General features: G+C 45.5%; 2 protein-coding genes and 1 non-coding gene across 3 annotated transcripts; 2 read left to right on the plus strand and 1 right to left on the minus strand.

Annotated features, from left to right (window-relative positions):
* Positions 1 to 29,144: 29,144 nt before the first annotated feature.
* Positions 29,145 to 30,457, minus strand: LOC147959207 (uncharacterized). The gene is made up of 2 exons (XM_087532554.1): positions 30,290 to 30,457; positions 29,145 to 30,176 (listed from the first exon to the last, which is right to left on the minus strand). The coding sequence occupies exons 1-2, from the start codon at positions 30,455 to 30,457 to the stop codon at positions 29,145 to 29,147; spliced, it is 1,200 nt and encodes a 399-aa protein (XP_087388680.1).
* A 3,666-nt stretch (positions 30,458 to 34,123) lies between these two features.
* On the plus strand, positions 34,124 to 38,882 carry LOC147959208 (uncharacterized). The gene is made up of 5 exons (XM_087535471.1): positions 34,124 to 34,254; positions 34,331 to 34,433; positions 35,635 to 35,707; positions 35,931 to 36,096; positions 38,852 to 38,882. Exons 1-5 carry the CDS (start codon positions 34,124 to 34,126, stop codon positions 38,880 to 38,882), a joined length of 504 nt encoding a protein of 167 aa, XP_087391597.1.
* A 6,402-nt stretch (positions 38,883 to 45,284) lies between these two features.
* Positions 45,285 to 45,357, plus strand: TRNAR-UCU (transfer RNA arginine (anticodon UCU)). Its single transcript has one exon. It is a non-coding gene; the product is annotated as a tRNA-Arg (tRNA).
* The last annotated feature ends 17,661 nt before the right edge of the window (positions 45,358 to 63,018 follow it).

A 63,018-nucleotide genomic window follows, 5' to 3' on the forward strand; every position in this document is an offset into this window, starting at 1 on the left:
GAGGAAACAAACGAACGAACGACGTACGGACTCCTCCATTAGGAGTAGAGATACATCTCAAAAAAGGAAAAGGTATAGCGGTTTGAATAGCAGAAGCTACAAATGATGTGCATTTACAATAATCACAAAACTTGGATGACACCTACACCTGGCCTGCGTATTGAATTCATGTGATCTATTCTTCTCCTTCTATAAAATCAGAATTGCATCAAAGTATGTGCCTATGTAATATATGTAATATGCAATATAATTATTCGTATAGGGCTGATCTAGCCGTCGACTTATCGAGTGGTTTAGTACATGAACGAGGTAGTGCAAAGCTGGCTCTAGGAGCAGATCGATTGGATGCTGGCAAGGCGTGCACATATACAACATGCATCTGCCTCGATTGATTCCTCCGGTGGCTGGATGCTTACGTACATGAAGAATTGATTGATTCCTACGGTGGCTGGATACTTACGAAAATGAAGACTCGATGTATTCTCGCCGGCTAGAAGCACACATGAGTAACACACACGCGCGCGAAAGTGGCACAACATGGGTTGGCCGGAGGCGGCGTGACGGGGTGACACGGGAAAACCGGAGGACCTTGTCATGGTTACGAAGGAGACGGGAAGGCGGTGATCAGTTTGTTTCGTCTCTTTCTATCTCAGCGAAAGTCTCCTTCGTCCAAATTGAATTGGATGAAAATGAGCAGGTCCTAGATAACTATGATAAAGGAATATAAGAGAGATTAGTTGGAAGGAGATAATTGCATGAAAGGAGAAATGTGTGTTAATGGGAAGGAAGGGATTGTGTCCCGATTTTCTACAGGATAGATGTGCATGAAAGGAAAGATGGATTGCATTCTGATTTTTTGGAGAGTAAGAAAAAAGAAATGAAATCTGGAAACGTGGAGGAGATCACGCAAGGGGTGGGGCTGGCGACTTCCTTCGATCCAAGTTTTGTGGTTAGTCCACGGCAAATGAAATACATTGAGTGCTCCAACACATTCCTGGTAATATAGAAGGCAAAATATATAAACATCATCCATGCGTCTGTACTAAAGTTAGTATAAAATTGAGTCACTTATTTTGAAATGGAGGGAGTACATAAATAGCAGAAGTGGTCAAATATGGTTTGAATAGCAGTAGTTACAAATGATGTGCATTTACAATAATCACAAAACTTGGATGACACCTACACCTGGCCTGCGTACTGAATTCATGTGATCTATTCTTCTCCTATAAAATCAGAATTGCATCAAAGTATGTGCCTATGTAGTATATGTAATATGCAATATAATTGTTCGTATAGGGCTGATCTAGCCGTCGACCTATTGAGTGGTTTAGTACATGAACGAGGTAGTGCAAAGCTGGCTCTAGGAGCAGATCGATTGGATGTTGGCAAGGCGTGCACGTATACAACATGCATCTGCCTCGATTGATTCCTACGGTGGCTGGATGCTTACGTACATGAAGAATTGATTGATTCCTACGGTGGCTGGATACTTACGTACATGAAGACTCGATGTATTCTCGCCGGCTAGAAGCACACATGAGTAACACGCGCGCGCGCGAAAGTGGCACAACATGGGTTGGCTGGAGGCGGCGTGACGGGGTGACACGGGAAAACCGGAGGACCTTGTCATGGTTCTGAAGGAGACGGGAAGGAGGTGATCAGTTTGTTTCGTCTCTTTCTATCTCAGTGAAAGTCTTCTTCGTCCAAATTGAATTGGATGAAAATGAGCAGGTCCTAGATAACTATGAGAAAGACATATAAGAGATATTAGTGGGAAGGAGATAATTGCATGAAAGGAGAAATGTGTGTTAATGAGAAGGAAGGGATTGTGTCCCGATTTTTTATAGGATAGATGTGCATGAAAGGAAAGATGGATTGTGTTCTGATTTTTTGGAGAGTAAGAAAAAAGAAACGAAATCTGGAAACGTGGAGGAGATCGCGCAAGTGGTGGGGCTGGCAACTTCCTTCGATCGATGGGAGGGGAGGAAACGAACGAACGAACGACGTACGGACTCCTCCATTAGGAGTAGAGATACATCTCAAAAAAGGAAAAGGTATAGCGGTTTGAATAGCAGAAGCTACAAATGATGTGCATTTACAACAATCACAAAACTTGGATGACACCTACACCTGGCCTGCATACTGAATTCATGTGATCTATTCTTCTCCTTCTATAAAATAAGAATTGCATCAAAGTATGTGCCTATGTAGTATATGTAATATGCAATATAATTGTTCGTATACGGCTGATCTAGCCGTCGACCTATCGAGTGGTTTAGGACATGAACGAGGTAGTGCCAAGCTGGCTCTAGGAGCAGATCGATTGGATGCTGGCAAGGCGTGCACGTATACAACATGCATCTGTCTTGATTGATTCCTACGGTGGCTGGATGCTTACGTACATGAAGAATTGATTGATTCCTACGGTGGCTGGATTCTTACGTACATGAAGACTCGATGTATTCTCGCCGGCTAGAAGCACAGATGTGTAACACGCGCGCGCGCGAAAGTGGCACAACATGGGTTGGCCGGAGGCGGCGTGACGGGGTGACACGGGAAAACCGGAGGACCTTGTCATGGTTCTGAAGGAGACGGGAAGGCGGTGATCAGTTTGTTTCGTCTCTTTCTATCTCAGCGAAAGTCTCCTTCGTCCAAATTGAATTGGATGAAAATGAGCAGGTCCTAGATAACTATGAGAAAGGCATATAAGAGAGATTAGTGAGAAGGAGATAATTGCATGAAAGGAGAAATATGTGTTAATGGGAAGGAAGGGATTGTGTCCCGATTTTCTACAGGATAGATGTGCATGAAAGGAAAGATGGATTGCGTTCTGATTTTTTGGAGAGTAAGAAAAAAGAAATGAAATCTGGAAACGTGGAGGAGATCGTGCAAGGGGTGGGGCTGGCAACTTCCTTCGATCGATGGGAGGGGAGGAAACAAACGAACGAACGACGTACGGACTCCTCCATTAGGAGTAGAGATACATCTCAAAAAAGGAAAAGGTATAGCGGTTTGAATAGCAGAAGCTACAAATGATGTGCATTTACAATAATCACAAAACTTGGATGACACCTACACCTGGCCTGCGTATTGAATTCAAGTGATCTATTCTTCTCCTTCTATAAAATCAGAATTGCATAAAAGTATGTGCCTATGTAGTATATGTAATATGCAATATAATTGTTCGTATAGGGCGGATCTAGCCGTCGACTTATCGAGTGGTTTAGTACATGAACGAGGTAGTGCAAAGCTGGCTCTAGGAGCAGATCGATTGGATGCTGGCAAGGCGTGCACATATACAACATGCATCTGCCTCGATTGATTCCTCCGGTGGCTGGATGCTTACGTACATGAAGAATTGATTGATTCCTACGGTGGCTGGATACTTACGTAAATGAAGACTCGATGTATTCTCGCCGGCTAGAAGCACACATGAGTAACACACACGCGCGCGAAAGTGGCACAACATGGGTTGGCCGGAGGCGGCGTGACGGGGTGACACGGGAAAACCGGAGGACCTTGTCATGGTTATGAAGGAGACGGGAAGGCGGTGGTCAGTTTGTTTCGTTTCTTTCTATCTCAGCGAAAGTCTCCTTCGTCCAAATTGAATTGGATGAAAATGAGCAGGTCCTAGATAACTATGATAAAGGAATATAAGAGGGATTAGTGGGAAGGAGATAATTGCATGAAAGGAGAAATGTGTGTTAATGGGAAGGAAGGGATTGTGTCCCGATTTTCTACAGGATAGATGTGCATGAAAGGAAAGATGGATTGCATTCTGATTTTTTGGAGAGTAAGAAAAAAGAAATGAAATCTGGAAACGTGGAGGAGATCACGCAAGGGGTGGGGCTGGCGACTTCCTTCGATCCAAGTTTTGTGGTTAGTCCACGTCAAATGAAATACATTGAGTGCTCCAACACATTCCTGGTAATATAGAAGGCAAAATATAGAAACATCATCCATGCGTCTGTACTAAAGTTAGTATAAAATTGAGTCACTTATTTTGAAATGGAGGGAGTACATAAATAGCAGAAGTGGTCAAATATGGTTTGAATAGCAGAAGCTACAAATGATGTGCATTTACAATAATCACAAAATTTGGATGACACCTGCACCTGGTTTGCGTACTGAATTCGTGTGATCTATTCTTCTCCTATAAAATCAGAATTGCATCAAAGTATGTGCCTATGTAGTATATGTAATATGCAATATAATTGTTCGTATAGGGCTGATCTAGCCGTCGACCTATTGAGTGGTTTAGTACATGAACGAGGTAGTGCAAAGCTGGCTCTAGGAGCAGATCGATTGGATGCTGGCAAGGCGTGCACGTATACAACATGCATCTGCCTCGATTGATTCCTACGGTGGCTGGATGCTTACGTACATGAAGAATTGATTGATTCCTACGGTGGCTGGATACTTACGTACATGAAGACTCGATGTATTCTCGCCGGCTAGAAGCACACATAAGTAACACGCGCGCGCGCGAAAGTGGCACAACATGGGTTGGCCGGAGGCGGCGTGACGGGGTGACACGGGAAAATCGGAGGACCTTGTCATGGTTCTGAACGAGACGGGAAGGAGGTGATCAGTTTGTTTCGTCTCTTTCTATCTCAGCGAAAGTCTCCTTCGTCCAAATTGAATTGGATGAAAATGAGCAGGTCCTAGATAACTATGAGAAAGGCATATAAGAGAGATTAGTGGGAAGGAAATAATTGCATGAAAGGAGAAATATGTGTTAATGGGAAGGAAGGGATTGTGTCCTGATTTTCTACAGGATAGATGTGCATGAAAGGAAAGATGGATTGCGTTCTGATTTTTTGGAGAGTAAGAAAAAAGAAATGAAATCTGGAAACGTGGAGGAGATCGTGCAAGGGGTGGGGCTGGTGACTTCCTTCGATCGATGGGAGGGGAGGAAACTAACGAACGAACGATGTACGGACTCCTCCATTAGGAGTAGAGATACATCTCAAAAAAGGATAAGGTATAGCGGTTTGAATAGCAGAAGCTACAAATGATGTGCATTTACAATAATCACAAAACTTGGATGACACCTACACCTGGCCTGCGTACTGAATTCATGTGATCTATTCTTCTCCTTGTATAAAATCAGAATTGCATCAAAGTATGTGCCTATGTAGTATATGTAATATGCAATATAATTGTTCGTATAGGGCTGATCTAGCCGTTGACTTATCGAGTGGTTTAGTACATGAACGAGGTAGTGTAAAGCTGGCTCTAGGAGCAGATCGATTAGATGCTGGCAAGGCGTGCACATATACAACATGCATCTGCCTCGATTGATTCCTACGGTGGTTGGATGCTTACGTACATGAAGAATTGATTGATTCCTACTGTGGCTGGATACTTACGTACATGAAGACTCGATGTATTCTCGCCGGCTAGAAGCACACATGAGTAACACACACGCGCGCGAAAGTGGCACAACATGGGTTGGCCGGAGGCGGCGTGACGGGGTGACACGGGAAAACCGGAGGACCTTGTCATGGTTATGAAGGAGACGGGAAGGCGGTGATCAGTTTGTTTCGTCTCTTTCTATCTCAGCGAAAGTCTCCTTCGTCCAAATTGAATTGGATGAAAATGAGCAGGTCCTAGATAACTATGATAAAGGCATATAAGAGAGATTAGTGGGAAGGAGATAATTGCATGAAAGGAGAAATGTGTGTTAATGGGAAGGAAGGGATTGTGTCCCGATTTTCTACAGGATAGATGTGCATGAAAGGAAAGATCGATTGCATTCTGATTTTTTGGAGAGTAAGAAAAAAGAAATGAAATCTGGAAACGTGGAGGAGATCACGCAAGGGGTGGGGCTGGCGACTTCCTTCGATCCAAGTTTTGTGGTTAGTCCACGGCAAATGAAATACATTGAGTGCTCCAACACATTCCTGGTAATATAGAAGGCAAAATATAGAAACATCATCCATGCGTCTGTACTAAAGTTAGTATAAAATTGAGTCACTTATTTTGAGATGGAGGGATTACATAAATAGCAGAAGTGGTCAAATATGGTTTGAATAGCAGAAGTTACAAATGATGTGCATTTACAATAATCACAAAACTTGGATGACACCTACACCTGGCCTGCGTACTGAATTCATGTGATCTATTCTTCTCCTATAAAATCAGAATTGCATCAAAGTATGTGCCTATGTAGTATATGTAATATGCAATATAATTGTTCGTATAGGGCTGATCTAGCCGTCGACCTATTGAGTGGTTTAATACATGAACGAGGTAGTGCAAAGCTGGCTCTAGGAGCAGATCGATTGGATGCTGGCAAGGCGTGCACGTATACAACATGCATCTGCCTCGATTGATTCCTACGGTGGCTGGATGCTTACATACATGAAGAATTGATTGATTCCTACGGTGGCTGGATACTTACGTACATGAAGACTCGATGTATTCTCGCCGGCTAGAAGCACACATGAGTAACACACACGCGCGCGAAAGTGGCACAACATGGGTTGGCCGGAGGCGGCGTGACGGGGTGACACGGGAAAACCGGAGGACCTTGTCATGGTTATGAAGGAGACGGGAAGGCGGTGGTCAGTTTGTTTCGTTTCTTTCTATCTCAGCGAAAGTCTCCTTCGTCCAAATTGAATTGGATGAAAATGAGCAGGTCCTAGATAACTATGATAAAGGAATATAAGAGGGATTAGTGGGAAGGAGATAATTGCATGAAAGGAGAAATGTGTGTTAATGGGAAGGAAGGGATTGTGTCCCGATTTTCTATAGGATAGATGTGCATGAAAGAAAAGATGGATTGCGTTCTGATTTTTTGGAGAGTAAGAAAAAAGAAATGAAATCTGGAAACGTGGAGGTGATCGCGCAAGGGGTGGGGCTGGCGACTTCCTTCGATCGATGGGAGGGGAGGAAACGAACGAACGACGTACGGAATCCTCCATTAGGAGTAGAGATACATCTCAAAAAAGGAAAAGGTATAGCGGTTTGAATAGCAGTAGTTACAAATGATGTGCATTTACAATAATCACAAAACTTGGATGACACCTACACCTGGCCTGCGTACTGAATTCATGTGATCTATTCTTCTCCTATAAAATCAGAATTGCATCAAAGTATGTGCCTATGTAGTATATGTAATATGCAATATAATTGTTCGTATAGGGCTGATCTAGCCGTCGACCTATTGAGTGGTTTAATACATGAACGAGGTAGTGCAAAGCTGGCTCTAGGAGCAGATCGATTGGATGCTGGCAAGGCGTGCACGTATACAACATGCATCTGCCTCGATTGATTCCTACGGTGGCTGGATGCTTACATACATGAAGAATTGATTGATTCCTACGGTGGCTGGATACTTACGTACATGAAGACTCGATGTATTCTCGCCGGCTAGAAGCACACATAAGTAACACACGCGCGCGCGAAAGTGGCACAACATGGGTTGGCCGGAGGCGGCGTGACGGGGTGACACGGGAAAACCGGAGGACCTTGTCATGGTTCTGAACGAGACGGGAAGGAGGTGATCAGTTTGTTTCGTCTCTTTCTATCTTAGTGAAAGTCTTCTTCGTCCAAATTGAATTGGATGAAAATGAGCAGGTCCTAGATAACTATGAGAAAGGCATATAAGAGAGATTAGTGGGAAGGAGATAATTGCATGAAAGGAGAAATGTGTGTTAATGGAAAGGAAGGGATTGTGTCCCGATTTTCTACAGGATAGATGTGCATGAAAGGAAAGATGGATTGCGTTCTGATTTTTTGGAGAGTAAGAAAAAAGAAATGAAATCTGGAAACGTGGAGGAGATCGCGCAAGGGGTGGGGCTGGCGACTTCCTTCGATCGATGGGAGGGGAGGAAACGAACGAACGAACAACGTACGGACTCCTCCATTAGGAGTAGAGATACATCTCAAAAAAGGAAAAGGTATAGCGGTTTGAATAGCAGAAGCTACAAATGATGTGCATTTACAATAATCACAAAACTTGGATGACACCTACACCTGGCCTAACGACTGAATTCATGTGATCTATTCTTCTCCTTCTATAAAATCAGAATTGCATCAAAGTATGTGCCTATGTAGTATATGTAATATGCAATATAATTGTTCGTATAGGGATGATCTAGTCGTCGACTTATCGAGTGGTTTAGTACATGAACGAGGTAGTGCAAAGCTGGCTCTAGGAGCAGATCGATTGGATGCTGGCAAGGCGTGCACGTATACAACATGCATCTGCCTCGATTGATTCCTATGGTGGCTGGATGCTTACGTACATGAAGAATTGATTGATTCCTACGGTGGCTGGATGCTTACATACATGAAGACTCGATGTATTCTCGCCGGCTAGAAGCACACATGAGTAACACATACGCGCGTGCGAAAGTGGCACAACATGGGTTGGCCGGAGGCGGCGTGACGGGGTGACACAGGAAAACCGGAGGACCTTGTCATGGTTCTGAAGGAGACAGGAAGGCGGTGATCAGTTTGTTTCGTCTCTTTCTATCTCAGCGAAAGTCTCCTTCGTCCAAATTGAATTGGATGAAAATGAGCAGGTCCTAGATAACTATGAGAAAGGTATATAAAAGAGATTAGTGGGAAGGAGATAATTGCACGAAAGGAGAAATGTGTGTTAATGGGAAGGAAGGGATTGTGTCCCGATTTTCTACAGGATAGATTGCATGAAAGGAAAGATGGATTGCGTTCTGATTTTTTGGAGAGTAAGAAAAAAGAAATGAAATCTGGAAACGTGGAGGAGATTGCACAAGGGGTGGGGCTGGCGACTTCCTTCGATCGATGGGAGGGGAGGAAACGAACGAACGAACGACGTACGGACTCCTCCATTAGGAGTAGAGATATATCTCAAAAAAGGAAAAGGTATAGCGGTTTGAATAGCAGAAGCTACAAATGATGTGCATTTACAATAATCACAAAACTTGGATGACACCTACACCTGGCCTGCGTACTGAATTCATGTGATCTATTCTTCTCCTTCTATAAAATCAGAATTGCATGAAAGTATGTGCCTATGTAGTATATGTAATATGCAATATAATTGTTCGTATAGGGCTGATCTAGCCGTCGACTTATCGAGTGGTTTAGTACATGAACGAGGTAGTGCAAAGCTGGCTCTAGGAGCAGATCGATTGGATGCTGGCAAGGCGTGCACATATACAACATGCATCTGCCTCGATTGATTCCTACGGTGGTTGGATGCTTATGTACATGAAGAACTGATTGATTCCTACGGTGGCTGGATACTTACGTACATGAAGACTCGATGTATTCTCGCCGGCTAGAAGGACACATGAGTAACACACACGCGCGCGAAAGTGGCACAACATGGGTTGGCCGGAGGCGGTGTGACGGGGTGACCCGGGAAAACCGGAGGACCTTGTCATGGTTATGAAGGAGACGGGAAGGCGGTGATCAGTTTGTTTTGTCTCTTTCTATCTCAGCGAAAGTCTCCTTCGTCCAAATTGAATTGGATGAAAATGAGCAGCTCCTAGATAACTATGAGAAAGGCATATAAGAGAGATTAGTGGGAAGGAGATAATTGCATGAAAGGAGAAATGTGTGTTAATGGGAAGGAAGGGATTGCGTCCCGATTTTCTACAGGATAGATGTGCATGATAGGAAAGATGGATTGCATTCTGATTTTTTGGAGAGTAAGAAAAAAGAAATGATATCTGGAAACATGGAGGAGATCACGCAAGGGGTGGGGCTGGCGACTTCCTTCGATCCAAGTATTGTGGTTAGTCCACGGCAAATGAAATACATTGAGTGCTCCAACACATTCCTGGTAATATAGAAGGCAAAATATACAAACATCATCCATGCGTCTGTACTAAAGTTAGTATAAAATTGAGTCACTTATTTTGAGATGGAGGGAGTACATAAATAGCAGAAGTGGTCAAATATGGTTTGAATAGCAGAAGCTACAAATGATGTGCATTTACAATAATCACAAAACTTGGATGACACCTACACCTGGCCTGCGTACTGAATTCATGTGATCTATTCTTCTCCTTCTATAAAATCAGAATTGCATCAAAGTATGTGCCTATGTAGTGTATGTAATATGCAATATAATTGTTCGTATAGGGCTGATCTAGCCGTCGACCTATTGAGTGGTTTAGCACATGAACGAGGTAGTGCAAAGCTGGCTCTAGGAGCAGATCGATTGGATGCTGGCAAGGCGTGCACGTATACAACATGCATCTGCCTCGATTGATTCCTACGGTGGTTGGATGCTTACGTACATGAAGAATTGATTGATTCCTACGGTGGCTGGATACTTATGTACATGAAGACTCGATGTATTCTCGCCGGGTAGAAGCACACATGAGTAACACGCGCGCACGCGAAAGTGGCACAACATGGGTTGGCCGGAGGTGGCGTGACGGGGTGACACGGGAAAACTGGAGGACCTTGTCATGGTTCTAAAGGAGACGGGAAGGAGGTGATCAGTTTGTTTCGTCTCTTTCTATCTCAGCGAAAGTCTTCTTCGTCCAAATTGAATTGGATGAAAATGAGCAGGTCCTAGATAACTATGAGAAAGGCATATAAGAGAGATTAGTGGGAAGGAGATAATTGCATGAAAGGAGAAATGTGTGTTAATGGGAAGGAAGGGATTGTGTCCCGATTTTCTACAGGATAGATGTGCATGAAAGGAAAGATGGATTGTGTTCTGATTTTTTGGAGAGTAAGAAAAAAGAAATGAAATCTGGAAACGTGGAGGAGATCGCGCAAGGGGTGGGGCTGGCGACTTCCTTCGGTCGATGGGAGGGGAGGAAACAAACGAACGAACGACGTACGGACTCCTCCATTAGGAGTAGAGATACATCTCAAAAAAGGAAAAGGTATAGCGGTTTGAATAGTAGAAGCTACAAATGATGTGCATTTACAATAATCACAAAACTTGGATGACACCTACACCTGGCCTGCGTATTGAATTCATGTGATCTATTCTTCTCCTTCTATAAAATCAGAATTGCATCAAAGTATGTGCCTATGTAGTATATGTAATATGCAATATAATTGTTCGTATAGGGCTGATCTAGCCGTCGACTTATCGAGTGGTTTAGTACATGAACGAGGTAGTGCAAAGCTGGCTCTAGGAGCAGATCGATTGGATGCTGGCAAGGCGTGCACGTATACAACATGCATCTGCCTCGATTGATTCCTACGGTGGCTAGATGCTTACGTACATGAAGAATTGATTGGTTCCTACGGTGGCTGGATACTTACGTACATGAAGACTCGATGTATTCTCGCCGGCTAGAAGCACACATGAGTAACACACACGCGCGCGTGAAAGTGGCACAACATGGGTTGGCCGGAGGCGGCGTGACGGGGTGACACGGGAAAACCGGGGGACCTTGTCATGGTTCTGAAGGAGACGGGAAGGCGGTGATCAGTTTGTTTCGTCTCTTTCTATCTCAGCGAAAGTCTCCTTCGTCCAAATTGAATTGGATGAAAATGAGCAGGTCCTAGATAACTATGAGAAAGGCATATAAGAGAGATTAGTGGGAAGGACATAATTTCATGAAAGGAGAAATGTGTGTTAATGGGAAGGAAGGGATTGTGTCCCGATTTTCTACAGGATAGATGTGCATGAAAGGAAAGATGGATTGCGTTCTGATTTTTTGGAGAGTAAGAAAAAAGTAATGAAATCTGGAAACGTGGAGGAGATCGTGCAAGGGGTGGGGCTGGCGACTTCCTTCGATCGATGGGAGGGGAGGAAACGAACGAACGAATGACGTACGGACTCCTCCATTAGGAGTAGAGATAATCATCGATTTGGTCTATTTTCTATTATCTTCAGAAGTAGAGTCGATGATGGTTGTCTTCTTTAGCTGCCATGTTGTGGGGTTGTCAATCTCAAGCGGCATGGTGGGTAGGGACACCCTAGACCAGATGGCCAGGGCGACAAGGCAGGTCCAGAAAAGGTGAAAGGAGGACTCGAGGAGGCTCTGCATGCAGAGATGACGAAAATAACCATTTGGCCATTTCCTACACTAAAACCGATCATTGTACTGTAGGAGTTCTTGGTGGATGAGACAACTGAAGATCTCCATCTTTTTTGGCACCCAAGCCTCCCAGAAGATGGACGTGTATGCTACTACTGTTGATCCTTGGAATTGTATGCGGTAGGCCGAGCTCGAGGAGTACTCGTCGAAGCATTCAAGTTTCCACGTTATCGTGTCCGGGCATCCTTGGACGATGCGATGTTTGCCGTCTGGATCTTCATGCAAAGCTTGATGAATTTCGGGGTGAACTCGGAGAGATTTCCATGGCAGAGATCCTAAACCCATGTGTGGTTCCTCAAAGCCGTTGCCACCGTCTTATTCTTTCTTCTTGTTTATTTGAAGAGGTTGGGGAAGCTGCACAGAGGGAGGCGCCGCCCAGGCACAAGCACTGCCAAAATGTGGCTGTGTTGCTGTTTGCGATGGATACCTTGATGGCGGACACGAAGAGTGCCTGGTCAATGGTTTCACGGGAGGGGGGGGGAGGGGGCTCAGTGCCCACCCATGCACACTCGAGATGGCATGAGGAGAGCCAAAGACAACACACACGCAACGCCCGACTGAAGTGACCAAGGTCGTGAATACCAAGCCCTGGCGTGTTAGACCAGAGAGCATACTTGAGCCATCTCACCTTGCAACTGATGCTAGAAAGATCATTGTCACACGCCAGTAGGAAACAACATCACACCTTGTCGATGCCCTTGAATAATTTTTTTCAAGGCACGCAACACCATAAGAGCAAAGGTCGGTATAACTGTAAGCACACAACGAACCAACACATGTCGATCGCAACCAACATGAAGCGACCTTTCCAACCCACAAGTCTATCCCTAATTATGTCTAGTATGAACCACAACTGAACCTGGCAAATTTGTTGTGACAGTGATGGGGAGGCCAAGGTATTTCATGGGGAAACCGACAGTCTGGACCCCAAATATCGCCAACACCTAGGACGTCGTGTGTACTCAAAGTTTATGGCCATCCCCCTTGACGCATATATGAAGCTGAAAATAACCGACCCAAACAGGGTGATTATGTCGGCGTTCTGGGAATGGGGGTACCCAGAATTGCCTGCCTGTGGCCCATGGCGTGGCTCCATCGACGGCTGCTACCTCTTGAGCATTGATACGTCTCCAACGTATCTATAATTTTTTATTTTTCCATGCTATTATATTATCTTTTTTGGATGTTTATGGGCTTTATTACGCACTTTTATATTATTTTTGGGACTAACCTATTAACCCAGAGCCTAGTGCCAGTTTCTGTTTTTCCCTTGTTTCAGTGTTTCGCAGAAAAGGAATATCAAACGGAGTCCAAACGAAATGAAACCTTCGGGAGCGTGATTTTTGGAACGAAAGTGATCCACGAGACTTGGAGTTGAAGTCAAGGAAGCTTCGAGGTGGCCACGAGGCAGGGAGGCGCGCCTGCCCCCTGGGCGTGCCCCCCACCCTCGTGGGCCCCTCGTGGCTCCCCTGACCGACTTCTTTCGCCTATATATCCATATACCCTAAAAACATCGGAGAGCAGAATAGATCGGGAGTTCCACCGCCAGAAGCCTCCGTAGCCACTGAAAACCAATCTAGACCCGTTCTGGCACCCTGCCGGAGGGGGGAATCCCTCTCCGGTGGCCATCTTCATCATCCTGGTGCTCTCCATGAGAGGAGGGAGTAGTTCTCCCTCGGAGCTGAGGGTATGTACCAGTAGCTATGTGTTTGTACTCTCTCTCTCGTGTTCTTGAGGTGGTATGATCTTGATGTATCGCGAGCTTTGTTGTTATAGTTGGATCTTATGATGTTTCTCCCCATCTACTCTCTTGTAATGGATTGAGTTTTCCCCTTAAAGTTATCTTATCGGATTGAGTCTTTAAGGATTTGAGAACACTTGATGTATGTCTTGCACGTGCTTATCTATGGTGACAATGGGATATCATGTGATCCACTTGATGTATGTTTTGGTGATCAACTTGCGAGTTTCGTGACCTCGTGAACTTATGCATAGGGGTTGGCACACGTTTTCGTCTTGAGTCTCCGGTAGAAACTTTGGGGCACTCTTTGAAGTTCTTTGTATTGGTTGAATAGATGAATCTGAGATTGTGTGATGCATATCGTATAATCATACCCACGGATACTTGAGGTGGCATTGGAGTATCTAGGTGATATTAGGTTTTTGGTTGATTTGTGTCTTAAGGTGTTATTCTAGTACGAACTCTATGATGGATCGAACGGAAAGAATAGCTTCATGTTATTTTACTATGGACTCTTGAATAGATCGACCGGAAAGGATAACTTTGAGGTGGTTTCGTACCCTTCCATAATCTCTTCATTTGTTCTCCGCTATTAGTGACTTTGGAGTGACTCTTTGTTGCATGTTGAAGGATAGTTATATGATCCAATTATGTTATTATTGTTGAGAGAACTTGCACTAGTGAAAGTATGAACCCTAGGCCTTGTTTCCTAGCATTGCAATACCGTTTGTGCTCACTTTTATCATTCGTTACCTTGCTATTTTTATATTTTCAGATTACAAAAACCCATATCTACCATCCATATTGCACTTGTATCACCATCTCTTCGCTGAACTAGTGCACCTATACAATTTACCATTGTATTGGGTGTGTTCGGGACACAAGAGATGCTTTGTTATTTGGTTGCAGGGTTGCTTGAGAGAGACCATCTTCATCCTACGCCTCCCACGGATTGATAAACCTTAGGTCATCCACTTGAGGGAAATTTGCTACTGTCCTACAAACCTCTGCACTTGGAGGCCCAACAACGTCTACAAGAAGAAGGTTGTGTAGTAGACATCAAGCATGCATTGGTTTTCCCTTAAAAAGGAAAGGGTGATGCAGCAAAGTAGCGTAAGTATTCCCTCAGTTTTTGAGAACCAAGGTATCAATCCAGCATGAGACTACACGCAAGTCGCCTAGTACCTGCACAAACAATTAAGAACCTCGCAACCAACGTGATAAAGGGATTGTCAATCCCTTCACGGTCACTTACAAAAGTGAGATCTGATAAAGATAATAAGATAAGTATTTTTGATATTTTTGTTGTATAGATTGAAAAATAAAGATTGCAAAATAAAATAAATAGTAAACGAAAATTGTAGATCAAAGACTTATATGATATAAAATAAACCCGGGGGCCATAGATTTGACTAGTGGCTTCTCTCATGATTGCATGTATTATGGTGGGTGAACAAATTACTACCGAGCAATTGATAGAAAAGCGCATAGTTATGAGAATATCTAGGCATGATTATGAAATATAGGCATCACGTCCGTGTTAAGTAGACCGAAACGATTCTGCATCTACTACTATTACTCCACACATCGACCGCTATCCAGCATGCATCTAGAGTATTAAGTTCATAAGAACAGAGTAATGCTTTAGGCAAGATGGCATGATGTAGAGGGATAAACTCAAGCAATATGATATAAACCCCATCTTTTTATCCTTGATGGCAACAATACAATATGTGCCTTGCTGCCCCTACTGTCATTGGGAAAGGACACCACAAGATTGAACCCAAAGCTAAGCACTTCTCCCATTGAAAGAAAGATCATTCTAGTAGGCCAAACTAAACTAATAATTCGAAGAGACTTGCAAAGATATCAAATCATGCATATAAGAATTCAGAGAAGAACCAAATATTGTTCATAGATAAACTTGATCATAAATCCACAATTCATCAAATTTCGGCAAACACACTGCAAAAGAATATTACATCGAATAGATCTCCAAGAACATCAAGGAGAACTTTGTATTGAGAACCAAAGAGAGAGAAGAAGCCATCCAACTAATAACTATGGACCCGAAGGTCTGTGGTAAACTACTGACACATCATCGGAGAGGCTATGGTGTTGACGTAGAAGCCCTCCGTGATCGATTCCCCCTCTGGTAGATCGCCGAAAAAGGCCCCCAAATGGGATCTCACGGGTATAGAAGGTTGCAGCGATGGAAAAGTGGTTTCGTGGCTCCTCTGGATGTTTTTAGGGTACAAGAGTATATATAGGCGAAATACGTACGTCGGTGGAGCTATGAGGGGCCCACGAGTGTGGGGGGGGCGCCTACCCCCCCCCCCCCAGGCGCGTCCTCCTACCTCGTGGCCACCTCATTGCATCTCTGACTTCCACTCCAAGTATCCTGGATTGTGTTTGTTCCAAGAAAGATCCTCACGAAGGTTTCGTTCCGTTTGGATTCTGTTTGATATTCCTTTTCTGCGAAACACTGAAATAGGCAAAAAAACAGAAACTGGCACTGGGCCTCCGGTTAATAGGTTAGTCCCAAAAATAATATAAAAGTGCATATTAAAGCCCATTAAACATCCAAAACAGATAATATAATAGCATGGAACAATCAAAAATTATAGATACGTTGGAGACGTATCAGCATCCCCAAGCTTAATTCCTGCTCGTCCTCGAGTAGGTAAATGATAAAAACAAATTTTTTGATGTGGAATGCTTCCTAACATAATTTTCAATGTAATTTTATTTATTGTGGCATGAATATTCAAATTCGAAAGATTCAAGACAAAAGTTTAATATTGACATAAAAATAATAATACTTCAAGCATACTAACCAAGCAATTATGTCTTCTCAAAATAGCATAGCCAAAGAAAGCTCATCCCTACAAAATCATATGATTCGGCAATGCTTCATTTTCGTCACACAAAATGCTCCCATCATGCACAACCCTGATGACAAGCCAAGCAATTGTTTCATACTTTAGTATTCTCAAACTTTTTCAACTTTCACGCAATACATGAGCACGGGCCATGGACATAGCACTGTAGGTGAAATAGAATATGATGATGGAGGTTGTGTGGAGAAGACAAAAAAAGAGAAAGTCTCACATCGACGCCGCTAATCAACGGGCTATGGAGATGCCCATCAATTGATGTCAATGCGAGGAGTAGGGATTGCCATGCAACGGATGCACTAGAGCTATAAATGTATGAAAGCTCAACAAAAGAAACTAAGTGGGTGTGCATCCAACTTGCTTGCTCACGAATACCTAGGGCATTTTGAGGAAGCCCATTGTTGGAATATACAAGCCAAGTTCTATAATGAAAATTCCCACTAGTATATGAAAGTGACAAAATAAGAGACTTTCTATCATGAAGATCATGGTGCTACTTTGAAGCACAAGTGTGAAAAAAGGATAGTAACATTGTCCCTTCTCTCTTTCTCTCATTTATTTATCTTTTTTTGGGCCTTCTCTTTTTTTGGCCTTTCTCTTTTTTTTCCTCACATGAGACAATGCTCTAATAATGATGATCATCACACTTCTAGTTATTTACAACTCAAAAATTACAACTCGATACTAGAACAAAATATAACTCTATATAAATGCCTCCGGCGGTGTACCGGGATGTGCAATGATTCAAGAGTGACATGTATAAAAAATTATGAGCGGTGGCTTTGCCACAAATACGATGTCAACCACATGATCATGCAAGGAAATATGACAATGATGAAGCATGTCATGATAAACGGAACGGTGGAAAGTTGCATGGCAATATATTTCGGAATGGCTATGGAAATGCCATAATAAGTAGGTATGGTGGCTGTTTTGAGGAAGATATAAGGAGGCTTATGTGTGATAGAGCGTATAATATCATGGGGTTTGGATGCACCGGCCAAGTTTGCACCAACTCTCGAGGTGAGGAAGGGCAATGCACGGTAGCGAAGAGGCTAGCAATGATGGAAGGGTGAGAGTGCGTATAATCCATGGACTCAACATTAGTCATAAAGAACTCACATACTTATTGCAAAAATCTACAAGTCATCAAAAACCAAGCACTATGCTCATGCTCCTAGGGGGATAGATTGGTAGGAAAAGACCATCGCTCGTCCCCGACCGCCACTCATAAGGAGGACAATCAAAGAAACACCTCATGCTTCAAATTTGTTACACAATGGTTACCATACGTGCATGCTACGTGACTTGCAAACCTCAACACAAGTATTTTTTAAATTTACAAATACTCAACTAGCATGACTCTAATATCATCATCTTCATATCTCAAAACAATCTTCAAGTATCAAACTTCTCATAGTATTCAATGCACTCTTATGAAAGTTTTTATTATACCCATCTTGGATGCCTATCATATTAGGACTAATTTCATAACCAAAGCAAATTACCATGCCGTTCTAAAAGACTCTCAAAATAATATAAATGAAGCATGAGAGATCAATAATTTCTATAAAATAAAACCACCACCGTGCTCTAAAAAGATATAAGTGAAGCACTAGAGCAAAATTATCTAGCTCAAAAGATATAAGTGAAGCACATAGAGTATTCTAATAAATTCCAATTCATGTGTGTCTCTACCAAAAGGTGTGTACAACAAAGATGATTCTGGTAAACTAATCAAAGACTCAAATCATACAAGACGCTCCAAGCAAAACACATATCATGTGGTGAATAAAAATATAGCCTCAAGTAAAGTTACCGATAGACGAAGATGAAAGAGGAGATGCCTTCCGGGGCATCCCCAAGCTTAGGCTTTTGGTTGTCCTTGAATTTTAACTTGGGGTGACTTGGGAATCCCCAAGCTTATGCTCTTGACACTCCTTGTTCCAAAATCCATCAAATCTTTACCCAAAAACTTGAAAACTTCACAACACAAAACTCAACAGAAAATCTCATGAGGTCCGTTAGTATAAGAAAACAAACCACCACTTTAATGTACTGTAATGAACTCATTATTTATTTATATTGGTGTTAAACCTACTGTATTCCAACTTCTCTATGGTTAATACCCCTGGATACTAGCCATAGATTCATCTACTATCTACTACCACTATAAAAAGAAGAGAGGGGCAGATCCAAACAATCACAACCATCCGTCATCAAGATCTAATGGTTCTTAATCCTTTGATGTTTAACAGGACAAGCCACGCTTAAGCCACTAACCCTGCCCACCCTTTTGAGAGAAAAAAACCGCTGGGCACAACTCCCCGCACGACCTCTCGCATGCTCCTCCTCCTGCCTCCCGCGCCGGCCGCATGCCTTCCCTCCCTCGCCGGCCTGCCTCCGGTGCCGCCCGCCTCCCCTCCCGCGCCGGCTGCACGCCTCCCCTACCTTGCCGGCCTGCCTTCCCCGCCGGCCGCCTCCCCAACCGCGTCGGCCGCACGCCTCCCCTACCTCGCCGGCCCCCGCCTCCCGCGCTGGTTCGACCGCCGCCGCCGCCAGTCCTCATGCAACCGTGAGCAGCCCCCCACCCCCCGTCGGTCCTCCTCTACTGCCCCAAGCAGTTGCGGAGCTTGAATGGAAAAGCTGGGTGGGCCAGACTAAAAGGAGAGCACGATTTTTTTTTGAAATTCTGAAAGCTTTTTGATTCTTCGTGCTTCTAAAATTTGTGATGACATTATCGTGGTGGTTGTTTTTTCAATTCGAGTAATGGAAACATGATCTTTCTCAATTTGAGTTATGTCATTCCTTTTCCTGTTAAAAACCATATCAATTCTTCTCTTGAGTCTGATTTTCTTTGCCCATTACTACCTACGTTGCAATTTGTATAAGATGAGGACTGCATTATGTGGCAAAGATCATGTTGCTTTTTTAATAGCATGTTTAACAACCTGCATCTTATTCCGACTATGCAAATAACTCAAATTGTACGTGTTGCCAAAGATCAAGTTCATTTTTTCAGTTCATTGCATGTCATGTAGACTCAAATCAGGGCTGCATTTTGCACCAACAAACATGCATAAGATGTACTCAACTGAAAAAAAGAACAGGCTAATTTGGGGGAAAGATAGTAGTGTACGTGCTGCTGTGTATGTGCAGCTATGCAGTGGGCACTTGCGCCAGCAGTGGTTTGAGCTGGAGAAAGGACGGGGGGATGAGCTGCCTGCCTGAGAGGAGATCGCCTGGTTAATAGGCTCTGCAGGTGGGTTGTGCTGGGAACATGCATAGGTAAAAAACTGTCATATTCTTGGGCGGGCCATGGCCCGGTCTGGCCCCAACAAAGCTCCGCCCCTGGCCCAAGAACACCGCGGCCCACCGATCTGCCTATTGCTGTCGAGTATATGATCCAATTTATGTTCCATACACAATATAATTTGATGTTTGTGGCTATGATTGTACGCATTATGTTTGTAGCTGTAATAGACAGTGGTGAAGATCGGTCAATTTTGCAGCAAAAGTATATTTCTAGACGAATATTCAAGGCGGTGTTGTGGTTGCATTCGTATACTACTATTTTCCAAAATGTTTTTGTGACAATGAAAGGATTGAACATCAATCATGATCAACTTTAACCTTATTTACACTTTGTTTGGTGACTACAGTACAGATTCACGCGACCGTGCAATGCTGGATAGCTTACACGTTTAATCATAATTGTTCTGCTCAATTGCGACACTTTGTATCTCTCGGACTCTATTTGAAACATGCTTCTTTCTAAAACCCTATCAAGGTAAAGACATTCTTCTTTTTTTCGAGAAAATGCAAAGGGCTTTTGCATTTCATTGCATTGAAAAGATGGAGTTTTGATACAATCCTCCTAGGAGGTTAGATACAAGTTAGTGCACGTCCCAGGTGGGCGGCAGAATGACGCGTAGGCCGTGGGCGCCCGCTCTTGCCCACTGCTTGGCTTCCTCTTTGATCTTCGAGATCAGGGCCTAAACCAGGGGCTAGGCGCCCTCAAAGATGCATTCGTTGCGCTGTTTCCAGATCATCCATGGTGTCAACAGAGCAATGGAGGCTAGGCCCTTACGCATCAGTGTTGGCGTGTTTTGCCTTTCCTGCAGCCACCAGTCCATCAATGAATCTTCGTGGCTTGGCCCTGCAGTGGTCATCCGTAGCCAGGACAGGATTTCATGCCAAGTCTGCCTGGCGAAGGGGCACTCCAAGAGGAGGTGGCGCATCGTCTCAGGAGCCTGGTCGCAGAGTGGGCATCTTGGCTGATGCTGGAGACCGCGTCGAGCCAAGCGGTCGGCCGTCCATCACCGGTCTTGGCTGGCCAACCAGTGAAAAAACTTCACTCTTGGCGGCACCCAATTCTTCCATATGAGCTTCCACGAGAAGCAAGTCATGGATCCCTGGAAGGTGGCAAGATAGCATGAGCTAGCAGAGTATATACCGGAGGCCGTCCATCTCCAAACTAGCTGATCAGGGGTGTTCGAGAGCGTGATATGCTCGATCGCCAGCTAGACTTGAAGGTACTGGCCAATCTCGTGTATGCCCAAGGTCCCATGAATGTCCCTGGCCCAGCTATGGCCTTGCAGTCCTTCAGCGATGGTCCGGATTTTGCGCCGGTGTTTGGGTATGCACTTGTAAAGTGTCGGGGCGATCTCGCAAATGGATTGCCCATTTATCCAGCGGTCTTCCCAGAAATATGCCGTTGTTCCGTTTCCGAGGGTCATCGTGGTGGACGCGAAGAAGAGTGCTCGCTCCTCGGCAGAGAATTGTAGGTCCAGGCCATTCCAGGCGCGCTCATGGTCAGTGCGCGAGAACCATAGCCATCGTAGCCGTAGAGCAAGGCCAGCGCACTCCAGGTCCTGGACACCCAGGCCTCCGTACGATATGGGGCGGCAAACGCGGCGCCAGTTGACATGGCAGTGGCCTCCATTGGCGGCGGCGCGGCCGGCCCACAAGAAGCCGCGCTCAATCTTCTCAATTTGACGAAGCGTCTTCTTAGGCGGCGCATAGGCGAGTAGTTGATGCACGGGGATGGCGCTTAGCATAGACTTCACCAGCGCAAGCCGCCCAGGCTTGTTCATCAGGTTGGCCTTCCAAGAGGGGAGCCGGCCAGCAATCCCATCAACTAGGGGCTGCAGTTGGTCGGCCTACCGTGAGGGGGATCCCAAGGTAGGTGATCGGCAAGTTGACGATGGGGCAGCCTAGGTGCGCAAGATCTGCTGTCGCCTCGTCTGTGTCACAGTGCAGCAGCGAGGCAGAGCTCTTGGCATAGTTCACCCTTAGGTCGGAAGCGCGGCCGAAGAGCGTCAGGACCTCCCGCACGGCAATGATGTCGCTAGGTGAGCAGTGGCAGAATAGCACCACATCGTCTGCGTACAGCGACATAGTGGGAATGGATCGCCTCGGGTGTAGCCGTGCCATGACTCCCATGTCAATAGCGCGCTTGATGAGCCTGCCCAAGATGTCAACGGCAAGCACAAATAGCTGTGGTGACACAGGATTGTTGGAAATATGCCCTAGAGGCAATAATAAAAGGATTATTATTATATTTGCTTGTTCATGATAATTGTCTTTTATTCATGCTATAATTGTGTTATCCGGAAATCGTAATACATGTGTGAATACATAGACACCAACATGTCCCTAGTAAGCCTCTAGTTGACTAGCTCGTTGATCAATAGATAGTCATGGTTTCCTGATTATGGACATTGGATGTCATTGATAACGAGATCACATCATTAGGAGAATGATGTGATGGACAAGACCCAATCCTAAACTTAGCACAAGATCGTATAGTTCGTTTGCTAGAGTTTTTCCAATGTCAAGTATCTTTTCCTTAGACCATGAGATCGTGTAACTCCCGGATGCCGTAGGAGTGATTTGGGTGTACCAAACGTCACAACGTAACTGGGTGACTATAAAGGTATACTACGGGTATCTCCGAAAGTGTCTGTTGGGTTGACACGGATCAAGACTGGGATTTGTCACTCCATACAACGGAGAGGTATCTCTGGGCCCACTCGGTAATGCATCATCATAATGAGCTCAAAGTGACCAAGTGTCTGGTCACGGGATCATGCATTACGGTACAAGTAAAGTGACTTGCCGGTAACGAGATTGAACGAGGTATTGGGATACCGACGATCAAATCTCGGGCAAGTAACGTACCAATTGACAAAGGGAATTGTATACGGGGTTGCGTGAATCCTTGACATCGTGGTTCATCCGATGAGATCATCGAGGAGCATGTGGGAGCCAACATGGGTATCCAGATCCCGCTGTTGGTTATTGACCGGAGAGCCGTCTCGGTCATGTCTACATGTCTCCCGAACCCGTAGGGTCTACACACTTAAGGTTCGGTGATGCTAGGGTTGTAGAGATATGTATATGCAGTAACCCGAAAGTTGTTCGGAGTCCCGGATGAGATCCCAGACGTCACGAGGAGTTCCGGAATGGTCCGGAGGTAAAGAATTATAAATAGGAAGTGCTATTTCGGCCATCGGGACAAGTTTCGGGGTCACCGGTATTGTACTGGGACCACCGGAAGGGTCCCGGGGGTCCACCGGGTGGGGCCACCTATCCCGGAGGGCCCCATGGGCTGAAGTGGGAGGGGAACCAGTCCCTAGTGGGCTGGTGCGCCCCCCTTGGGCCTTCCCCCTACGCCTAGGGTTGGGAACCCTAGGGTGGGGGGCGCCCCACTTGCCTTGGGGGGCACTCCACCCCCCCTTGGCCGCCGCCCCCTTGGGAGATTGGATCTCCAGGGCCGGCGCCCCCCCTGGGGACCCTATATATAGAGGGGGGAGGGAGGGCAGCCGCACCCATGCCCCTGGCGCCTCCCTCTCCCCTCCAACACCTCCTCCTCCTCCGTAGAGAACGGCGAAGCCCTGCTGCGGTGACTGCTGCATCCACCACCACGCCATCGTGCTGCTGGATCTTCATCAACCTCTCCTTCCCCCTTGCTGGATCAAGAAGGAGGAGACGTCACGCTGACCGTACGTGTGTTGAACACGGAGGTGCCGTCCGTTCGGCGCTAGGATCTCCGGTGATTTGGATCACGTCGAGTACGACTTCCTCATCCCCGTTCTTTGAACGCTTCCGCGCGTGATCTACAAAGGTATGTAGATCAAATCCGATCACTCGTTGCTAGATGAACTCATAGATGGATCTTGGTGAAACCGTAGGAAAATTTTTGTTTTCTGCAACGTTCCCCAACAGTGGTATTAGAGCTAGGTCTATGCGTAGTTCTCTTTGCACGAGTAGAACACAATTTGTTGTAGGCATAGATGTTGTCAACTTTCTTGCCGCTACTAGTCTTATCTTGCTTCAGCAGTATTGTGGGATGAAGTGGCCCGGACCAACCTTTGAGCATGAACATTGTATCAGGATCTCATTTAATTCGAGATGGCTACTCATTTAAATCCGAGAATAATGGTTGTTCTATTTATATGAGAGATATGTTTTATGGTCATGCTTCGATGGTGAATGGTTTATTCTTAATGAATCTCAAGCGTAATGCTACACATATTCATAGTGTGAGTACCAAAATATGTAAGGTTGATAATGATAGTCCCACATACTTGTGGCACTGCCGCCTTGGTCACATAGGTGTCAAACGCATGAAGAAGCTCCATGCAGATTGACTTTTAGAGTCTCTTGATTACGAATCATTTGACACATGCGAACCATGCCTCATGGGTAAAATGACCAAGACTCCGTTCTCAGGAACAATGGAGCGAGCAACCAACTTATTGGAAATCAGACATACTGATGTGTGCGGTCCAATGAGTGTTGAGGCTCGCGGTGGCTATCGTTATGTTCTCACCCTCACTGATGACTTGAGTAGATATGGGTATATCTATTTAATGAAACACAAGTCTGAGACCTTTGAAAAGTTCAAGGAATTTCAGAGTGAGGTTGAAAATCAACGTGACAGGAAAATCAAGTTCCTGCGATCAGATCGTGGAGGAGAATACTTGAGTCACGAATTTGGCACACACTTAAGAAAATGTGGAATAGTTTCACAACTCACGCCGCCTGGAACACCTCAGCGTAATGGTGTGTCCGAACGTCGTAATCGCACTCTGTTAGATATGGTGCGATCTATGATGTCTCTTACCGATTTACCGCTATCTTTTTGGGGCTATGCTTTAGAGACTGCCGCATTCACTTTAAATAGGGCTCCGTCGAAATCCGTTGAGACGACATCGTATGAATTATGGTTTGGGAAGAAACCTAAGCTATCGTTTCTAAAAGTTTGGGGATGCGATGCTTATGTCAAGAAACTTCAACCTGAAAAGCTCGAACCCAAGTCGGAAAAATGCGTCTTCATAGGATACCCTAAAGAAACTATTGGGTATACCTTCTACCTCAGATCTGAAGGCAAGATCTTTGTTGCCAAGAATGGATCCTTTCTAGAGAAGGAGTTTCTCTCGAAAGAAGTAAGTGGGAGGAAAGTAGAACGTGATGAAGTATTACCTCTTGAACCGGAAAGTGGCGCAACTCAAGAAAATGTTCCTAAGGTGCCTGCACCGACTAGAGAGGAGGTTAATAATGATGATCAAGATACTTCTGATCAAGCTCCTACTGAAATTCGTAGGTCCACAAGGACACGTTCCGCACCAGAGTGGTACGACAACCCTGTCTTGGAAATCATGTTGTTAGACAACGGTGAACCTTCGAACTATGAAGAAGCGATGGCGGGCCCGGATTCCGACAAATGGCTGGAAGCCATGAAATCCGAGATAGGATCCATGTATGAAAACGAAGTATGGACTTTGACTGACTTGCCCGTTGAGCGGCGAGCCATAGAAAATAAATGGATCTTTAAGAAGAAGACATACGCGGATGGTAATGTGACCATCTATAAAGCTCGGCTTGTCGCTAAGGGTTATCGACAAGTTCAAGGGGTTGACTACGATGAGACTTTCTCACCGGTAGCGAAGCTGAAGTCCGTCCGAATCATGTTAGCAATTGCCGCATTCTATGATTATGAGATATGGCAAATGGACGTCAAAACGGCATTCCTTAATGGTTTCCTTAAGGAAGAATTGTATATGATGCAGCCAGAAGGTTTTGTCGATCCTAAGAATGCTGACAAGGTGTGCAAGCTCCAACGCTCGATTTATGGGCTGGTGCAAGCATCTCGGAGTTAGAACATTCGCTTTGATGAGATGATCAAAGCGTTTGGGTTTATGCAGACTTATGGAGAAGCCTGCGTTTACAAGAAAGTGAGTGGGAGCTCTGTAGCATTTCTCATATTATATGTAGATGACATACTTTTGATGGGAAATGATATAGAGCTTTTGGACAGCATTAAGGCCTACTTGAATAAGAGTTTTTCAATGAAGGACCTTGGAGAAGCTGCTTATATATTAGGCATCAAGATCTATAGAGATAGATCAAGACGCCTCATAGGTCTTTCACAAAGCACATACCTTGATAAGATATTGAAGAAGTTCAATATGGATCAGTCTAAGAAGGGGTTCTTGCCTGTGTTGCAAGGTGTGAGATTGAGCTCAGCTCAATGTCTGATCACGACAGAAGATATAGAAGAGATGAGTGGCATTCCCTATGCCTCAGCCATAGGTTCTATTATGTATGCCATGCTGTGTACCAGACCCGATGTAAACCTTGCCGTAAGTTTGGTAGGTAGGTACCAAAGTAAACCCGGCAAGGAACACTGGACAGCGGTCAAGAATATCCTGAAGTACCTGAAAAGGACTAAGGAAATGTTTCTCGTTTATGGAGGTGACGAAGAGCTCGCGTAAAGGGTTACGTCGACGCTGGCTTCGACATAGATCTGGATGACTATAAGTCACAAACCGGATACGTGTGTATTTTGAATGGTGGGGCAGTAAGCTGGTGCAGTTGCAAGCAGAGTGTCGTGGCGGGATCTACATGTGAAGCGGAGTACATGGCAGCCTCGGAGGCAGCGCATGAAGCAATTTGGGTGAAGGAGTTCATCACCGACCTAGGAGTCATACCCAATGCGTCGGGGCCGATCAAACTCTTCTGTGACAACACTGGAGCTGTTGCACTTGCCAAGGAGCCCAGGTTTCACAAGAAGACAAGGCACATCAAGCGTCGCTTCAACTCCATTCGTGAAAATGTTCAAGATGGAGACATAGATATTTGTAAAGTGCATACGGACCTGAATGTAGCAGATCCGTTGACTAAACCTCTCCCTAGAGCAAAACATGATCAACACCAGAATTCCATGGGTGTTCGATTCATCACAATGTAACTAGATTATTGACTCTAGTGCAAGTGGGAGACTGTTGGAAATATGCCCTAGAGGCAATAATAAAAGGATTATTATTATATTTCCTTGTTCATGATAATTGTCTTTTATTCATGCTATAATTGTGTTATCCGGAAATCGTAATACATGTGTGAATACATAGACACCAACATGTCCCTAGTAAGCCTCTAGTTGACTAGCTCGTTGATCAATAGATAGTCATGGTTTCCTGATTATGGACATTGGATGTCATTGATAACGAGATCACATCATTAGGAGAATGATGTGATGGACAAGACCCAATCCTAAACTTAGCACAAGATCGTATAGTTCGTTTGCTAGAGTTTTTCCAATGTCAAGTATCTTTTCCTTAGACCATGAGATCGTGTAACTCCCGGATGTCGTAGGAGTGATTTGGGTGTACCAAACGTCGCAACGTAACTGGGTGACTATAAAGGTATACTACGGGTATCTCCGAAAGTGTCTGTTGGGTTGACACGGATCAAGACTGGGATTTGTCACTCCGTATAACGGAGAGGTATCTCTGGGCCCACTCGGTAATGCATCATCATAATGAGCTCAAAGTGACCAAGTGTCTGGTCACGGGATCATGCATTATGGTACGAGTAAAGTGACTTGCCGGTAACGAGATTGAACGAGGTATTGGGATACCGACGATCGAATCTCGGGCAAGTAACGTACCAATTGACAAAGGGAATTGTATACGGGGTTGCGTGAATCCTCGACATCGTGGTTCATCCGATGAGATCATCGAGGAGCATGTGGGAGCCAACATGGGTATCCAGATCCCGCTGTTGGTTATTGACCGGAGAGCCGTCTCGGTCATGTCTACATGTCTCCCGAACCCGTAGGGTCTACACACTTAAGGTTCGGTGACGCTAGGGTTGTAGAGATATGTATATGCAGTAACCCGAAAGTTGTTCGGAGTCCCGGGTGAGATCCCGGACGTCACGAGGAGTTCCGGAATGGTCCGGAGGTAAAGAATTATATATAGGAAGTGCTATTTCGGCCATCGGGACAAGTTTCGGGGTCACCGGTATTGTACCGGGACCACCAGAAGGGTCCCGGGGATCCACCGGGTGGGGCCACCTATCCCGGAGGGCCCCATGGGCTGAAGTGGGAGGGGAACCAGCCCCTAGTGGGCTGGTGCGCCCCCCTTGGGCCTTCCCCCTGCGCCTAGGGTTGGGAACCCTAGGGTGGGGGGCGCCCCACTTGCCTTGGGGGGCACTCCACCCCCCCTTGGCCGCCGCCCCCTTGGGAGATTGGATCTCCAGGGCCGGCGCCCCCCTGGGGACCCTATATATAGAGGGGGGGAGGGAGGGCAGCCGCACCCATGCCCCTGGCGCCTCCCTCTCTCCTCCAACACCTCCTCCTCCTCCGTAGAGAACGACGAAGCCCTGCTGCGGTGACTGCTGCATCCACCACCACGCCGTCGTGCTGCTGGATCTTCATCAACCTCTCCTTCCCCCTTGCTGGATCAAGAAGGAGGAGACATCACGCTGACCGTACGTGTGTTGAACGCGGAGGTGCCGTCCTTTCGGCGCTAGGATCTCCGGTGATTTGGATCACGTCGAGTACGACTTCCTCATCCTCGTTCTTTGAACGCTTCCGCGCGTGATCTACAAAGGTATGTAGATGCAATCCGATCACTCGTTGCTAGATGAACTCATAGATGGATCTTGGTGAAACCGTAGGAAAATTTTTGTTTTCTGCAACGTTCCCCAACAAGGATCACCCTGCCGGAGCCCCTTGCGGTGCCAGATAGGAGGCCCTGGCTCACCGTTCATCAGTATGCGTGTGCTTGCCGAAGATAGGAGGATGGCGATCCACTCCATAAATATATTTCCGAAGCCATATTGGCGCAGGGTCTCCATGAGGAAGGGCCAGGCCAGGGAGTCGAAGGCCCGCGCAAGGTCAAGCTTGAGCAAGACTCGAGGGGCACCCAACTGGTGGAGAAGCCGGGCCGATTGCTTGACTAGAATGAAGTTGTCGTGGAGGCTCCTACCGGCGATGAACGCATTTTGGCTCCGACTCACAAAGTTGTCCAGCTTCGGGGCAAGTCATAGGGACAACACTTTGGCGAAGATCTTTGCCACTAGGTGAATAAGACTTATAGGCCGGTAGTCATTCAGTGTGGTCGCGTCCGCGCGCTTCGGCAGCATGGTGATCAGCGCTTGGTTGAGTTTGCTGAAGCCGCGGCCCCTCATCTCATAGAGCTGCTAGAAGACATCCACAAAGTCTTGGCGTACCGTGGTCCAGCAGGCTCGCACGAACTCAGCAGTGAACCCGTCCGGTCCGGGTGCCTTGCGCGCCGGAAGCCGCTTGATCGCCTCCCAGATCTCTGCAGCGCTAAAGGGAGCATCAAGGTCTGCCAGGTCAGATGGCGTGATCAGCTCCGATAGGTCTAGCGTGCATTCACGGTCAACTGCGGTGCCCAGCAGTGCATCATAATGTGTGAATGCCACTTCTGCCATGTGCTCAAGATCGGTGACCACCTGGCCGTTCACGGTCAGGCTGAAAATCCTATTCTTCTGCCGCCTGAAGGAACATTGCTGGTGGAAGAAGGCTGTACTGGCATCACCATCTTTCAGAGTGGCTATCTGTGCGCGCTGCCGGGCAAATGTGCGCTCCATGGACGCAAGGCCAAGATAGCCGATCTTGAGCTGTTTGCGTAGCCAGTCCTCATGTGGCGTCAACTGCCGGTCTTCCCGAGCTTTGTCAAAGCGCGAAATGAGTTCACGCGAGATTGCCATCTTATGTTTAATGTTACCAATCGATCGTGAGCTCGAGCTTGTCAACTTGCGTGCTGTAGCCTGCAAGCGAAGCATCAGCCGGCGAAAGGGGTCAATGTCATGCACAGACCTCCAAGCCGTGTCCACCGTCGCGTGGAAGCCGTCCATGCGCAACCACAAGTCCTTGAAATGAAAACGCTGAAGGGCAGCCGGGACCGGGGCATAGTCCAGAAACAGCGGGCTATGGTCCGAGATCACAGAAGCGAGGCAGCGAAGGTTGCAAGCAGCATGGGCTTCCTCCCAGTCATAAGTGCAGAGCACTCTGTCTAGATGCACAAGTGTTGGGGGGGACTGCTCGTTCGACCAGGTATACCGGCGGCCATTGAGATAGACCTCTTTCAACACAAGATCATTGATCAGCCTCCGAAATCTGCCCATCATACGCCTATGAAGGTTGCCATTGTTCTTGTCTTCATCGCGGAAGATTAGATTGAAATCCCCGCACAGCATCCAGGGTCCCTGGCACGCGCTCCGTATGTCATGCAACTCATGGAGGAATGCGATTTTTCCGTGTCTTCCTGCGGTCCGTAAACCACCATCAACCACCAAGGGGCAACAGAACCAGCGGAAACCTTGGCGGTGATCGCGTTCGTGGAGAACTCTGGGTCCGTGATGCTCACGGCCCTGCTCCTCCAGGCGAGGAGGATGCCACCTCTCGTACCAATCGCTGGCAGGTACACGTAGCCATCGAACTCCGAACCAAGTGTGTCCAGGATCACCGAGGAGCAAATCATGGCCATTTTTGTCTCCTGGAGACAAACAATGGTCGCATCGGTGGAGGCCAGTAGGGACCGAACGGCAAATCTCCGTGCGCGGGTGTTAAGGCCATGAACATTCCAAACGACAATCTTAAGGCCGTGATCCATATGCAACAAGATCGACGGTAGGAGAGTGCCACTCAACAAGGTCTAAGTCTCGCAAGCATCGACGCTGCGCGTGGAGACGATTGGCGGAGGGGCCACGTCGGGAGGGAGCTCGCGGTCGACAAGCGCGGCAATGGCCGAGAGGACGGCGAGCGGGATGGGCGCGGCGAAGATGCCGTCGTAAGTCTTCATCTCTGCTGCGCTGATCCGATGGTCTGTGCCCACGATCCCAAGGGTGCGGAGGATATTAACTTGTGCCCGACGTTCAGCAGTTGGCGGCACTGTCGTGGGCGAGCGTGCTGCGGAGGCTGATCGTCCTCGACGAGGGGTGAAGTTCAGAGGCCGCCGCGGCCTTTTACCAGGCGCAGGCAGGGCGGCTCCGATATGCTTTGTTGCAGCAGCCAAGAAGTCGCCAAGCGTCCATGTCCTGTCAGCGACTCGAGCTGTGGAGCGGCGTAGGGCAACAGGTGGAGATGCGAACCAGCCAGCAGAAGCATGCAGGGAGGCGTGGTTGGGCGTCGTCTCTTGCGCATCCCTGTTTGGCCCAGCCATGGGCGGCACGAGCTGCTGCGATGGCCCAGCGCGCGCTGGGGTGGGCGTGGGCGTCATGGGCCACTGTAGCAGAGTGAAGGGCTGTGGGGGCAGCGGCCTTGGCCCATAATTGACAACTAGACGGTGGTTGTTGGCGGGGGCATCGTGGTGTGTTGGCGCCGGGTTCGAATCATGCGCGCCCGCGCCAGCCGTGGTCGCCACGGTCGTGGGGGACCAGGCAGCAGAAGCCTCCAAACCAGCGGCAGGCGCTGATGTTTGGGTATCGTCGCTTTGTCCCGACAAGATATCGACTTTGTCTGCGGGAGAGGAGGTGGGGGCGGGTGGCTGGGAGTCTGGCACTTCACTGACAGAGGCAAAAGCATCTGGATCCCGAGAGGGGCTGTGGCAAGCCAAGCCAGAGCTGCACCCAACAGTAGCGGTCTCACGCACGCCAGGCGACGCGGAGTCCAAGCCACAGGATGAGTCTGGTGTGTTCTCCACCAATGGTAGGCTGGCAGCACGTGGGACCAACGAGGGAGGGGGCCCAGCCGGGTCCATGTCTGCAGTTGCAGTGGCACGGTCAGTAGGGCCTTCCTCCACGTCTGCGGCAGCATCAGCTTTGTCGGCAGGCCCGCTCTCCAAACATAGCCTTTCTTTCCTTCCCGCTTTTCCTTTTCTGGCACGATGATGAGGTCGACGAGTCCCACGCATGCAAGGCCAAGGTAGCATCTCCTTTTCCGGCGCACGTACGGGCGGTGGCGCATCCTCCCAGGAGGAGGTGGAGACGTCATCGGCCCGCGCGGAGCGGCAGTCAGCACGCCAGCCAGTGGAGTCAACCGCCATGCCGTCGGCGCGTCCAGAGGGCTGCGCGTCGGAGCGGCGGCGCTTGCGGCCACGGCGTCGCTGGCGTCCAGGGTCAGGGCGAGGGCCAGGACCGGGAGCATGCCCAGGGGGAGCACCGTCGTTGCCATCTCCGCCTTGAGCCGCTCCGGGGGCGTCGCGAGCCTAAGCGCGGTCAACCTCGGAACGCACGACGGCGATGGAGATGGGGTACGTGAGGGTGCAGACAGTCGGGGCAGAGGAGCTGGAGCGGGCCGGGATTTTCTCGACAATTTCGAGGGTGGTGGCGCGTCGGATGCTAGCAGCGTCGTGGGTACGTCCAGCTAGCCGGAAGGTGGTGAGGTCGGCACGGGAGCGTGTCTGCGGGTGGAGGCGCTCAATCCAGACGCTCCGCCCCAAGATGTGCTCGGCCGTGGCCAAGTGCCAGGCCTGGGCAGGGATGCCGCGGAGCTCAAGCTCAACGCGGTATTCGAACCCACCGCAGCCGGCATGAGCTAGCTTGCACCACGGGCGGAGCGACAGGGCAAAACACGGGCAGCTAATGAAGTGGTCACCGCGCATGCGGTCCATGGAAGCTCTAGAGCCGAAGATGACGAGGAAATCCTCAGGGCGGTGTGTGTGGACAGTGAAGTCGCCTTCCTGGAACTCGAATGTGCTGCAAAGCAGCTAGAAGACGTCACCGGAGGACACCCGGGGCCTGTTGCCCATGATTGTGGCCACCATCGCACGGGAGAGCACCCCCTCCGCCTCTTCCATCTCGACGGAGCGCGCAATGATGACCCGCGCCGGCTCGGCAGCGGTCGCTTGCGGCGCCGGAGCAGGGGGTGGGGGTGGTGGCGTAGGGCGGGGAGGGCTGAGGGCGACCGGAGGAGTGCGGCCAAGACGTCGATGGTAGTCAGCGTAGCCGCGGGAGTCGTGTCCGGAGATGAGGCAGCACCTGCATCGGATGTCGTTGGTGCAGTCACGAACTCGATGACGGTGGTCGAGGCAGCGGAAGCAGAGTCCGGCCACCTCCTCCGGCGACGGGCTGCGTTGCCGCTGCGGGGTGGGGCTTGGCATCCGGGCGCGGCGTGGACGGCGGTGATTCCTGCGACGCGGCTGCCGGAACCCGTTGTCGTCGACCACGGCCTCGCCTGAAACACGATGCACCTCCGAGCGGGGGCCGAGGCAGGCAACCGGGCGCCCGCCGGCGCGGCGGCAGGGGCAGGCAGCGCCGGGGCAGCGGCCCGAGGCGCCAGCGGCGCGCGGACGACGTCGCTATAGGAGCGTGCGGAGGATTCCCCCTCCGAGTCGAACCAGCGCCCGTCCCCGAGGAGACACGCTCGCCAAAGAAGGAGCGGGCGTCCAAGGCGGCCATGGGGGAGGGGATGAGGTGGGGAAGGGGGGGCTACGGGGGAGGGCCACCGGCGGGGAGTCGACGGCAGCGAGGCTGGTGGTAGGCGGGCTCAGGCTAGGCTAGAGGCGAGGGGGCGGAGCGGAAGCGGAGCTATCGATCTTTTCTAACCCACTCCAGAAAAGACAATCTCTGAAACAACAGACGCTATCACTGCACTGAGGATCACCATCAAGACATTCTTCTTTGTCTTTCACTGATTCAAGTAGCAGGGAAAAACCGAGACGGCACCCCCTGAACTCATGGGCATATGCATCCACTTTTCAAAAAATGCATTTTAAGCACATTTTAAAATGTCAAAAATTCAAAAGAAAATATCACGCATACATGTTCGCGAATATATGTACGCGGCACAAAGTTTTGTGAAAAAATGTCTTTTCGTTTTGTCTCCACAAAAAAGACAAATTTCAGTGTTTCTAAATAGTGTTCCACGACATAAATTTTTGTCTTTTTTACACAGGCCGCAAAAAAGTTATTTATTCGTGAAACTTTATGCACGCACATAGAACATGAAGACATACCCGTGCAACTTTTTTCAGATTTTTTTAGCATTTAGAAATATGTTTTTTAAAGTAGGTTCATATGTACCCGGATTCATCCGTGCACTTCTCGGAAAAACCCTCTTACTCTTTACACAGATTTGCTATATATGGGAACCAGGTGGAAGTATCCTCCACATATTATGATATTAGGGTAACAAAAGTAGCGCCCTTCTATTTCCACTCTTACTCAGACTATCCTATTGCACGAAAACTAATTTACCATTTTGAATATTTGGTATGCTATGTAAAATAGGAAGCAGATCGCCACGTACTCTTGTTTTCTATTCGAAATCCTATCAGAAAGAAGCTCTCTTCTCGATGAAGGAAAAACATCCTTGCTTGAGTGCCTATATTGTTGCATATAATATGTGATTTTTTGTGTTATTTGTGTGATCTTAAAAGAATTTGTATGGTCAGGGCTAATTACTTTTTTTAACTTTTCAGCAGGGAACGTGGACGCACGCGGGGTGGCCGTCAGCGAACAACGTCGTGCGTGAGTGCGCAGAAGCGCGGTGGCGCAGAGCCCTCTGCCGCCAGCATACTGCTGGTCGGTGCTCTCCTGCCCCAGTCTTCTTACTGAATTTCAAAATGCCAGCACTTCAGATTTTGTTGGTTCATTGCAAACAGATTTAAGTGGACACATGATCTGTTCTGTCACATGCTTCTCATATTAGTGAAAATGAAAATGTTTAAGGAAATCTGGAGGTGCGCATCATAACATATATCTAATGATTCCGAAGTTTGACAATTTCTAAAAAAATGGAGTGATACATGCATATAGTTGTAATTCTGTTGCTATGCCATCAACCTGTCAATTTATCCACGATTTGTAATGTTCATATTGCACAATAGTTCTTTATAGGTATAAAATAACTGTAACTTTCTTGTATAGACTATCTGTAGTTGGCATAGGTTTTTCTTCAATTGCGTTCAGTACTGTAACTTTTCGGGTATAAACTAATATATAGTTGGCATCGCTCTTTCTTAATTGTGTTCAGTAAAGATTAATTTATCCATGTTGTAAACACATTGGTGGCATAAATTTGATGCTTAGTCTTATGTCTGACTTACTCCAATTGAAAGCACTGACCCTAAACCAAAAATCTGTCGGCGAACACATCAATCGCGTGCAATAAATCTTGGATAAATTAAAAAAAAATCTGGTCCAGTTATGATTTTTAGTATGGAAACGCTTGAGATTTTTAGTCGATTTTGGGATAGGAAGTGATTTTCTTTAGTCATACAAAATTTGGTCCAGAATCCGAAGGAAGTGCTGTAAGGTGCTGCAAGGAATCGAACGTAATTTGGTGAAACATCATCTTCAAGGACTAGGGTAAAGTGGTTTTATGTCATGAACCTTTTCCTTAATGGCTTCAGAATCACATTCAAGTATTGTATTTTTTTCCTGTTCACAGCTATCATCGGAGAAAACAATGACAATAGCATTGCAGTAGCCTTCTGTTATGTTCTAATCATGTTTGTAGTACCATGTATCATCAGGCATTTACATAGTTATTGAGTAACGTGGCATTATCTATATTCATGCATTGGGTTAAAAAAATCATTGGATACACATTATTATTTTTATAGGTCAAGAAGTAGAATACAAAGTTTTTGTTGTCCTTCAAAAGGACTTTTTTAGCATACTTGCTTTTGTGTATATTTGGTTATCACTGGATACACATTAGTACTAGGATTTTTTTTTAACAGGAGTACTAGGATTCTTATGCATGTCTACTGTTGTTTAGGAAACTCAAAACATGATGGTTCCGTTTTGGACGAAAAAGAAAAGTAGCACCACTGTGTTAAACCAACGCTTAGGTGATTAACTGCAGATCAAACAATTTTTATCCCTTGTTTGCATAATATGGAAGTACACATGGTTATTGGTCAGTGACCTTCTTGGCATATGTAAATTTTCTGCGTTCTGAAGTTTTAGCCCTTGTGATTCTTGTAGGTTATGCTTTATTCAGGCGTATAACTTTTACTTTCATTGTTCTACATTTTACTTAAACACATATTTGACACTTTGTACAATCTGTAGAGGAGTTCTACATTATTTCATTAGTCCATTTACAGCATGTCAAATGGAGCATCTTATTTAGGGGTAAAATCAACTTCCCTCTGAAGTCTGCTGCTGGTCACACTCTTTTATATGATGGTGTGACCTGGTCACACTCTTTCGACAGTCGATACATATTTTCTCTTGGGTAATTTGCTTCACCTAAGCTTCAGTAGAACTTTCTATCATGTATTGTGATTCATCTTTAATGTTAGTCTTTTGTGCATGGCCCCTTGAGTTCATATCTTCTATTGGCGTCTGAAACTACCATTTTTGGTCAGCTGATTCATGCTATCAATTTTTCTTTCTCACTGTAAGGTAGTCTGACCTGACCTGTTTGTGTCATCTGAAAAGGGAATTTTCCTTTTCTTTTCACTTTTCTCTTTTTTTAAAGAATATATATTATTTTTAGTTGTATATTATAAAAGGATTGGGCATGGAGGGTTCAGATCCACATGCAAGCGTCTGTGTATATACTGTATCTCTATATATCTTTCCAAATTCCATCTTGCCTTACCATATATTTTTAAAAGAACGGTTGTTTTGTGAGTCATTCGTGTACTTATGTTGTGTTGTCACTGACCATGAGTATATAACAATTTGTTGGACAAAACTATTCTTGTGGTTTGTGCCAAGGTTGGGCACCATCTTAAAATATAAAATGGTAATGTTGCCAAACATTTTTATGTTGAAGGGCCAACAAGAAAGGATTTCTTCCGGCAGCATAACAAAGAACCCATTGGGTGGATGCAACACCCAAATGCCTTCTTCACTAAATCATTTTAATTAACTAATTACAATGGCATAGCTAGATGGGGGGATAGCTCGAGAGACAAAGGGCCAATACATTAATTCCTGAGCGGTCCAAAGACTATAATTTGTTGAATTAAGCACCCCAAGAGATTTTTTATTCACCCATTTTGTCAAGGTTGGGGGTTTAATGTAAGTTTCTCTGCTATTAAAACTGTAAGTTTCCATACTGATTCTATCCATGATTAAGTTTTAGGTGTGGGCACCGGCAGTAGATCAAGCACTCCGTCCTCTGCTAGGTCGCCGCTGCCGCCGGGGACATGGACGTCCACATGGGTCCGTCAGTTGCTGGCAAACGAGGCCGCGTCCGCGCGGAGCACCGGTCTCCTCCCTGCTGCCAGCGACGCCCTCCTGTCTCCTCTGCACCAGTCTACTCCTTGATGTCTCTCTCCCTCTCAACCTATTCCTTCTGAGATATTTTACGGTGCATCATACTACCAGATTTAATAGGTAGTATTAAGTTCATCCGACGGTTGATATTATTCGGTTTAGATTTGGCTCGAGGACAGATTTGTAATCTCAACTATGAAAATCTTTCGATCTGATTTACCTTGATAGGACTTCACCCGTGTTTAGAGGTCACGAGCGCCAGATTCAATGCCTATGATCAACCGAGGGAAAAAGAAAGATAATCGATCACCGCCGAACACGACGAGGCCTTGCTCCACGCCCTCAGGTCCTCGCGACTGACACTAATCTGCAACAGCAACCCGCACATGCGAGCACTATAGTACGCCCTCGTGCCTTGTTGTGCCGCTGCCGTCAGGTGAGGCGCTACTGTGTTGCGGGTCGACGAGAAGGATGACGCCGCCAACCACTGCTCCTCTCGGTTTTCAACCAAAAAAACAAAAAAAACTTGGAATCCATGCAGAACGTTAACACTATGAAACATCAACCACGCCCAGCCAACCTCACCTGAGTGGCAATTCAATTCGCTGTCATTCTTCGAAGTCAATTTTAAATCCAAGCATCAGCCAGCTAGCGGCGTATCAATTGTGAAGTAGTGATGGAAAATGGAAGCGGCCGCCACGAGCTACGTATGTATCTGAACTTCGAACTCGACCAAGGCAACGGCGGCTTGTTGGGCCTGGGCGGCATGACCGAAGGAGCTGTGTATTCTCCAGCTCCTCGTTGACGAGACCTATGCCTCCCACAACATTCCAACCCAACCCATGGTGACTCCCCGCCACCATCGCCCACTTCGCCGGCAACGTAAACGGCAGCTCCGGCGACCCTCTCTTCAGCCACAGTAATTAACTACCCAATCTACCCCTGATACCTTAATATACTACAGGAATTTTGTGGTAGTATTGTTATATCTGTGCCGTTGGATCCCAAAAATAAACGGTCCAAAATTATATGATGTGCTGTAAAAGGACTCCTTCTTTTTGTTGTTTGTTTTCCCTATCTCACATAGGAAAGCTCTTGATCCACCAAAACGCTGAATCATGTGCATATTTGCTACCCTAGGAAAGAAGGATATAAAACTGAACTACAAACATCTGTAGTAGAGCATCCAGCATAAAGGGTTGTGGATGTCCCATTGCTGCACGAACTGAACCAAGGATGTTTAGCAACTAATTTCCTTTTTTTTGTGGCATCAACACGAGGATGAGATTCATAATTGAGAGCATCATGTGTTCATAATATATATTTTGTGGTAGCAACTGAACCAAGGATGCTCATGGCAAGTTTTATTGCAATATAAATCATCTGGTTTGGAAACACACTGCTAAAAAATAGATTGATCTTTTCTTAAAATCTTCAACCTACTATTAAACCAATTCTCCTTTGTATTTTAGTGGTATACTCCCTCCGTTCCTAAATATAAGTCTTTTTAGAGATTTCAATATAGACTACATACGAAGCAAAATGAGTGAATCTACACTCTAAACTATGTCAATATACATATGTATGTAGTTTATATTGGAATCTCCAAAAAGACTTATATTTAGGAACAAAGGGAGTAGAAATCAAAATTGGTTTATTCACTCTTTGTTAAGCACTTATCTTTAGATGACACATTTGATTGTTCTGGTGTTCCGTTTTATGTGGTTTGATTTTATCAACCTAATTCAGTCTTCCTTTTGCAGATTATTTACAAAAGAAAATGATTTGGGGTGAAGAGTCGAAGGCCTGAAACCAAATGTTCCTAATCAGGAAGATGACCCGCACAACTCCTCTGAAACAAGGCCAACCCTATGTGCACAGATTTAAAGATAGCAAATGTGTTTAATGTGGTCCAATATCGTATAGCACTGTATTGCTTCATGCAGACCATTTTTATCATTCATTTTTATTATTTAAATCTCTATATGGCCGTCATAGATGCTGCTATTACATGGATTTATTACTATTTTTCATGTGTTGTTGTAAATAGAACTCACTCATACATTTATTTGTCAACAAAAGGAGTAGTATAAAGTAAGCTTCATTTACATGGAAGTTAATTAATCTCAATATAATTCAGAATTCAGTACCCACACGAATTTCATAGGATGCTTTGATCGAGACGTGCGTTGCACGTGTATGTTTACTAGTCCAAATAAGCAAACAACACACGAAAGAGAGAATCTATCAAAAATAGAACAGTCTGTAGCAATCTGGAGGTTTCGAATACTTCTGTAACTCCAAAAAATCTGAAAAATTAGTACGACCTAAATAATTTGTATATTGATCTACTGCAATTGGAATTGGTATTTTATCGCTCTATGGTAAAAAATGAAAATTATTCTCGTGAGTGCATACTTTTTGTTTTTTCCAGCAAGATCAAACAACAATCACCCAAGAAGATCCTAAAGGCTTTACTTGGCACAAACACTAATTAAAATATAAAAAACACAATCATAACAGAGGATAGATGATTTATTCATTACTAAACATGAACAAAAGGCAAGGACTAAAAATAAAATTGGGTTGCCTCCCAACAAGCGCTATCGTTTAATGAGAATTATCAAAATTCCTCATCTGTAATTATCTTTCTAACGAGAATCGTTCTTGCATTTCTCGTCCTCTTTGTGTACCCTTCGATGGAGGTGTTTTGGTTAGTGCAATTCTTGTGAAGGCAAAGTTCCAAGTCTGCTGAGTTCTGTTCTAGATAGCGGCGCGGACAGGAATTTTTTTAATTTCTTTAAAGATCCAGCAGTCGCTGGCTTCATTGTACTTAAGCAGGGACAAATTGAAGAAGAAGATTTCACTACGAATGGAACGGCAGATTATTTTAGCATGGCAAACCAAACGCCCAAGATGACAAATTATGTTGTCATGAGGATGACAATGTATTTTAGCACGCATGACAAATCCTACTCGCGACAACATAATTTGTCATAGAAAAGTTCAATTTGCCATGCTTAAAAACTGACCTTGGATTTGTAACATTTCCCTTAAAAAAGGTACAGTCCGAATATCAAGTAAAAGGTCCAGAGAAAGGGAAAAATGCCGGAAACAGTGCAAGGCCGGTCTTTCATGTCAGATCCCTGAAAGGGGTCTCAAAGGCATTTTGTGTCCGCTAAACGCCACATATCTTAGATCTCGTCTGATGTTCGCCATCATGCCATTTACCATGGTGTTTCCTCCCCTGAATGTGCAGTTGTTGCGTTCTTGTTATATCTCCCAGGTTACTGGTATAATCATTGATTTGGTCTATTTTCTATTATCGTCGGTAGCAGAGTCGATGATGGTTGTCTTCTTAGCTGCCATGTTGTGGGGTTGTCAATCCCAAGCGGCATGGTGGGTAGGGACACCCTAGGCTAGATGGCCAGGGCGACAAGGCTGGTCCATAGGAGGTGAAAGGAGGACTCCAGGAGGCTCCGCATGCAGAGATGACGAAAATAACCATTTGACCATTTCCTACACTAAAACCAATCATTGTACTATAGGAGTTCTTGGTGGAGGAGCCAACTGAAGATCTCCATCCTTTCTGGCGCCTAAGCTGCCCAGAAGATGGACCTGTATGCTGCTACTGTTGATCCTTGGAATTGTATGCGGTAGGCCGAGCTCGAGGAGTACTCACTGGAGCATTCAAATTCCATGTAATCGTGTCCTAAGCGTCCTTGGACAGCGTGATGTTTGCCGCCTGGATCTTCCTGCAAAGCTTGATGAATTCCGGGGTGAACCCGAAGACATTGCCATGGCAGAGATCCTAAACCCATGTGTGGTTCCTCAAAGCTGCTGATACCATCTTATTCTTTCTTCTTGTTTGCTTGAAGAGGTTGGGGAAGACTGCAGAGAGGGAGGCGCCGCCCAGGCACAAGCACTGGCAAAATGTGGTTGTGTTGCTGTTCGCGATGGATACCTTGGTGGCGGACACCAAGAGTGCTCGGTCAATGGTTTCGCAGGGGGGCTCAGTGCCCACCCATGCACACTCAAGGTGGCATGAGGAGAGCCAAAGCCAACACATGCGCAATGCCCGAGTGAAGTGACCAAGGCCGTGAATGCCAAGCCCTAGCGTGTTAGACCAGAGAGCGTACTTGGGCCAGTTCACCTTGCAGCTGATGCTATAAAGATCATTCCCATGCGCTAGTAGGAAACAACATCACACCTTGTCGATGCCCTTGAAGAAAATTTTCGGCGCATGCAACACCGTAAGAGCAAAGGTCCGTATAACAATAAGCACACAATCAACCAACATGAGGCGACCTTTCCAACCCACAAGTCTATCCCTAATTATGTTTAGTATGAACCGCAACTGAACCTGGCGAATTCTTGTGACAGTGACGGGGAGGCCGAGGTATTTCATGGGGAAACCGACAATCTAGACCCCAAAGATCATCAACACCTAGGACGTCCTGTGCACTCAAAGTTTATGGCCATCCCCCATGCTGCATATATGAAGCTTAAAATAACCAGCCCAAACAGGGTGATCACACTTAGCAGGGCTATCAAGAACACACACGAGGTCGAGGTGGATAACCTTGAACTCACTAAAGCTGAGCTCGCCTCCCTCGGGGTCGATGACACAAAGAAGGCCATGCACGTTGGACCATCAAAGAAAACAAGAGCCGACCATGCTCCACCACCGGCTCAGGACAACATGAAGGTCTCCAGAGACTCAACTGAATCCAAAAAGATAACTACCATAGGCGAAGGCTAAACCAGGAGGAAAGGTGTCGCACCCCGGTTTCTTAAATTCGGCAACGCGACCAAGCACATGTGGTACACCACCCAACCGTATAGTTTTACCCATTTAAGAACTTTTTATATTCCTCAATTATACTTTTAGTTTGTTCAAACAATTATGAATAAACGTGTTCCACTCCATAATCAGTTTTGTGATTTCCATTATTATTTCAATCACTCAAAACATTGATCTCTTCGAGATAGACTTGGGGGATGCATCCAAAATGACCTCATCGTAGATAGACTCGAGGGATGCATCATGCAAAGTGGACCTCCCAGCTTGGAGGTTGCATCAAGGAGATCTCCCTAAATGTCCGGACCCGGGAGTTGCATCATAATACTGACCTCCCCATGAGCATACTTGGGGCTGCATCGAACAACAAGATCGATCTATCGATCTCCTTCGGTTGCTTACTTTCCATCGTGAGGTATCCCAGAACAGTTCTAAGACATCTGAGACAAAAGCTTGGCCCCGGATGCAGTCGCATACTAAACATCGGTTGTAGCGACCTCCAAGAGGAACTTCTTGATGCAACCTCAGGCACCTTAATGTTGCTTGGTTGAAAAAGAGTTATAGCTAAAGGATACTTACACTAATGAGGGATAGATGCAAGATGTAAAAAAGCACATGGGGCATAATAAATATACATCCTAAACAAAAAGTTCATACATGCAGGACTAACTCGGCATACAGAGCTCCTTATAACTACAGGCCAAATGATATCCTTTAGGTGAAGAGCTCGCCCACTTCCTATGCATCTGTGTGAACCTCTGGAAAATGAAAATCAGGTTCTGCACCCGAGGGCTTGGTGGTGGCAATCTCATGGATCTTGGCAGTAGGACGGTGCGCCCTCGGGAGAGTCAACGTCATTCGTGCTCCTTCTAGCCGTCAGACACCCGTCACTTCATTAGTTGTTCTGGACAGGCCTTCAGGCACTCAACTAGAGCTTCTATGTTCAGCTCGATCTCCTCACCATACTAGAGCGTGTCGGACACGGACATAAGCGATTCCTTCTTTTGCATTGTCATCAACAGTCATCTCTTGAAGTCGGTCCTGCACGCCATCTTTGGCAAGATTAGATAAAATAGTTTGAAGACAACGAAGGGTCAATCCAATACCCACAACAAACAAGGAGAAAGGACGACAAAAATATAAAGACGACTTGCATGTTGTAGCCACTCTGAAAATACAAGGACGAATGGCGGCGGAGCGAGTGGGTGCGGCAGCGAAAGGGTGTCGTAGGCTATGGGCGCGTTTGCCTAACCTGAGCTCTCCAGCCTTCTCAAGTCCAAAAGTTAACTCCTCATTAGCCTTTGACAAAGGGTGGATTTATGAACTTAAATTAATCATCAAGTGGATACAAGCACACATCCGGGCTCTGCATATTTAGAATCCACACAATCAACAACAAAGCACACACACAAATACCACGTCAAAAGAGCAAAGTCATACAAGAGCAAATCTATGCCTTAGCGAGGAAAAGAAGAAGAACATCCCCAAAGCGATCAAAACAACGATCGACAAACTATAACAACGACCATATCTGCCAACCATCACTTGACACCACGAGGACAATGTTGTTTTTCAACAACCACGACTTAAGGAAAAGAACAATGTTGCGGTATCGGCGTCACCAGATCCAAGCACCATAGACCAAGTTCTAAATTTTCACCCCGAAGAACAAGTCCAAGCATATCTGAGCAATGCTATCACGAATCAACACAGCTTGCCACCGTCAGCGACAGTAGTCGGCCACCACCGTGAGATGTCTTCATGGTCTGGCTATAGCTGACTGGGAACAAAAGCATAGGAGCAGTCAGCGGATCGCACCGCGTCCTAGTGCCTTGTGCTAGGTGAGATGTTGCGAGCCACTTGAAGCACACGATGGATGTGCAAACAACCAAGCTTGTGTGTTGCCGCCCAATTGAATCGATCTACTGATTTTGATTAAGGGCGAGTACACAACAATTGTCGTCGTCCGAAGATCTAATGACCACCGCCAGTCGTCGTCGGGGCTTCGTCGTCGGCCGCCTTGGTGCTACACGCACTGTGGGCCATCGCATGAGGAGCTGCTGGAGCAAATAGAAAGAGAGGCCCCGCAGCCCACCACTGCACTTGCTTCCCCCGGCGGCGGCGAGGAGGAGGAGGAGGAGCAGGCGATGGGGGCGGAGTTGGTGTTGATCTCGTTGCCGCATGTGTCACCTGCGGTTAGGCGACATGTGGCCTATTTCTGTTTACTACTATGCGAGGAGTTCTAACTCACATTTTGTTTTGCCGTTGTAAAATTGGATAATAAAAGTGAAAGGGCGAGTTATGAAATCAAACATAGGTCTATTTATGAAGTTAAACAGGGTGGAAAACGGCCCTTGCAGGCCGGAAGGATCTTGCTCTGGTTTTAGGTGTTTTTATGAGTTTGCTTATGGTTATGTCCTGCTTAGGAAGACGAGGCGGTGGCAGCTTCCTGAGGATGCGATAAGATTCTCTCCGCTTTGCCCCCGTTTCCGTGATGTGTCTAGTGTTGTGAGAGGGTGTGTAGAGGTGTGTCTCCGGCGGATTCGATCGTAGCTGATCCTCGATGGATCTGTTCGGATCCAGGTTTTGTCCATCTTCTTTCGTGTATCATCAAGGGTTACTATTCTGATGCGCTAATCTTATGGGACCATAGCACAATGACTTCCTGAATTTCTACTTCAACAAGTTTGGCCCGACTGCGGTGAGGGAGGAGCGATGACAGCGGTGCACCTTCGGCTCACTTCAGTGTTTATAGTCGTCGCTAGGTGGTCTATGGACACAGATGCAACTTTTTTTTATTTATGTGTTCTTTGTACTGCCATGGCATAATGAGAAAGTCTTTTTAAAAAAAAACCTAGGTCTATTGGGGTGACATGTCACACATGATGGATATTGGTTTTCCGAGACAACAAACTTTTCCCCTCATCAACGGTGCACGTTTAGGCGAACCAATCTGTGATTGAATGGTTAAAGAGACTGTGGTATTCCAAACCCATCAGGATGAGACGTTCCCGTCGACGACGAGGTGCCTATGGTGACTTTATAAATTTCAAGATGATATACCGGCTCAGTCTTTCAAAGGTGCTCATAGAGGTAGGGTGCGTGTGTACGTTCATTCGGATGAGTGTATGTGTGTGTGTATAAACGTTTGCGTCTGTACTGTGTTAAAAAAACGATGCACGTTTAGTGATTTTTTTGGGGTCCAGTTTGTGATAGGCTGGTCGACCTACGCAAGGGCTTGGCTGCAACAAGTCATGGATAAAACTGTATATGCGCTTCTTCATGGATGGGTGATCGGATCATGGACTTCTCTTCTCTACCGAATGGTGGAGTGCGCGTTCGAGAAACTGCTCAGACAAGGATAATTAAACTTAAGTGGAACGTAATAGCACAGAGCGCCCGTGGCCTAATGGATAAGGCGTTTGACTTCTAATCAAGCGATTGTGGGTTCGAGTCCCACCGGGCGTGCTTTGTTTTTTGTCAGTATCGCCTCTTCGTTGGCTATGTGGAGTATAAATTATTTTTCCTTTCATTCATATAAACTAGCAAAAAAAAACCGTACGTTGCAACGGGAAAGAAAATAACACACATTCTTAACCCAATAACCATGACTCAAGATCTTAATAGGCCCGTGTTTTTTAGTTTCACATGGCATCACATTTGTATTTCCTCTATACTCACACACTTGCTCGAAAAAAAAGCCCATGCATTGCAACGGGAAAGAAAATAACACACACTCTTAACCCAATAACCATGACTCAAGACATTAATAGGCCCACGTCTTTTAGTTTCACATGGCATCACATTTGTGTTGCCGAGTGACTTCTGTGCTCACACAATAAAAACACGTTTGAATGTGGTTAGTCTTAATGTCTTTCTCTTTTGCGCGCGCACGTGCGCACACTCGCTTGGAGTAAGATAAAAAGTATGTTGTTTTTTCCCGCAAGGTTTTTCATAGTTGTGTATGCATGGTTCTCGATGTTTTTTTCTCTCACTCTGGTTTTAATAGATGTTTATTTGCAATTCGAATCACCGACGGTACAAAAAAAACAGACCATACACTATATATTAAGTTTGCACCAAAAATTATATTTTAGAAATATTTAACAGCTAAAAATAACTTCATATTTAGATTCTACATATTTTTCTAATCTATTTTCATATATAACATGTTAAAATCTAATTTACGGTTTAAAAAATATGAATAATCTTATTTTACATAAACTGTAGATTGATTAACCAAAACGTCCTGTTAAAACTAAAAAAACGTTTCGGCTGACTTAAATATGGACGGCGGGTTGATTGTCTAAAATGTCAGGGGGTTTTCTGAGAAACTAAGAAAAAACGGTTCGGTTATAATTTAAATGTATACTGCGGGTTGATTTACAGAAAACTAAGGGATTTATTAGTAAAATGGCGTAATGGACAACCAGAAACAGTCCATGCTTTATTAGTATATATATATATATATATATATATATATAGGTATAAAAGGTAAGATATAGAACTGCTCTTGCAAAATCCGTCGAACACAAATAGAGACGCTTTAGAGTGAAATTCTATTCATCCCAGATTACACTTATGTCACGTGTGGTTTTGCATTCCTAGAAGACACGAGTCCATCTGCTCTTATTATATTCCGTTGTCAATCTGCAGAAGCATGTTAGACCTGTGTATTAGAGCAACTCTAACAGACCCCGCATCCTCCCAACCCGCAAAACGTTTTTGCAGGTCGCGGAAAACGCCTTTGCGGGCCGGCGCGGACGGCCGCGTATGCAGACCCCGCATAATAGACCCGTAAAAAAGGATATTCCCGGCATATGCTTTTTTACAGGTTGGGGTTGCGGCGTCTGACCAGGCGCAACTCCTTCCTGACGAGGAACGTAGCAGAAATTCAAAATTTTCCTACGTGTCACCAAGATCTATCTATGGAGTCATCTAGCAACGAGGGAGGAGTGGATCTGCATACCCTTATAGATCGCGCGCGGAAGCGTTCAAGAGAACGGGGTTGATGGAGTCGTACTCGTCGTGATCCAAATCACCGATAATCCTAGCGCCGAACGGACGGCACCTCCGCGCTCAACACACGTACGGAGCAGCGACGTCTCCTCCTTCTTGATCCAGCAAGGGGGAGGAGAGGTTGATGGAGATCCAGCAGCACGACGACGTGGTGGTGGAAGCAGCGGGATTCCAACATGGCTTCGCCAAGCGCTGCGGGAGGAGAAAGGTGTGTCATGGGAGGGAGAGGGAGGCGCCAGGGCTTCGGTATGTTTGCCCTCCCTTCCCCCCACTATATATAGGGCCAAGGGAGAGGGGGAGGGCGCAGCCTTGCCCCTTCCTCCAAGGAAGGGTGCGGCCAAGGGGGGGAGGAGTCCATCCTCCCCAAGGCACCTCGGAGGTGCCTTCCCCCTTTAGGACTCTCCCCTCCTCTCTTGGCGCATGGGCCTCTTGGGGCTGGTGCCTTTGGCCCATATAGGCCAAGGCGCACCCCCTACAGCCCATGTGGCCCCCCGGGGCAGGTGGTCCCCACCCGGTGGACCCCCGGGACCCTTCCGGTGGTCCCGGTACAATACCGGTGACTCCGAAACTTGTCCCGATGGCCGAAATAGCACTTCCTATATATAATTCTTTACCTCCAGACCATTCCGGAACTCCTCGTGACGTCCGGGATCTCATCCGGGACTCCGAACAACTTTCGGGTTACCGCATACTAATATCTCTATAACCCTAGCGTCACCGAACCTTAAGTGTGTAGACCCTACGGGTTCGGGAGACATGCAGACATGACCGAGATGTTCTCCGGTCAATAACCAACAGCGGGATCTGGATACCCATGTTGGCTCCCACATGTTCCACGATGATCTCATCGGATGAACCACGATGTCAAGGACTTAATCAATCCCGTATACAATTCCCTTTGTCTAGTGGTACGATACTTGCCCGAGATTCGATCGTCGGTATCCCGATACCTTGTTCAATCTCGTTACTGGCAAGTCTCTTTACTCGTTTCGTAACACATCATCCCGTGATCAACTCCTTGATCACATTGTGCACATTATGATGATGTCCTATCGAGTGGGCCCAGAGATACCTCTCCGTCACACGGAGTGACAAATCCCAGTCTCGATTCGTGCCAACCCAACAGACACTTTCGGAGATACCTGTAGTGTACCTTTATAGCCACCCAGTTACGTTGTGACGTTTGGCACACCCAAAGCACTCCTACGGTATCCGGGAGTTGCACAATCTCATGGTCTAAGGAAATGATACTTGACATTAGAAAAGCTTTAGCATACGAACTACACGATCTTTGAGCTAAGCTTAGGATTGGGTCTTGTCCATCACATCATTCTCCTAATGATGTGATCCCATTATCAACGACATCCAATGTCCATGGTCAGGAAACCATAACCATGTATTGATCAACGAGCTAGTCAACTAGAGGCTTACTAGGGACATGGTATTGTCTATGTATCCACACATGTATCTGAGTTTCCTATCAATACAATTCTAGCATGGATAATAAACGATTATCATGAACAAGGAAATATAATAATAATCAATTTATTATTGCCTCTAGGGCATATTTCCAACAGTCTCCCACTTGCACTAGAGTCAATAATCCAGCTCACATCGCTATGTGACTAACACTCAAGGTCACATCCCCATGTGACTAACACCCAAAGAGTTTACTAGAGTCAATAATCTCGTTCACATTACCATGTGATTAACACTCGATGAGTTCTGGGTTTGATCATGTTATGCTTGTGAGAAATGTTATAGTCAACGGGTCTGAATCTTTCAGATTCGTATGTACTTCGCAAATCTCTATGTCATCTTGTAGATGCAGCTACTACGCTATATTTGGAGCCATTTCAAATAACTGTTCTACTTGGAGCTATTCTAAATTGTTGCTCCATTATACGTATCCGGTATCTCTACTCAGAGCTATCCGGATAGGTGTTAAGCTTGCATCGACGTAACTCTTTACGTCGAACTCTTTATCACCTCCATAACCGAGAAACATATCCTTATTCCTCTAAGGATAATTTAGACCTCTATCTGGTGATCTACTCCTAGATTACCTTTGTACCCTCTTGCCAGATATGTGGCAAGGCACACATCAGGTGCGGTACTCAGCATGGCATACCGTATAGAGCCTATGACAAAAGCATAGGGGACGACCTTCGTCCTTTCTCTTTCTTCTGCCGTGGTCGAGCTTTAAGTCTTAACTTCATACCTTACAACTCAGGCAAGAACTCCTTCTTTGACTGATCCATCTTGAACACCTTCAAGATCATGTCAAGGTATGTGCTCATTTGAAAGTACCATTAAGCGTTTTGATCTATCCTTATAGATCTTGATGCTTAATGTTCAAGTAGCTTAATCCAGGCTTTCCATTGAAAAACACTTTCTAAATAACCCTATATGCTTTCCAGAAATTCTATGTCATTTCTGATCAACAACATGTCAACAACATATATTCATCAGAAATTCTATAGTGCTCCCACTCACTTCTTTGGAAATACAAGTTTCTCATAAACTTTGTATACACCCAAAATCTTTTGATCATCATCAAAGCATACATTCCAACTCCGAGATGCTTACTCCAGTCCCTAGAAGGATTGCTGGAGCTTTGCATACTTATTAGCATCTTTCAGGATTGACAAAACCTTCCGGTTGTATCACATACAACCTTTCCTCAAAAAACGTCGAGGAAACAATGTTTTGACATCCTATCTGCAAGATTTCATAAATAATGCAGTAATCGCTAATATAATTCCAACAGACTCTTAGCATCGCTATGAGTGAGAAAGTCTCATCGTAGTCAACTCCTTGAACTTGTCGGAAAACATCTTAACGACAAGTCGAGCCTTCTAAATGGTGATACTTACCATCATTGTCCATCTTCCTTTTAAAATCCATATGTACCTAACAGCCTTACGACCATCAAGTAGTTCTTCCAAAGTCTACACTTTATTTTCATACATGGATTCTATCTCGGATTTTATGGCCTCGAGCCATTTATCGGAATCCGGGCCCACCATCGCTTCTCCATGGCTCGTAGGTTCATTGTTGTCTAGCAACATGACTTCCAAGACAGGATTACGTACCACTCTGAAGTAGTACGCATCCTTGTCATCCCACGAGGTTTAGTAGTGACTTGATCTGAAGTTTCATGATCACTATCATCAGCTTCCACTTCAATTGGTGTAGGTGCCACAAGAACAACTCCTGTGCCCTGCCACACACTAGTTGAAGAGACGGTTCAATAACCTCATCAAGTCTCCACCATCCTCCCACTCAATTCTTTCGAGAGAAACTTTTCCTCGAGAAAGGACCCGATTCTAGAAACAATCCCTCATTGCTTTCGAATCTGAGACAGGAGGTATACCCAACTGTTTTGGGTGTCCTATGAAGATGCATTTATCCGCTTTGGGTTCGAGCTTATCAGCCTAAAACTTTTCACATAAGCGTCGCAGCCCCAAACTTTTAAGAAATGACAGCTTAGGTTTCTCTAAACCATAGTTCATACGGTGTCATCTCATCGGAATTACATGGTGCCCTATTTAAAGTGAATGTGGTTGTCTTTAATGCCTAACCCATAAACTATCATGGTAATTCGATAAGAGACATCATGGTATGCATCATATCCAATAGGGTGCAGTTATGATGTTCGGACACACCATCACACTATGGTGTTCCAGGCTGTATTAGTTGTGAAACAATTTCCACAATGTCTTAATTCTGTGCCAAACTCGTAATTCAGATATTCATCTCTATGATCATATCATAGATCTTTTATCCTCTTGTCACGACTATCTTTCAACTTCACCCTGAAATTACTTGAACCTTTCAATAATTCAGACTCGTGATTCATCAAGTAAATATACTCAACATCTACTCAAATCATCTGTGAAGTAAGAACATAACGATGTCCACTACACGCCTCAACACTCATTGGACTGCACACATCAAAATGTATTACTTCCAACAAGTTGCTTTCTAGTTCCATTTTACTGAAAACGAGGCTTTCAGTCATCTTGCCCATGTGGTATGATTTGCATGTCTCAAGTGATTCAAAAACAAGTGAGTCCAAACGGTCCATTTGCATGGAGTTTCTTCATGCATATACACCAATAGACATGGTTCGCATGTCTCAAACCTTTCAAAAATGAGTGAGCCCAAAGATCCATCAACATGGAGCTTCTTCATGCGTTTTATACCGATATGACTTAAGTGGCAGTGCCACAAGTAGGTGGTACTATCATTACTATCTTTTGGCATGAACATGTGTATCACTACGATCGAGATTCAATAAACCATTCATTTCAGGTGTAAGACCATTTGAAGGTATTATTCAAATAAACAGAGTAACCATTATTCTCTTTAAATGAATAACCGTATTGCGATAGACATAATCCAATCATGTCTATGCTCAACGCAAACACCAAATAACAATTATTTAGGTTTTAATACCAATCTCGATGGTAGAGGGAGCGTGCGATGCTTGATCATATCAACCTTGGAAACACTTCCAACACATATCGTCAGCTCACCTTTAGCTAGTCTCCGTTTATTCCGTAGCTTTTATTTCGAGTTACTAACACTTAGCAACCGAACCGGTATCTAATACCCTGGTGCTACTAGGAGTACACTTCAACACAATGTATATCCAATATACTTCTATCGACCTTGCCAGCCTTCTCATCTACCAAGTATCTAGGGTAATTCTGCTCCAGTGGCTGTTCCCCTTATTACAGAAGCACTTAGTCTCGGGTTTGGGTTCAACCTTGGGTTTCTTCACTAGAGCAGCAGCTGATTTGCCGTTTCATGAAGCATCCCTTTTTGCCCTTGCCCTTCTTGAAACTAGTGGTTTCACCAACCATCAACAATTGATGCTCCTTCTTGATTTCTACTTTCGTGGTGTCAAACATCGCGAATATCTCAAGGATCATCATATATGTCCCTGATATATTATAATTCATCACGAAGCTCAAGCAGCTTGGTGGTAATGACTTTGGAGAACCATCACTATTTCATCTAGAAGATCAACTCCCACTCGATTCAAGCAATTGTTGTACTCAGACAATCTGAGCACAAGTTCAACAATTGAGATTTTCTCCCTTAGTTTGCAGGCTAAGAAAATCGTCGGAGGTCTTATACCTCTTGACGTGGGCACGAGCCTGAAATCCCAATTTCAGCCCTCGAAACATCTCATATGTTTCGCGACGTTCCAAAACGTCTTCGGTGCCTCAACTCTAAACCGTTTAACTGAACTATCACGTAGTTATGAAAATGTGTATGTCAGATGTTCGTAACATCCACAGACGACGTTCGAGGTTCAGCACACTGAGCGGTGCATTAAGGACATAAGCCTTCTATGAAGCAATGAGGACAATCCTCAGTTTACGGACCTAGTCCGCATAATTGCTACTATCAACTTTCAACTAAATTTTCTCTAGGAACATATCTAAACAGTAGAACTGAAGCGCGAGCTACGACATAATTTGCGAAGACCTTTTGACTATGTTCATGATAATTAAGTTCATCTTATGAACTCCCACTCAGATAGACATCCCTCTAGTCATCTAAGTGATTACATGATCCGAGTCGACTAGGCCGTGTCCGATCATCACGTGAGACGGACCAGTCAACGTCGGTGAACATCTTCATGTTGATCGTATCTTCTATACGACTCATGCTCGACCTTTCGGTCTTCTGTGTTCCGAGGCATGTCTGTACACATGCTAGGCTCGTCAAGTCAACCTAAGTGTTTCGCATGTGTAAATCTGGCTTACACCCGTTGTATGTGAACGTAAGAATCTATCACACCCGATCATCACGTGGTGCTTCGAAACGACGAACTTTCGCAACGGTGCACAGTTAGGGGGAACACTTTCTTGAAATTTTAATGAGGGATCATCTTATTTACTACCGTCATTCTAAGTAAACAAGATGCAAAAACATGATAAACATCACATGCAATCAAATAATAGTGACATGATATGGCCAATATCATATAGCTCCTTTGATCTCCATCTTGGGGCTCCATGATCATCTTGTCACCGGCATGACACCATGATCTCCATCATCATGATCTCCATCATCGTGTCTTCTTGAAGTTGTCTCGTCATATATTACTTCTACTACTATGGCTAACGCTTTAGCAATAAAGTAAAGTAATTACATGACGTTTAAGTTGACACGCAGGTCATAAATAAATTAAGACAACTCCTATGGCTCCTGCCGGTTGTCATACTCATCGACATGCAAGTCGTGATTCCTATTACAAGAACATGATCAATCTCATACATCACATATATCATTCATCACATCCTTTTGGCCATATCACATCACATAGCATACCCTGCAAAAACAAGTTAGACGTCCTCTAATTGTTGTTTGCATGTTTTACGTGGCTGCTATGGGTTTCTAGCAAGAACGTTTCTTACCTATGCAAAAACCACAATGTGATATGCCAATTGCTATTTACCCTTCATAAGGACCCTTTTCATCGAATCCGATCCGACTAAAGTGGGAGAGACAGACACCCGCTAGCCACCTTATGCAACTAGTGCATGTCAGTCGGTGGAACCAGTCTCACGTAAGAGTACGTGTAAGGTCGGTCCGGGCCGCTTCATCCCACAATGCCACCGAATCAAGATTGGACTAGTAACGGCAAGCATATTGAACAAAATCAACGCCCACAACTACTTTGTGTTCTACTCGTGCATAGAAACTACGCATAGACCTAGCTCATGATGCCACTGTTGGGGAACGTAGCAGAAATTAAAAATTTTCCTACGTGTCACCAAGATCTATCTATGGAGTAATCTAGCAACGAGGGAGGAGTGGATCTACATACCCTTGTAGATCGCGCGCGGAAGCGTTCAAGAGAACGGGGTTGATGGAGTCGTACTCGTCGTGATCCAAATCACCGATGATCCTAGCGCCGAACGGACGACACCTCCGCGTTCAACACACGTACGGAGCAGCGACGTCTCCTCCTTCTTGATCCAGCAAGGGGGAAGGAGAGGTTGATGGAGATCCAACAGCACGACGGCATGGTGGAAGTAGCGGGATTCCAACAGGGCTTCGCTAAGCGCTGCGGGAGGAGGGAGATGTGTCACGGGAGGGAGAGGGAGGCGCCAGGCCTTAGGTATGGTTGCCCTCCTTTTCCCCACTATATATAGGGCCAAGGGAGAGGGGGGAGGCGCAGCCCTTGCCCCTTCCTCCAAGGAAGGGTGCCGCCAAGGGGGGGAGGAGTCCATCCTCCCCAAGGCACCTCGGAGGTGCCTTCCCCTTTTAGGACTCTCCCCTTTTTCTCTTCTCTTGGCGCATGGGCCTCTTGGGGCTGGTGCCCTTGGCCCATGTAGGCCAAGGCGCACCCCCTACAGCCCATGTGGCCCCCGGGGCAGGTGGCCCCACCCGGTGGACCCCCGGGACCCTTCCGGTGGTCCCGGTACAATACCGGTGACCCCGAAACTTGTCCCGATGGCCGAAATAGTACTTCCTATATATAATTCTTTACCTCCGGACCATTCCGGAACTCCTCGTGATGTCCGGGATCTCATCCGGGACTCCGAACAACTTTCGGGTTACCGCATACTAATATCTCTATAACCCTAGCGTCACCGAACCTTAAGTGTGTAGACCCTACGGGTTCGGGAGACATGCAGACATGACCGAGATGACTCTCCGGTCAATAACCAACAGCGGGATCTGGATACCCATGTTGGCTCCCACATGTTCCACGATGATCTCATCGGATGAACCACGATGTCAAGGACTTAATCAATCCCGTATACAATTCCCTTTGTCTAGCGGTACGATACTTGCCCGAGATTCGATCGTCGGTATCCCGATACCTTGTTCAATCTCGTTACCGGCAAGCCTCTTTTACTCGTTCCGTAACACATCATCCCGTGATCAACTCCTTGATCACATTGTGCACATTATGATGATGTCCTACCGAGTGGGCCCAGAGATACCTCTCCGTTTACACGGAGTGACAAATCCCAGTCTCGATTCGTGCCAACCCAACAGACACTTTCGGAGATACCTGTAGTGTACCTTTATAGCCACCCAGTTACGTTGTGACGTTTGGTACACCCAAAGCATTCCTACGGTATCCGGGAGTTGCACAATCTCATGGTCTAAGGAAATGATACTTGACATTAGAAAAGCTTTAGCATACGAACTACACAATCTAGTGCTATGCTTAGGATTGGGTCTTGTCCATCACATCATTCTCCTAATGATGTGATCCCGTTATCGATGACATCCAATGTCCATGGTCAGGAAACCATAACCATCTATTGATCAACGAGCTAGTCAACTAGAGGCTTACTAGGGACATGGTGTTGTCTATGTATCCACACATGTATCTGAGTTTCCTATCAATACAATTATAGCATGGATAATAAACGATTATCATGAACAAGGAAATATAATAATAATCAATTTATTATTGCCTCTAGGGCATATTTCCAACAGTCTCCCACTTGCACTAGAGTCAATAATCTAGTTCACATCGCCATGTGATTAACACTCACACGTCACATCCCCATGTGACCAACATCCAAAGAGTTTACTAGTTCACATCACTATGTGATTAACACTCAAAGAGTTCTGGGTTTGATCATGTTGCTTGTGAGAGAGGTTTTAGTCAACGGTTCTGCAACATTCAGATCCGTATGTACTTCGCAAATCTCTGTGTCATCTTGTAGATGCAGCTACTACGCTATATTTGGAGCCATTTCAAATAACTGTTCTACTTGGAGCTATTCTAAATTGTTGCTCCATTATACGTATCCGGTATCTCTACTCAGAGCTATCCGGATAGGTGTTAAGGTTGCATCGACGTAACTCTTTACGTCGAACTCTTTATCACCTCCATAATCGATAAAATTCCTTAGTCCACTAGTTACTAAGGATAACTTTGACCGCTGTCCTGTGATCCATTCTTGGATCACTCTTGTACCCCTTGACTGACTCATGGCAAGGCACACTTCAGGTGCGGTACACAGCATAGCATACTGTAGAGAGTCTATGATAAAAGCATAGGGGACGACCTTCATCCTTCCTCTTTATTCTGCCGTGGTCGAGCTTTAAGTCTTAACTTCATACCTTACAACTCAGGCAAGAACTCCTTCTTTGACTGATCTATCTTGAACACCTTCAAGATCATGTCAAGGAACGTGCTCATTTGAAAGTACCATTAAGCGTTTTGATCTATCCTTATAGATCTTGATGCTCGATGTTCAAGTAGCTTAATCCAGGCTTTCCATTGAAAAACACTTTCCAAATAACCCTATATGCTTTCCAAAAATTCTACGTCATTTTTGATCCACAATATGTCAACAACATATACTTATCAGAAATTCTATAGTGCTCCCACTCACTCCTTTGGAAATACAAGTTTCTCATAAACTTTGTATACACCCAAAACTTTGATCATCTTATCAAAGCATACATTCCAACTCCGAGATGCTTACTCCAGTCCCTAGAAGGATTGCTGGAGCTTTGCATACCTATTAGCATCTTTCAGGATTGACAAAACCTTCCGGTTTGTATCACATACAACCTTTCCTCAAAAAATCGTCGAGGAAACAATGTTTTGACATCCTATCTGCAAGATTTCATAAATAATGCAGTAATCGCTAATATAATTCCAACAGACTCTTAGCATCGCTACGAGTGAGAAAGTCTCACCGTAGTCAACTCCTTGAACTTGTCGGAAACTTCTTAACGACAAGTCGAGCTTTCTTAATGGTGACATTTACCATCATTGTCCGTCTTCCTTTTAAAATCCATCTGAACTCAACAGCCTTACGACCATCGAGCTGTTCTACCAAAGTCTACACTTTGTTTTCATACATGGATCCTCTCTCGGATTTTATGGCCTCGAGCCATTTATCGGAATCCGGGCCCACCATCGCTTCTCCATAGCTCGTAGGTTCATTGTTGTCTAGCAACATGACTTCCAAGACAGGATTACGTACCACTCTGAAGTAGTACGCATCCTTGTCATCCCACGAGGTTTGGTAGTGACTTGGTCTGAAGTTTCATGATCACTATCATAAGCTTCCACTTCAATTGGTGTAGGTGCCACAGGAACAACTTCCTGTGCCCTGCCACACACTAGTTGAAGAGACGGTTCAATAACCTCATCAAGTCTCCACCATCCTCCCACTCAATTCTTTCGAGAGAAACTTTTCCTCGAGAAAGAACCCGATTCTAGAAACAATCCCTTATTGCTTTCGAATCTAAGACAGGAGGTATACCCAACTGTTTTGGTGTCCTATGAAGATGCATTTATCCGCTTCGGGTTCGAGCTTATCAGCCTGAAACTTTTTCACATAAGCGTCGCAGCCCCAAACTTTTAAGAAATGACAGCTTAGGTTTCTCTAAACCATAGTTCATATGGTGTCATCTCATCGGAATTACATGGTGCCCTATTTTAAAGTGAATGTGGTTGTCTCTAATGCCTAATCCATAAACTATCGTGGTAATTCGATAAGAGACATCATGGTATGCATCATATCCAATAGGGTGCAGTTATGATGTTCGGAAACACCATCACACTATGGTGTTCCAGGCTGTATTAGTTGTGAAACAATTTCCACAATGTCTTAATTCTGTGCCAAACTCGTAATTCAGATATTCATCTCTATGATCATATCATAGATATTTTATCCTCTTGTCACGACGATCTTTCAACTTCACCCTGAAATTACTTGAACCTTTCAATAATTCAGACTCGTGATTCATCAAGTAAATATACTCAACATCTACTCAAGTCATCTGTGAAGTAAGAACATAACGATATCCACTACATGCCTCAGCACTCATTGGACTGCACACATCAAAATGTATTACATCCAACAAGTTGCTTTCTAGTTCCATTTTACTGAAAACGAGGCTTTCAGTCATCTTGCCCATGTGGTATGATTTGCATGTCTCAAGTGAGTCAAAATCAAGTGAGTCCAAACGATCCATCTGTATAGAGTTTCTTCATGCATATCTACCAACAAACATGGTTCGCATGTCTCAATCCTTTCAAAAATGAGTGAGTCCAAAGATCCATCAACATGGAGCTTCTTCATGCGTTTTATACCGATATGACTTAAGTGGCAGTGCCACAAGTAGGTGGTACTATCATTACTATCTTATATCTTTTGGCATGAACATGTGTATCACTATGATCGAGATTCAATAAACCATTCATTTTAGGTGTAAGACCATTGAAGGTATTATTCAAATAAACAGAGTAACCATTATTCTCCTTAAATGAATAACTGTATTGCGATAGACATAATCCAATCATGTCTATGCTCAACGCAAACACCAATCTCGATGGTAGAGGGAGCGTGCGATGCTTGATCATATCAACATTGGAAACACTTCCAACACATATCGTCAGCTCACCTTTAGCTAGTCTCCGTTTATTCCGTAGCTTTTATTTCTAGTTACTAACACTTAGCAACCGAACCGGTATCTAATACCCTGGTGCTACTAGGAGTACTAGTAAAGTACACATTAACACAATGTATATCCAATATACTTCTATCGACTTTGCCAGCCTTCTCATCTACCAAGTATCTAGGGTAATTCTGCTCCAGTGGCTGTTCCCCTTATTACAGAAGCACTTAGTCTCGGGTTTGGGTTCAACCTTGGGTTTCTTCACTAGAGCAATAGCTGAATTGCCGTTTCATGAAGTATCCCTTTGTTCCCTTGCCCTTCTTGAAACTAGTGGTTTCACCAACCATCAACAATTGATGCTCCTTCTTGATTTCTACTTTCGCGGTGTCAAACATCGCGAATATCTCAAGGATCATCATATATGTCCCTGATATATTATAGTTCATCACGAAGCTCTAGCAGCTTGGTGGTAATGACTTCGGAGAACCATCACTATTTCATCTAGAAGACCAACTCCTACTCGATTCAAGCGAATGTTGTACTCAGACAATCTGAGCACAAGCTCAACAATTGAGCTTTTCTCCCTAGTTTGCAGGCTAAGAAAATCGTCGGAGGTCTTATACCTCTTGACGTGGGCACGAGCCTGAAATCCCAATTTCAGCCCTCGAAACATCTCATATGTTTCGCGACGTTTCAAAAAACCGTCTTCGGTGCCTCAACTCTAAGCCGTTTAACTGAACTATCACGTAGTTATCAAAATGTGTATGTCAGATGTTCGCAACATCCACAGACGACGTTCGAGGTTCAGCACACTGAGCGGTGCATTAAGGACATAAGCCTTCTATGAAGCAATGAGGACAATCCTCAGTTTACGGACCTAGTCCGCATAATTGCTACTATCAACTTTCAACTAATTTTTCTCTAGGAACATATCTAAACAGTAGAACTGAAGCGCGAGCTACGACTTAAATTGCGAAGACCTTTTGACTATGTTCAGGATAATTAAGTTCATCTTATGAACTCCCACTCAGATAGACATCCCTCTAGTCATCTAAGCGATTACATGATCCGAGTCAACTAGGCCGTGTCCGATCATCACGTGAGACGGACTAGTCAACATCGGTGAACATCTTCATGTTGATCGTATCTTCTATACGACTCATGCTCGACCTTTCGGTCTTCTGTGTTCCGAGGCCATGTCTATGCACATGCTAGGCTCGTCAAGTCAACCCTAAGTGTTTTGCATGTGTAAAACTGTCTTACACCCGTTGTATGTGAACGTAAGGATCTATCACACCCGATCATCACGTGGTGCTTCGAAAGGACGAACTTTAGCAACGGTGCACAGTTAGGGGAGAACACATTCTTGAAATTGTAATGAGGGATCATCTTATTTACTAACGTCGTTCTAAGCAAATAAGATGTATAAACATGATAAACATCACATGCAATCAAATAATAGTGACATGATATGGCCAATATCATATAGCTCCTTTGATCTCCATCTTGGGGCTCCCTGATCATCTATTACAAGAACATGATCAATCTCATACATCACATATATCATTCATCACATCCTTTTGGCCATATCACATCACATAGCATACCCTGCAAAAACAAGTTAGACGTCCTCTAATTGTTGTTTGCATGTTTTACGTGGCTGGTATGGGTTTCTAACAAGAACGTTTCTTACCTACGCAAAACCACAACGTGATATGCCAATTGATATTTACCCTTCATAAGGACCCTTTTCATCGAATCCGATCCGACTAAAGTAGGAGAGACAGACACCCGCTAGCCACCTTATGCAACTAGTGCATGTCAGTCGGTGGAACCTGTCTCACGTAAGAGTACGTGTAAGGTCGGTCCGGGCCGCTTCATCCCACGATGCCGCCGAATCACGATAAGACTAGTAACGGCAAGCATACTGAACAAAATCAACGCCCACAACTACTTTGTGTTCTACTCGTGCATAGAAACTACGCATAAACCTAGCTCATGATGCCACTGTTGGGGAACGTAGCAGAAATTCAAAATTTTCCTACGTGTCACCAAGATCTATCTATGGAGTCGTCTAGCAACGAGGGAGGAGTGGATCTACATACCCTTGTAGATCGCGCGCGGAAGCGTTCAAGAGAACGGGGTTGATGGAGTCGTACTCGTCGTGATCCAAATCACCGATGATCCTACCGCCAAACGGACGACACCTCCGCGTTCAACACACGTACGGAGCAGCGACGTCTCCTCCTTCTTGATCCAGCAAGGGGGGAGGAGAGGTTGATGGAGATCCAACAGCACGACGGCGTGGTGGTGGAAGTAGCGGGATTCCAACAGGGCTTCGCTAAGCGCTGCGGGAGGAGGGAGATGTGTCACGGGAGGGAGAGGGAGGTGCCAGGGCTTAGGTATGGTTGCTCCTCCTTTTCCCCACTATATATAGGGCCAAGGGAGAGGGGGGAGGCGCAGCCCTTGCCCCTTCCTCCAAGGAAGGGTGTGGCCAAGGGGGGGAGGAGTCCATCCTCCCCAAGGCACCTCGGAGGTGCCTTCCCCTTTTAGGACTCTCCCCTTTTCCTCTTCTCTTGGCGCATGAGCCTCTTGGGGCTGGTGCCCTTGGCCCATGTAGGCCAAGGCACACCCCCTACAGCCCATGTGGCCCCCGGGGCAGGTGGCCCCACCCGGTGGACCCCCGGGACCCTTCCGGTGGTCCCGGTACAATACCGGTGACCCCGAAACTTGTCCCGATGGCCGAAATAGCACTTCCTATATATAATTCTTTACCTCCGGACCATTCCGGAACTCCTTGTGACGTCCGGGATCTCATCCGGGACTCCGAACAACTTTTGGGTTACCGCATACTAATATCTCTATAACCCTAGCGTCACCGAACCTTAAGTGTGTAGACCCTACGGGTTCGGGAGACATGCAGACATGACCGAGATGACTCTCCGGTCAATAACCAACAACGGGATCTGGATACCCATGTTGTCTCCCACATGTTCCACGATGATCTCATCGGATGAACCACGATGTCAAGGACTTAATCAATCCCGTATACAATTCCCTTTGTCTAGCGGTACGATACTTGCCCGAGATACGATCGTCGGTATCCCGATACCTTGTTCAATCTCGTTACCGGCAAGTCTCTTTACTCGTTCCGTAACACATCATCCCATGATCAACTCCTTGATCACATTGTGCACATTATGATGATGTCCTACCGAGTGGGCCCAGAGATACCTCTCCGTTTACACGGAGTGACAAATCCCAGTCTCGATTCGTGCCAACCCAACAGACACTTTCGGAGATACCCGTAGTGTATCTTTATAGCGACCCAGTTACGTTGTGACGTTTGGCACACCCAAAGCACTCCTACGGTATCCGGGAGTTGCACAATCTCATGGTCTAAGGAAATGATACTTGACATTAGAAAAGCTTTAGCATACGAACTACACGATCTTTGTGCTAGGCTTAGGATTGGGTCTTGTCCATCACATCATTCTCCTAATGATGTGATCCCGTTATCAATGACATCCAATGTCCATGGTCAGGAAACCGTAACCATCTATTGATCAACGAGCTAGTCAACTAGAGGCTTACTAGGGACATGGTGTTGTCTATGTATCCACACATGTATCTGAGTTTCCTATCAATACAATTATAGCATGGATAATAAACGATTATCATGAACAAGGAAATATAATAATAACTAATTTATTATTGCCTCTAGGGCATATTTCCAACAGTCTCCCACTTGCACTAGAGTCAATAATCTAGTTCACATCGCCATGTGATTAACACTCACAGGTCACATCGCCATGTGACCAACATCCAAAGAGTTTACTAGAGTCAATAATCTAGTTCACATCACTATGTGATTAACGCTCAATGAGTTCTGTGTTTGATCATGTTGCTTGTGAGAGAGGTTTTAGTCAACGGGTCTGTAACATTCAGATCCGTATGTACTTCGCAAATTTCTATGTCATCTTGTAGATGAAACTACTACGCTACATTTGGAGCCATTTCAAATAACTGTTCTACTTGGAGCTATTCTAAATTGTTGCTCCATTATACGTATCCGGTATCTCTACTCAGAGCTATCCGGATAGGTGTTAAGCTTGCATCGACGTAACCCTTTACAACGAACTCTTTTACCACCTCTATAATCGAGAAAATTCCTTTAGTCCACTAGTTACTAAGGATAACTTTGACCGCTGTACTGTGATCCATTCTTAGATCACTCTTGTACCCCTTGACTGACTGATGGCAAGGCACATTTCAGGTGCGGTACACAGCATAGCATACTGTAGAGCCTATGTCTTAAGCATAGGGGACGACCTTCGTCCTTTCTCTCTATTCTGCCGTGGTCGAGCTTTAAGTCTTAACTTCATACCTTACAACTCAGGCAAGAACTCCTTCTTTGACTGATCCATCTTGAACACCTTCAAGATCATGTCAAGGTATGTGCTCATTTGAAAGTACCATTAAGCGTTTTGATCTATCCTTATAGATCTTGATGCTCAATGTTCAAGTAGCTTAGTCCAGGCTTTCCATTGAAAAACACTTTCCAAATAACCCTATATGCTTTCCAGAAATTCTACATCATTTCTGATCCATAACATATACTCATCAGAAATTCTATAGTGCTCCCACTCACTTCTTTGGAAATACAAGTTTCTCATAAAATTTGTATAAACCCAAAATCTT

Source organism: Triticum urartu, chromosome 7A, assembly GCF_056163025.1.
Source record: "Triticum urartu cultivar PI428250 chromosome 7A, HENAU_Tu73, whole genome shotgun sequence".
Taxonomy (NCBI): Eukaryota; Viridiplantae; Streptophyta; class Magnoliopsida; order Poales; family Poaceae; genus Triticum; species Triticum urartu.

Bases quoted from the DNA above. Each gene is read 5' to 3' on its own strand.
- LOC147959207 (XM_087532554.1), bottom strand. From the start codon at position 30,457: ATGGCCATGATTTGCTCCTCGGTGATCCTGGACACACTTGGTTCGGAG. The intron at 30,177-30,289 runs GTTTCCGCTGGT...AGCGCGTGCCAG, and splicing joins CGAACGCGATCACCGCCAAG to GGACCCTGGATGCTGTGCGG.
- LOC147959208 (XM_087535471.1), top strand. From the start codon at position 34,124: ATGCTATGTAAAATAGGAAGCAGATCGCCACGTACTCTTGTTTTCTAT. The intron at 34,255-34,330 runs GTGATTTTTTGT...TTAACTTTTCAG, and splicing joins TATATTGTTGCATATAATAT to CAGGGAACGTGGACGCACGC. The intron at 34,434-35,634 runs GTCGGTGCTCTC...ACTGTTGTTTAG, and splicing joins CTGCCGCCAGCATACTGCTG to GAAACTCAAAACATGATGGT.